At 39.2% G+C, this 72,089-nt stretch overlaps 1 protein-coding gene across 2 annotated transcripts; it reads left to right on the forward strand.

The window, feature by feature from the left end:
- The first annotated feature begins 5,088 nt into the window (after positions 1-5,088).
- RMDN2 (regulator of microtubule dynamics 2) lies at positions 5,089-51,806 on the forward strand. Of its 2 annotated transcripts, none has more exons than XM_038132498.1 (11): positions 5,089-5,242; positions 5,732-6,198; positions 12,471-12,666; positions 13,684-13,786; positions 17,550-17,610; positions 28,754-28,829; positions 30,494-30,571; positions 39,167-39,265; positions 41,073-41,126; positions 41,215-41,295; positions 51,095-51,806. In XM_038132498.1, the coding sequence occupies exons 2-11, from the start codon at positions 5,744-5,746 to the stop codon at positions 51,146-51,148; spliced, it is 1,257 nt and encodes a 418-aa protein (XP_037988426.1). In that variant the 5' UTR covers positions 5,089-5,242; positions 5,732-5,743; the 3' UTR covers positions 51,149-51,806. The 2 variants fall into 2 exon arrangements, with proteins under 2 accessions (XP_037988426.1, XP_037988427.1); XM_038132499.1 differs by having other exon boundaries at positions 5,100-5,238.
- Positions 51,807-72,089: the final 20,283 nt, after the last annotated feature.

Raw genomic sequence — 72,089 nt, forward strand, 5'->3', positions numbered from 1 at the left:
CTTGCTAATGTACACAGCGCCTTAGTGGCCTAGATGGAAACTTGAAATCAGAAAGAAAATTTTTTTATAAGCTCACAAGAGGTAACAGAAAGAGGGACAGAAATTATGGAAGAACAGACCACATAACCTGGATGATGATTTTTTTAATCTGAAATTGTAGACATCCTAAGGCCATCAGGCAATATTTACTGGAGTTCAGGAAGGGCCGTGCTGCCATTTGCAGGTGGAAACAGTAAAGCTCATTAAAATACTTCAGTATGCTCTGAAATAGCACATTTATAGAGAAGCTGAAAAAAATGACACTTTTATTTCAGTAAAAGAAAATACAGTGAGTGGTGTGGAATACAGTGTGCACACACATACATCTTTATAAAGACTTTGATTCCTTCTGAGTTCTAACTCCCAAGGAACATATACATATACATGTAAAATACATTTCTATACACAAATATTATTTTTCTTTTTATGACTGTTCATATATTCTTCCTCTTTTTACCCAGGCACTCCAAGGACAATTTCTCTTTGTGAAGAAATCAGGCAGTGCTGTGAAATTACATCGGATGTAGCCTTGCTTGTTTTTTCCTATTGTTGTCAACACAACATATGCAAACTCTTTTGGGCTGCCAACTCTCATCTCTTACATCAAGGAAACTGAATCATCTACCTTGGCCTAAAAAAATTAACAGAGTTTGTATAAATACATTTTGATAATGTCCTTGAGATTCCTGAAGACACAAAGAAGCAGGAACAGTACGTACATTTTTTCTTTTGCTGTTTGAAAAGCCCATCAGTGACCATTTGTACTTAGCTGAAATTGCAGCACTGGATCCTATCAACACAATAAATAAATAAACAGATGATTGTGAGTGCAGTTGAACTAACGAAGCCAGATTTCCTATCAGGTTATAACTTGTAGTTCTATTTGTTCACATCTGATAAAATGTGAGCTCTGCTTTAGCTTTTCCTGTCCTTGCAAAATGCTTTTCTCCTGTGTGGATTCTCAGTTTTGCACCAAAAGATAAGCAATCTTCCCCATAGCAATGACTCTAATTCAGAAATTTCTTCTTTAAAAGATCAACTAACTCAACAAAATTTGTAAGAGTTTCTCTGTTGAATTTGACTGAGACTGGCCAAAGATTCAAAAATACTGGGGAGGAGAGAGAGGTACAGTTACATTTGCATGCATGAGACATACAGGCAGAGGCAGCCTCATCTCCCCAGGGAACTGTGCTAAGCAGTATATCTTTATTTCAAGAAAACAGAAAAGATCAGTGTGCTATTATCCATCTCCTTTTAACTTCAATCGATTAATTTCTCATTAGGGGCACTGGACAACTGCTCAGGCCAAAAGCAGCAGAGAATACTGACAAGTCTGACAGTGAGTGCTTCCCTTTGAGGTAAGATGTAACTTTATTTTTATAGCAAAAAATTCAGAAGAATTTAACCAAACTTGACAGAACAGTGATTTCTGACTGTTCTGACATCCAGACAGGATTTCTGGCAGGCTGGTTGCAAGTCTGGTCAAAGGTATTTAAGCTTTCACAATGTTTGGTGACATATTAACAATATTTGACTTTACTCCTACAAGACAACTGCTGAAGTAATAAGTATGAACTGCTACTAGCTCATTAAAGGTTTCTGTATCTGTTACAAGCAATAGATTAATCTCTTGGGGGTGGGGGAGGGAGGGGCATTTCAGAAAGAACAGCATATCATGAAAGAAAATGGACAGAAGAATTACAGCTAAAGAAAATTATGAGAATTGTAAAACACAAATGCCTTCCATACAGAAGGGAAACCACCAGCGGATTATGCTTACCTTGTCTGGAAACAGAATGCATCAATCACTTACTATGTAATGGCTCTCTGATCCATTGAACACAATCACTCAATAATGTCCTAACTTTTCTACTATGACACAAAAATGTTGTCCAAGTTCAAAATTTCCCAAAAGACCAGTAAACTGCCTGTCCTGGTTTTACAAAAATAGTGCTGTAAGAAGGCTGGTGCCCTGTGCAGGTGTGTCAGTGTTGCAGCACTGGTGTGCTAAGTTCATTCCTGTGCATCTGCCGGGGGCTGGGGGTGGAGGGAGGCAGGATGTTCACAAGGTCGTGCCACTCCAAAGTGCTGGCCTTCTTGAAACTACCTGGAGTGGCCTTTCAATACTTCAAAGAGTCTAAAATAAAGAGGGAAAGTGGATTTTTACTTGGGCAAATAATGATAGGACAAGTAGGTTTACATTAAAAGAAGAGAGATTAGGTTAGATGTTAGGAAACAATTCTTTACTCAGAGGGTGGTGAGGCATGGGAACAGGCTGCCTGGAGAAGCTGTGGATGCCCCATCCCTGGAAGTGTTCAAGGCCATGTTAGATACAGCCTGAGCCACCTGTTCTAGTGAAAAGTGTCCCTGCCCATCACAGGACAGTTGGAATTTGATGATCATGAACATGCCTTCCAACCCAAACCACTCTGATTCTACAGTTCTATGATCTTGACATATTCTGTCACAAATGGCTGAAATTAAGCTCCATGTTCAGGAGCTAGTGGGTGGAGAAAGTGTCATGGTATGGCTTGTCAGAAGGACAACACGGGGGCATAAACTTTGTGTTCTTAGGAAATAAGGCTGAAAAAACACTAAAAATATTTGGGGCTAACCATTTTATTACAAGTTGGTTATATTACAAGTCCAGATGGTTGTCTGGACTTGTTTTTTAGGACTTCAGGTACACAGTTTCATTTTTTTTTTTTTTTAACTAGGAAAAATTCATATGCAGAAGAACAGTACTTTTTAAAAAACATTTATTTCAGTTTTTTAGAACATATATAAAATTTAGGCCAATTGAATTATGTCAAATCTAGGTAAACTGACGTTTCTCCAGCTTGGAAAGCTGCTGTGTTCCAGCAAGTTTCTACATATATTCATTAACTTCTTGGGACCAGACAGGTGACCTGATTTTCATAGTTGCTACATATCCAGGCAGCTGTAGATGGTAGCTCTCCTGGGCCATTATTTTGAAAACAGTTCTTGTCTAAGGCCTGCAGCCTGAGACAGTCGCTTTGGAAAATCTTCAAAAATACTTGCTTAGCTTTTTGCATCCAGAGTACTTTGTTTCAGCTCTGTGCTATGTTTGTCCTCTAATTAATTCTCTTTTAAAATCCTTTCCTGTTTTAATTGGCTTATGGAAGGATTTTGGCAGAATATACTGAAAAAAGGAAAACAAAAATTAAAGGTTTTCCAACACATTTATATTACCATTCCTGAACACTTGAAACACTATCAGCATATGGAGATTTATGTTTTCTTGTTCCATTTTAAAACACTGAGGTATTGTGTATCTTAAAAACATTACTTAGAGTGAAATTTGTTAAAATAATTGAGTTTAGTGAGGTTTCCATAAAATTGAAGAGATTTCCATCCTTTGTTTAAAAAATTAAAATACAAATATATGAACAGATTATACATTTTGTTTTTATTATATTGTAACTGGGAAACCTGCAAAATACTGAAATAGGATTCATTTCTTCATTCTAACAAATTTCTGCCTTTGTCTCAGATTGTAGTTTGGTCTCATAAGGGCAATTTCATCCTCAGGATCTTAATGAAAAAATATTTTAGAGCTGTAGTTGATTTAAACTCAATTCTTTGACAGTAAATAGACATTAGACTGATTTACAATTGCTAATTTGTACTAACACTGAAAAATTTTGAGTTCTTGGTACCTGTTTTAGGTACTTTTTTGTTTTGAACAGCAGTTTGCTCACTTTTTAAAGGCAATTAGTATGTTTTTTTAAGAATTGTGTTCCTTTGTTTCTGATTGATATGGTTGAGGACAATTTCAGCTGCTGAAGTGGTTCTTCTATTGCACAGACACAGCGGTATCCATGATGGTTTCCTTAAGGCCTCACAGAGAACAACACGAGTTTTATGCTTGTAAATTCTGGCAGGATGTTGTGCACAGGCTCTCCACAAGCCTTCAGGAAGACAAATGGTCAGAGCAGGCTGTCTGTGGTGATCCTTCTTCCATCCAAGGCCAGAAACAGGAGCCAGATCATTTTGTCATAAAGGGCAAAGGAGAGTCTTGTGAGAGTCACCAATAAAAGTGATCTCACATGGGCACAGGAGCAATACCTCCCACACTCCAATAAATCCAAGTTCTGCCCCTCTGCTCTGGTGAGATTCCACCTCCATTGCTGCATCCAGCTCTGGGGTCCCCAACACAGGACATTGATCTTTTGGAATGAGTCCAGATGAGGAAAACCATCTTAATCAGAGGGATGGAGCACCTCTCCTATGAAAAATGCTGAGAGAACTGGGATTGTTCAGCCTGGAAAAGAGAAGGCTTTGTTGTGGCCTAATTGTGGCCTGGGACCTGAAGGGAACTTAGAGGAAAGATGGGGCAATGCATGGAGTGACAGGACAAGGGGAAGTGGGTTCAGATTGGAAGAGAATAGGTTTAGATTAGACACTCGTAGAAAAATCTTTACCGTGAGGGTGGTGAGGCACTGGGACAGATTGCCCAGGGGAGCTGTGGATGCCCCGACTCTGCAAGTGCTTATGGCCAAGCTGGATGGGGCTTTGAGCAACCTTTTCTAGTGGAAGGTGTCCCTGCCCACGGCAGGGGGACTGGAACTAGATGACCTTTAAGGTTTCCTTCCACCCCAAACCACTCCATGATTCTATGGTAAATTCCTCCAGACTTTGGGCAATCTATAATGGACTTTGGTAAAATCAGCTTTGGGCCCTTAGACGGCTTAAATTGCAATGAGGCTTTTGTGCCGGGACTGCCCGTCTTCCTAGCAACTGGGAGGGGTTTCTCCGTGATTTTGCAGCTTCAGGTCTCCACCAATGCAGTGGAAACACAATTTCTCTGTGGCCTAGAAGTAGCAAAAGGTTAAATCGGTGAAATCGAGCGGCCACCAGACTGAGGACAGACACACGAACGGGTACATTGCTCTAGAAAGGCATATTTCGAGCCGCGTCCGTGGCAGGTGCAGCCGGCGTCCAGCAGCAGCAGCGCGGCCCACCGGGATTCCCAGCGCTGCGGGAATCCCTCCTCCAGCGGGCAGCGCGCGTCACCCGGGCGGCCCGGCCGGCGGTGCGGCCCAGGCCCGGCCCCCTCGATCCGGGTATCGCCGCCCCGGGGCGGCTCCGCCACCGCCCCCTGTGCCGCGGCGGGAGAGCTGCGGGCTCCGGGCCGGACGCGCTGCTGCTCCCGGCTTGGCCCGGCCCGGCCCGGCCGTACGTACGTACTGGGGGCGGCGCTGGGCTCGGGGCCGGCGCTGCCGGGGCGGCTGGGGCCGGGGCTGGGGCGGCTGCGGGGTGGGCAGGAGGTGAGCGCGGATCTCCGGCAGCCCTCGGCGCGGTGGGGCTGGGGGACCGGCGTGACGCCCCTCCGGGCGACGCTCCGGCCTGACAGCTGGGTTTCCGCCTCTCTGCAGTGGCGGAAAATCCGATTATATGAGTTTCTCGCATTAAAACAAAAAAATCCCGAGATGCCGGGACGGTTAAGAGTGAAGGCTGCGAGCCTGCCCACGTGCCAGCGCCCCTCACACCCCCAAAACAACTTTGGTCTTGTTTTTGCTGCCTCGTTTTGCAGAACCTGCAAAAAGTGTAACTTTGTGTCTGCAGTTCTTCCTGCTTTATCCTTTCGTGGTTTCAGAGCAGAGCAAGTCGCTTGCGTAGAGCACTGGGAAACATCTTAAACTCTTTTATTGTTGTCTCACAATTCTAGGAGCGTGCAGAAATGTCTCCCTTCGAAAATAAAGGACTAATGCTGGGCATAATGGCAGGGACTGCTGGATTAAGCCTGGTGCTGGTTTGTTACCGCAAGATCCGAAAGCCTGGTGCAGCTGTGCGTATTCGTGCGTTCCAGGGTATAGGTAACAGAATTAATTCTGTGGGCTTGCCAAATGAGGCTCCCGATGAGCAAGGAGCAGTAATGGTTTTACATGGAAGGCAACTTCAGATACTAGAAAAGTTGAATGGCCTGCTACTAAGCGTGGAGGAACTGAAGAGAGAGGTGGAATTTCTGAAAGAAGCTATTCCAAAACTTGAAGAGCTTGTTCGAAATGAGCTTCAGGGAAAGGGTGATGTTCAGAGAGTTAGCCCATCACACAGAGCAGCAAGGCGGAGAAAAGCAGAGACGGCTCCTAGTGCAAGAGAAACTACCAGCTCTGAGGAGGCAGAAAGTGAAGGAGGGTGAGTTAATACAAATCTGTATATTCTACTGTACACATGCAGTGCAAGTTGCATCATTACCTATATGAAACTGTAAACAGGAGCCGTTTAAAAGTTTTATATAGATTTTATACTTCGGGAAAAAATAATTACAAATGTTCAGATTAACAGTTTTTAGATCGGAGGAGACTCTTGGTGACCATCTCTGAGTCTACACTATGGCTGAAGTTGGCCTAATGCCAAGCATAATACAGATTCTTTTTACGAGTGTGTTTGGTAACCCTGATGCAGTATTGCTACATAGCTATGCAATGAGAGGCAAAGTTCAGAATAATGGTGTAATTTTAAAAGTCTTCTAGTGCAAAGTGTCTTTGACAGAGTTTGTTCGAACTGTACAAATGCTCATGTGCTTTTCCTGATAATTGTTTTTTATCAGCCTCACAGATGAGTTATTACCGTGTTCTGCCTAGAGGTATTGCATACTATGGAAGCTACATCTGAGCAGAACCTCTGCACAAGTGGCAATGTTTATGTATATGAGCTGTTGTATACACTCTTTGGTGGCTCAAAAAGTGACCATGAGGAATTTAGAGTACTGACTCAGTCAGGTAGAAAGTTCCTAGTTTTGATCACATCCTGTAGTCACGTTATAGTTAATGGGGTCTTTTTTTCTCATGAGTTGAGGAACACACTGGGGGATGATGGGTACCAGGAGTCCAGGAGAGGCACTGTATTTTTGTCTTGACATTAATCTCCTGTAATTACAACTTTGTTTTGGTGTAATCAGATTAGATACTTACATGCAATTTACTAATACTATGTTTGTAGCAACTGAGTTTTTTGAGCTACTTCTCAGCGTCTTACACGTCTGTGTAGGCAGCATTATGTCTGTAAATTGCCCATCTTATGTCACCTTTTCTCTTTAAAATATTTTAACTAACTGTAATATTCTGGAGACAGCTAACATGCTGCATATTAATGGAATTCTATATTTAACAGTTTCTCCACATTCGTTTTCAGTTCCTGTGAGCAGAATTTCTTTCTGTGTTACATCCCAGCCCACATGGTTCACAAGTCTTATATTTTGATACCTTATTTTAAGACTTGTCAATTCTATTATGAACCAGTTCTTTATTTTAAGTATTCAGGGTTGGCATAAATATTCAACTGCAGTCCTCCTTCATCTGGTGTGGAAACATCTTGGTTCTTTTAGTTTCTTAGAGTATTTCATCCCTTGGTTGGTTTGCATAGGCCTTCATGTTATGATTGAAATATTCAGAGATGCAGATAAGGCAAAGGGACCAGTTTATGAATTACCAGGTCCACAGATGCAATGGAGGGGTTATTCCACACATAGCATTTGAGAAAATCCTGGTTTTTGATCAGGAGTGATGTGTTGCTGTTTGAAAACAAGCCAAGGAAACTCGTGTGTTCAGGTTCTTCTGTGTGACGAAGCTGATGCAGTGATCCAATACAAGTGATTATAGTGTGCAAGAGCATTGAGTGTGTCCTTAAGAGAGGCCTTCTCTGACAAGTATTTGTGTACTGTCAGAAGCAAGGAAGATAATTCAAGGTTACAGTTAGCATTAGTCATTTGGCTATGTTCTTTCCCAATGCTGTTTTTCAGTCCCTTATGAAAAGAGGTGGGCTTTTTTCCTATTAACACCTTGTACTTGATGTGTTTGTTTTTCATATCTTCTCTAAATTTGAGATAATTTGATTTCATTTAAGTAAATAGTATTTTTTTTTCTTCTTCTTGCAAATAGATTGTTAATCCTAATGTGTACAGTTGTAATACATATAACTTTTTCCAAGGTGTTCTGTAATTTTAATGACTGGTGCATGGCCAGGAGGGTCAATAGGAACACTTGGGTTCTTTCTAGTTACTCTACATCACTACTTCATGTGCTGTAGGCATTACACCACGTGCATTGTTTTATATTCTTCTGTGGCTAATTCCACACATAATGGTGCATTCAGGTGCTTGGTTTTGCACTACAGAAAAAAAATTGCTCTGTGTTACTGATAAAATATTTTTTCACCTTTCTGTACTCTCATCTAAAGTGTTTCACTGCCTCAGCAGTAATTTCATGATCTAGAAGATAGAATTTTGCTTGAGTTAAGCACTTCTGTTTTTAATTGACAAATGGGTAGATGCTGGGAATTGACAGATAAACTAATCTGAAGAGTTTTATGGATTTGTGCTGGATGACTACATTGGTTTCAGGTTTGTACACTTCTTCCAGAAAAGCTTTTAGTACTACCTATTTTTTTCATTAAATATTGGAAGCTGACAGTCTCTGATAAGGCCCTCACTCCTTTGATCTGCTCTGGGCATATTCTCAATGTCACTGTTGGTATTCAACACTTTGGGAAGAGAAGTTTTCTGTTTTGCCTTTCAAAAATTATGTATTTCTTTAAGTGGAGAAATGTCACATGTGTTTTAATAAATGACCTATATTTTTACATAATGACAGTCTGAATGGAAGGTGCACTGAATGGTTGAGACATTAAATGGTGAAGTCTGTGGTTTCTAGTCTGTGCTTCTCTGTATTCTATTTTTTTAAAATTTGTTTCAGTATCAGTAATGTCCTAGTGAAAACTTCAATGTTTAGCCTTTGAGAATGTGTAATAAGCACTGATTTATTTACAAATACAATAAATTGTGTCTAGATGATCACCTGGAATGGAGCATGTCAACGAATTCTCCTCTTTGTGATTTTCAAGCTGTTTCCTCCCTGATATGGCAGTGATGAACCCTGGACATCAGTGCCATTTTGGAGCCCGTCTTCAGCTGGCCCAGCATCCAAGCTCTTCAGATTGCATTTGGCATCAGACACCAGAAAGATTCACTGCAGTAAATTCTTTTCTGACAGATGCTCTATTTATAATTTTTCCTTGAAATAGTTTAGTCAACAGGAAAAGAAATTTCCCTTGCCTGCTTCTGAGTATCATTTCACTTAGCATTTTCTAATTTATTTTGCTGTTCATTTATTTTAAATGCAACCCAACCTTCAGTTGGCTTAAGAATCCAGTTTGCCAAACTTTTCCTTGAAAGCCACTTATCATTACTGATGGATATGCACTTTGCTGAATCATACAGTGCAAATTTGATCCAGATCCATCTGTGGCATAAAATCACCTTTCTGTGGAATTGGCCGGAGCAGATGAGAGGGTGTTCGTGTCAGCTTGTGTTTTTCTCCTAAGTTGGCAGGGAGATGACAGATGATATTTGATCTGTGTAAAAGCTGAAGTGTTGTGAACAAATGATACCTGGTTAGGCCCAGTGTCTGCCAATTTACAGACACCCCGACACAGTTTTTGAACCACCCAACTGTGTTTATACCGCAGGGGTGTTTTATACCCTGTAGCTTGTTTTAATCCCGTACTAGGTGCTGGGATTTACTGAACTGCTTAGCCACGGTGGGGTGAGTCTCCAGCACGCTTTCCATTTGTCCTTTGAACTTTGAACAGTTCGTTGTGATACAACTGAGTCCTGTTGGTTGATCGTTGCTCCTCACGTTCTTATCACTGTTTCTCTCTTTTATTTAAAATCTATTGGTAATAAAGGTGAAAACAAGTTGGCACTGACTCTGGATATTTTTTAAACATTCTTCAGTTTTTTCAAATATTGATCAATGTGTTTATCACTTGTTAATCACTTTTCTGTTTATCATCTGATAAAACCTCTTGCAGGAAAATACCAGGTAAAATTGCAGATTTCAGTTGTATGGAATATTTGTAAAACAAACAATAATGACTATTCCTTGTTTTCTGTTTATGTCTTTTTTGGAGTAGTGTTATCAGACCTTAAGGTCCTGGAGTTTTTAAACTGTGTTAAGAAGAATCTCCACTTCTGTTTGTGTCAGTACTGATTTCAGTGCTTTAGAATGCATAGATATATAAGACTGTTAGCTGCTTTGTTGAAGGCAGATATTGCCCAACAAGTTATTTGAAATTTATGGTGTTCTAATAAATGTTTAAGAGGGTCTGTTCCACATTGAAATACTTTGAGGGTTCATAAAGCAGGTAAATAGAGGAGCTAGAGGAGAATTTGCAAGTACAGTGGAGGTGAGAGGGAATGGGTAAGACATGACCCTGCTGTCTCTGCTGTTTTGTAATTAACTCCTTATGGGTTCACATGGTCTGTTAGAGACCTACTTCACACTTTTTCTATGAGTCTCCCAATAAATATATGACTTACCTGATGTCATGTGAATTTGATGTTTGGCCTCAATTTGATGTTTTGTCATGACATTTGATATAGTGTTGCTAGAAATCTCTGCTGGGCTTGTTTGGACTGACAGCCCAATGGGCATAGGTGTGAACCCAACCTTGTATTTGTCATCCAGCCATTATATTTTTGCTGGAAGAATAGCATTTTCTAATAATAATTTTTATCTGTTATCTAACATGGGAACAGTAGTGATCATAAAAATTTTAGCAGATGTTTATACAGCATAGGTAAAGAATACAACACCAACACTGACTTCTAAACACTGATTCCTGACTTTCATATCTACCTGATTAGGTGGCATTTGATGCAGTGCCCAAATTCCTATAACTAAGGAAGTAGTAGTCTTTACTACTTAGTTGTTGCTCTTTTATATTATCTAGTGCCCTTATTTTAGGTTAGGAATTGCCCAGATCCTCAGTGCATTTATCTTTTAATTAGGGGGAAGCATCTAAACCATGTGAGGAAAGATACTTTCCAAGCATACTTCACATCACAAACTTTTGTATTGGACCTAAAAGACTGTCCCACTCCTCAGGAACTCCCTTATACATTTGGTTAAATGCAGCCATCATATATATCTGCCCACTTCAAAATTACTATTAAAGAACAATATGCTGTGTTTTTAAACATGCTTCAGGAAATGAAAATAAATGTTCAGTGACTGAATATAGTCTCTGCAAGATACAGCATAGGATGTGTCATCAACTTCAGCATCATCAAGATTTTGTAAAACAAATCTGGAGAAACATAGGAAGTTTCCCATCTCTGTTCTGCTCAATGATATTTTTCAGTTTGAACATGTACGCATGGTCTGTGTATATATTGTTTTGTCCAAATGTATTTTTGTCTCCTCTTTCTGGTGTCACTGGGTTAATTTTGCAGCAAAACTGTCATGCCACATCTAGCACTTGTGTAGCTTCATAGGCATTTGTACGTGTTCATTTACAGGCTGGAAGTGTATCTGCTCTGATACACTCATCTGTTCTGAAAGCAACATATTGGAAACAGAATATTTGAAAGCCATGATTTATAACCTTCATTTTGACTGCTAGCATTCTGTCCTGATTATATTTCTGAAAAAAAGAAATAAATTTTTTAATATTCTGACTGTTATGGTCTACTCCGATTATTCAGTTACTTAATGTGTATAGTACATTCCATGCTTTTCATGGTTACTCATAGTAACCATTTAGAAAATCTCTGAACCTGGCAGCTGCTAGGTTTACATTATTACTTCTCCCCAGAACAATATTTTCAAAAGTGGAAATGCAGAAGATGAGGCTGCTCTGTCCATTTTTAGTACATAAGCAAAAGGCTGCTTTTTAAAAACAAAGCTATCAGCTGCTCCTCTTATAAATTGGAGTACCCTAATGTATTCTCAGCACTTTGGACAGTAAGGCCACCTGCTTATCTCTGTGTGATATTTATGCTTTTGCAAATATTTCTTTGCCCTTGACCGCCTTGTGCTTAGTACTTGTGCACTAAGCATCATGAATCAATATAAGCTCTTTTCCAGTTTCAGATACTCTGAACTTCAGAATGCTCAGAAGAAATAAGGAATTTATAACAATGGTGTTGATTTTATTGGCTTGTATTTAGATCTTAAAAGTGTTTAAGAAAATATTGTATAACTGATTGTTATAGCTCTCATATTTTGGTTAGTAAGCTCATTCCTTGTTCAAAAAATAGGGAAATTGAGGTGAAGAGTTGAAGAGGCCTATTCAGGGTTACAGAGCATGTCTTAAAACACATTAATGATTTCAAGTGTTACGCATATGAAACACAAGGCTACATGTGTTTCTAATATGTATCTGCATTTTTTTCATGGAGTATTAGGCAGCAGTATAATTACTTACCTGTTATGTTTGGAATATGACTGTGCTATCCCTTTGAAGATAGAGGTTTTGTAATAATAACAATGAGCTTGATATCATTAATAAAAAATTCTTTAAAGTTGGATAACTGGGATACATTGTACTCTGAAATTTTTGATTTTTAATTTAACAATGCCTTTTTTTTTAAGAAAAAAAATGGTTATTATTTTCTGTGATTTTAGTTACCTTACCGCTCATACTGATTCTGAAGGAGACTCCGAGGAAGAAAAGAGATGTATGAAATCACCTGATGCCATGGTGAAATCGGAAGAAGATGAAGACTTACTTAACTTTTTACAGCAGGTGGACAATTTGCACAAGGGTTCAGAGGTTGATAAAAAGGAGGGCTTCAGACTGCTGCTTGAGAAAGATGACAAGGTATTATGGGTAAACTTAATATTATGTTACTATTAATTTATACTTTACACTGCTTTTGATAACTAAATACAAGCTTTAAAATGCACGTAGGATTGGACTATGAAATTTCAAGCATGTTTTTAAAATACAGTCCAAAAGCAGTATTACCAAGTGGTGTCAATATTCATGTTGTATGGACATAGGAGTTCTACTATTTTTTATCCCATTTTAATTCAATGACTTTGAGGCTTTGTTTGACATAGGAGCTCTTCCATAAAACAAAGAAAAATCATGGGCTTTTTTCAATGTAAGTTGTACTTACTTCTGCTGGTTTTGGAATAGTCTGTGTGAGAAAATCCTGTAGAATTAAGTAGTAACCAGGCCTACTGTTCTCAATCTGTGAGCATCTAGTCTGCTCATACCTTTCTAATACCATTCATGTGAATTTTTCCTTTGGCTTTACTGGGCCCATATGTAACTCCAGATAAAATATAAAGGTGGTTTGATGTGCAGTGCTCAATTCAGTGTACCATTTTATTCTGGTTTGGCAAACATTAGTTCTGACTGTATTTTCATCTGAATATTGGAATACCAAGGAAGGTAAATGAGATATTGTGAGTGAGTGGATTCTTACAGCTTCCCTAAAGAAAATACACATACCTTTGTTCAGGGATATTTTCATGTTGTGCTTTGCTGGATTACCTTGTAAATATTTTATATGTAATATAAAATGTATTTTATATATTATATATAAATATGTTTATATTAAAAGAAGTTTAAACTGATTTATAAAATTAACCCTCTTTAGACAGTCTAGGGTGTTTCCAAAAGCTGTATTCTCTTTTGTCCATGGAAGATTGGTCAATTGGTTTTCACATGAACTAAAAGTAGTATGTAGAAGGATGGAAAATTTACAAAAAATTATGCCATCTTCTGATTACTTGCTTTAAGCATGTTATTAATTTTAAACATTGTGAAAGTAAACTGTTTAAATCACATTCTGCTCAGTTTAATTATGTAGCTCTCCTCTACTTTCAGTACGAAAACTGTGTGGACTTTCTTTGGAGGCTTGCACGTGCTTATGGAGATCTGTTTGAGATGACTACTGATGCTGAGGAGAAGAGGAAATATGTAGCTGATGGTAAGAGGAAAAATGTTTATGAACAATGCCATATGAATGTAGTGAAACATGCGTTGAGCTTTGGTCAAGTTTTCCAATATAAGGAACTTGCAATCCAATAGATGGGAGCATTTGAACTGTAATGATAATATAATGTGCAGTAAACCAGCACAGTTTGCAACTTCAGTTCATTCTTTCCTCAATGAGAGATCCAAAATCAGTGGCAGAGAAGTATAGTGGGTATAATTGGAGGCTGTTATCTCTGTAGATTGCCTTAAAATCCTATATTTTGTTGAGAAACAGATGGATACAGAATGTGAAAACTCCCTGATGTTGTTAGCACAGTTTCTTAATTACATCTTTGGGAGAGCAAGAGGAATAAATAAATGCTGAGGCTGGGTCAAGGTTTGTTTTTCTGCTTTCCTGTGGTCAGGGAGCACTCCTTCATATCAGCAGTCTCTTTTGTGGTGATGGTGGGGATGAAACTCTGTGAATGTGGAGGAACTGTTGACCAGAAACAGAAGTGGCATGTGACAATTTATGTTGCTTCCAGGCATCTCTCCCCATGTGTCCTGTTTGACAATTTAATCTCTACAGTATTTTAATTTTCTTCATCATAGCACTTTTTGGTAGCTTTTAAAATCATTGCCCTTTTTTTCTGGATGGATATTGGCTAGAGGAACAGTTTGTTTCCCTTTTTTTTTTTGGCCTTCTTTTTATTACATTAAAACCTACATCTTCTCTATACTGTGTCACTCTCCTCCAGTCAAGGCACTGTTTTTAAAATAATCTTTTTTGCCTTTATCTCAGTGTACTTCTCCCTTTCGTCTCTCCATTGCCCCTTACTTTTTTGCTGCACCAAATCTGGTTTTGTAAGTGTAACGCAAGTTTGGGTTATTTTGTCTTTTGTGACACCTCTCATTGACTTTTTGTTGTGTTGGCAGTGACAGTGTCACTGACAAAGCAGTTTCAGCTGCACTTTGTCATCCTTAAAGGCAGCGTGATGCCTTCATGCGTTTGTAACATATTCCACAGTCAACCTCAGTTTGTTCAAGGTCTTTCCTTTTTCCAATCCTTTTGTCATCTAAATATTCCTGAAGACTTGCATTGTTCTAGCAACTTAATTGATACTGTCTTTGCTTTAGTAGCAATTTGACTTTGTACATAAATCCTACAGTGCAGTGTGGATTATGACACAAAGTAAATGAAAACAGTAAACTCTGTTGCTGGATCTTTTGCTTTTACCAGGACTTGAAGCTAGCCAGGATTGTGGGGGCACAATAAAGAATTTTTTCAAATGTATAATGTCAATAGGCAGAGTAGAAATAACATCAGCCCATCACAGGATGAGGGTGGTTGCCTCACAAATGGGGACATGGACAAGGCAGAGATGTTTAATGTGTTCTTTGCCTATTTTTAACATGGATGATGGAGCAAGGAGTTATCAGTGCCCTGAGCTGGAGTACCATGGCTGCAAGAATGATCAATTCCCAGTCAACCTGGAAATTGTGAAGGATCTGCTGCTTCTGCTGGATTGCTAAAAATCTGTGGGGCCTGATGAGATTCATCCAGCAATCCTCAAAGAACTAGTTGGTGTCATCTCAAAACCTCTCCTGATAATTTTTGAGCGGTCTTGGGAATCTAGAGAGGTCCAGCTGACCCTGGCAACTATAAATCTGTCAGACTTACTTCAGTGCCTGGTGAAGTTATGGAGCAGGCTATTCTGGGAGGTATAGAAATACATCTGGAGGACAATGGTCATTGGTTGCAGCCAGCACAGCTTCATGAGAGGAAAGTCCTGCTTATCAAACCTGAATTCCTTTTATGACAAAGTACCCCACCTAGCTGATCAAGGGGAACCAGTTGATATAATGTTTTTGAATATCAGTAAAGCTTTAGGTACTGTCTCTTACAGGATCTTTCTGGACAAAATATCCAGCACACAGCTGGATAAACACATCATGGGATAGGTGAGCAACTGGCTCAGGGGCCAGGCACAAAGGGTTACAGTCAATGGGGTAACATCAGACTGGGGACCCCTCACTAGGGGGGTTCCACAAGGCTCCATTCTCGGCCCTGTGCTCTTCAGCATCTTCATAAATGACTTGGACATGGGACTGGAAGGGATACAGAGCAAGTTCACAGAGGAGATCTTGACAAATCAGAGCACTGGGCAATCACCAACTGTATGAAGTTCAACAAGGGAAAGTGTCGGATTCTGTACCTGGGATGGGACAACCCTGGATGTATGGACTGGCTGGGGAATGACATGCTGGGAAGCAGCATCATGGGTCCTGGTCAGTGGCAAGTTGAATATGAGTCAGCAGTGCCCTGGCAGCCTGGAGGGCTAACTGTGTCCTGGGGGGCATCAGGCACAATATCACCAGCCAGGCAGGGGGGGAAATTGTCCCGCTCTGCTCTGAACTGGGGCGGCCTCACCTTGAGTGCTGGGGGCAGTTTTGGGTGCCATAATGTAAAAAAGACATTGAACTATTGGGGAGCATACAAAGGAGGGCCACGAGGACAGTGAAGGGCCTTGTTGGGAAGCCGCGTGAGGAGCAGCTGAGGTCACTTGGTCTGTTCAGTTTGAAGGAGAGGAGACTGAGGGGAAACCTCATTGCAGCTACAACTTCCTCATTAGGGGAAGAGGAGGGGCAGACACTGATCTCTGTGGTGCCAGTGAAAGGACCCAAGGGAATGGACTGAAGTTGTGTTAGGGAGGTTTAGGATGGATATTAGGAAAAGGTTATTCACTGGAATGTGGCTGGGCACTGGAACAGCTCCCCAGGGAAGTGGTCACAGCACCAGCCTGACAGAGCTCCAAATACATTTGGACAATATTGTCAGGCACATGGTGTGACTCTTTGGGGTGGTCTTGTGCAAGCCAGGAATTGGATTCAATGATCTTTGTAGGTCTTTTCCAATTCAGCAGATTCTGTGATTCTGTAACTGCATGTAACCTCAGCTGATGAATGATAGCAAAAGACAGGGAGAGATAAAGAATGATGGAATGAAAGGGAGTCTTAGGTGTTGAGTAAGCAGCCTAGTTTGATTCATTCTCATGAGTGGGGGTGGCGGCTGCCTTTTTCATCTCAGTTTTTGGAAGTGCTGCAGAGGGCTTGAGACTGCAGGAGAGCTGGCAGTAGTTTCATGGTTATTTTTCATTCCACTGGGTAGGCGGACTGTGTATGCTATTCTTTGTTTTTATGAAGTTAACTTACAATACAAAAATGTCAGTGCAACTTAATTGGTTGCAGCTGAGACTCTGCAAACAGCTAGCATCTCATCTGAACTTCTTACTGGGGGCGTGGGTTTGATCAAATCACCTACTGTCATCTTTATTCAGTTAAAAGTGGAACTCAAGGGAAGGCTTTGTGCTAGAAAGGAACTTCAACCAGTTTATTCCTTTACCCAAGGCATTGAAACGGCTTTGCTGGTTCTTCTGACAGGTGCTTGTCTGACTTGCTTTTAAGGCTCTTCAGTCTTGCCGACGTGACAGCCTCCTTTGGCAGTCCAGTCCAATCCTTCCCTGATTTAACTGCATCTGAACTGGATTTTAAAGGAAAACACTAAAATTGCATGTATAGTTTATATATACTTATTTGTAAGTGTATGACTATGTAAATGAAGTAAAGCCAGGATGTTATGTTGTTGTCTAAATGTTTCTAAGAACAGGAAGCAATTTCTTTGCTGCTAGAGTAAATCAGATTGCTTTGTTCTTGGGAGTCACCTAAAATGTGGAAGAGTACAATAAATCCTTTAATATATTGTACTCCATTTACAGGAAAGATTAAAGCTGAAAAAGCTATTCAGCTGGATGCTGGGAGTGCTGAGAGTCACCAGTGGTAAGTTTGAGAAAGTTTTTACCAACTTGTGTACATTTATTAAGTTCAAGAAAAAGAAAAAAAAAACAGTCTGACATCAGTTTCATAAATTAGTCATTAATATTTTTTCATAGTTTTATGAAATTCAGTTATCACCAGTTGCTGCTAAAAATTACATTGAAATATTCTGTGAAGCATTTACTATAGCATGTCAAACAACTCAATAACCATACTTCAGTAAGTACCAAGAAATGTACATAAGAGTATTTGCTTAAGCCACTATTTTGTTGCTCAGAGAAGCCATAGTTTTCCATTTGCTTTCCCTGGCAGCAATTCACAAAAGAATGTCATTTGATCCTCAATTTTGCCCTTTCCTTTTCTTGTAATAGTCTAAATTGTGATAATTAAAAATAGACGTAGAGGACTTTGGAAATTTGAATTAACTTCTCACTTTTTGTTTCATCATACAGTTTTTCTCCAAGCGTGACTTTTAGTTTAGTTTTGTAGACCTTGCCAGAACTAACAAACTCTGCAAATATAAATATTTTTTTATCAAATCAGCATTATCAGGTAAAAGATAATTCTGCTGAGTTCTAGCTGATAGTTCCTCACCTTAGTATTTTATTAGTAAATTTTAGTAAGCTCAATTTCCTCTCAATTTTGGTTTATACATTCTTCATTAATTTTGTCTTTGTACTTGTGGGATGGGATTTCACCAAACTTCTTCATACCTAAAACAAATACTTTTACCCCAGGCTCCTTTCACAATCTAAAGGAATCAGCCACTTCTGGAGTGCAGTTCACTGGAGTCAATTTTGCTCATTTAGTCTTGCATGAGGGTGAGATGAATTTCTCCTGGGGCTCAGTTGACAACATCTCCATTGCCAACAAAGGGAGCACGTGTCAGCTATCTCAGGTTTAGATACTTGATTAGTCACAGACATTGTCATTTAATTAGGTAATTCTCTGTCTTGCTTTCTCTCTTTCTGAAAACAATTTAAAGCCATTTCTGCTCTTTGCTTCACCACAGTCATGGCCACTTCTCAGGGTAATGCTGGTATACCCCTCTCAGCTAGAACTCTGTGTATGAACAACCACAAAATCACATTCAAGTATGAATCCTGCTCCTCCCTTCTTCCTCAGCCCCCAAGACTGACTTATAATATCCTAGTATAAATACAGCTTTACTGGCAGAAACTATGCTGATAAACCCTTACATATTGTGCAGGGAGATGTAGGTGGTCTGCTGGACTTCACATGTGAGATTCTGTCCTGGCAGGAATGTCTAGCAGGGGAAGAATTATGAGTGTAAGGAGATGTGTTCCAGAGGTTAGCTCAGAAAGGCGAACTGAGAGGTTTAAGAGGAAAATCTTATATTTTTTAAGCTACTGCATCTTGTAACAGGCAGTGGATTTCTGTATGGTTTGCAGTTTTCATCCTTCATGTATCTGGGTTGCAAGTGAACATGAGGTTTATATTACTGTTCAACTGATGTCTTTCTAAGAGGTATGGATAGACATTATAGATTAAAATAGTTCTCTGTAATTTTTTTTCGGAATATATTATCTGTTTGTCTTTATTTTCTGACATTTTTCTGACTTACTGCATGATTTTTAAAGTGTGATGTAAGTGTAATGGTTGTGTCAATCTAAATACGAGGCAGAATGGACTTCCCTGCTCCAGAGGAACATTAGTATATTCTTGTATAGCATAGCAATAGTTGTTCAATCTGTGGTCCCAATAGATATTTTTGTGCTGTGCTGCTACTTAACCAGTCGGACTTGTTTTGTAACTTATTTTTTAAACTTGTTTTATTCTATTTTATTCTTTATAAAGTTTAGTTGATTTCATGTTTATTTCTGACCATTTCTGAGGTTTGAGGCCATTTAGGTTTGTAAATGCATCCCCTCATGGATTAACATTTTATTTCAAAAGTGTTTTTTAAAATCATTAACTTAATTAATGAAATTATTGGAAGATAATGGACCCAGCACGAATCTTTGGGTGACACCTATAGTGATGCTCAGGTTCTCATGAACCTGGTTCTGCAACCATCTCTACAGGTGATTTAATCTAAATATTTCCATGGTTATGTTTTGAGGAACATCAGGTAGGACAAAGTCAAAGGCCACATAAACAAGGTGTATCTCATTTGTTGCATTCTTCTTACCCAGGCTTTTTTATCTTGCCAGAATTCTTTTTTTTACCCTGTTTTTTCACAAAAATCTTGTGTTAATTATTTTGTATGCTTATGCACTTGCAGAATAATTTATCGTGTATTGTCTTCAGGTTAGGCTGGTTTGCTTGTAACACTTCTCCTTCTCCCTGATAGCAGCTATGTTTGCCTTTTTGCTTGCTGTTGGGGCTTTCTGCATTACTCACAAGACTTCTGTAGTCAGCTCTGTGCCAGATCTATATTTTTTGACTGTGGCCTAATGCAAATTTTTCCAGTTTATCTAAACATTATTTCACATGTTAATCCCCATGAACAGGAAATAAGATTTTAGGGAATCTTCCCTGTAAAAACTGTTCTCCCAATGTTGTACACAAACAGAATTTTACCCGAGGTTATAAATAGAAAAGACTGTGTATAAACAGATAACGACGCAATACAATTAAGTTATTAATAAATAATATGTGAAAGTAATATGAAATCCATAGCTAATAAGAATATTTATAAGAGAGAAAACAACTGAAAAGAAAAAAATAGAACAAGTATTTATACTAAAAGATGCTAGGATCACTAGTGGGTGGTCAAGATCAGAGCTGAAGGGCAGTGCCCAGCTCCAGATGGACACCTGGATGTTCTGTCTCTGTCACATGTGCCTGCATGTGAGCAAGGGCCTGATCCTGTGCTTACAGGGGATGGAGAGTTGGAAGGCAGCATGAACCATTTGATGTGCCAGGATATTTGCGTGGCATGATAGATATCACACGGGACCTTTGGGGTCTCTACACTTCCAGGCCACCATCCAGAAGTGGTGAGAAACCCTAGGGCATCTCCAGTGGCAGTAGGCATCTGTGTCTGGGCAGGGAGTCCTGTGAATTGAACAGGCTCTCTGCTGGCTGTAACAGAGAGAAATGAGAAATGAGAAGCTCAGCATGAGTGCAAGGTCAGTGTGAAAGCAATGCTGTCTCAGACCAAAATCCTTCCTTTTCATCTCACCGCTAACATAACATTTTCCAAAGCTGTGCAAGGTAAATAATCCTAGCCTATGTAAGATGAGCCCATCTGTTTGTTGCATATAAGGCTATGTCAGTCTGTATCAGTTATTGATGACCAAGCTGGTTTTCTGACCTTGACTGAAGAAACTTTTTGTTGATTTCTTACTAATTTCTGAGGGGGTTTGATATTTCCAATCAGCACAACTGAGGTTTTCACTCACGTTTGGTATAGCTACTATCTATGTTGTCCACTCATACATTATTTCTAGTGTTCTCTTAAACTGTTTAATATATTATGGCTTACTAAGTGAGTGAGGATTAAATGATAGCCTATTCTTTTCCTGGTCCTGTACCTTGTTCTCTACTTACAGTTAACCCTTGTGGAGCAGGGGGGATATAAGTGAGGAAGAAATTAAATTCAGCCTCATTGGTTTCATCTTTTGCCGTTATTTCCTCATTACTAATTGTTCTGCACTTTCATTTCTGTTTTTTTTTCCTTCTGATGTATTTATAGAACCTCTTACCAATATCCCTAGCTTAGATGTGTACTCTTGTTTTTATTTTTAGAGTAAATTTCTTTTGGGTTTTAAGTTAATTAGGAATTCCTCAATGGAGCTGAATTGATCTAAAAATATTCCCTGCTATGACTAAAGGATCATTTGGAGTTGTGCTGTTGAATATTGTCTCTTACTAAATCTTCTATAGAAGTTTTTCTAATATTTAGAAATATTAGAAAAAGCCATTTTTTAACAATTTCTTTTATTTTCCATTAAAAATGTGCACTGTGCCTGTCATGCAGTGGTTAGGTCTGTGGACCCATTTGGAAGTTTCTTTTGGAAGCTGCTTGAAAATTATATTTACTGAATAAACAAGTTCTTGCGACACCTTGACACACATAATTGCCCTAGTGTAGACAGAGTTATACAAGGAAAAAGCATCCCTTTTCCAGAGCAGGTATTTTTCTGTTTTGTGGAACTGCTATAAGATGTCTGTGAGACAGAACACATTTTTTGTGTCCACCAACGGAATTTAGTGGAATGATTCCATGAGCAAATTTGCTAATATAGGCTTAGAGTTCAGCTGTATTGCCTTACTTTTGATATTTACTTCAGTTAAGAACAAAAAGATGCCATAATATCTTCTTAATGTATCACCTATATTTTTCTGTAAAATTGTATGATAAAATTATCAACTCTCCAACTGTTCAACTTACTGATTGGAATGCTGACAGTATTCAGCCTCAAATTAAATTTGAGGAAACTTACGCAGAACAAAGAAAGCAAAATATCTTGACTTAGTCAGTTGGTTTTGGTAATGAATTGCAGCTGCAAATAATTTTCATATCTGAATCCAGATTTTTGAAAACATGTGACAATACTTAATCTCGTAGTTGCCAATGAGATCAAAAACCTTCAGACTTTTTGAATGTTGACCTCTAAATAACTGAACACTGGAAACACTGGAAAGGAAAAAAACATAGCTTTATTATTTGTATGAACACCCTAAAGTAAGACAGAGTAAATATTCTAAGTGATTTGTGGCTTTGTTCAGCCAGTGTCAGTTTTTCAAGTTGTGGAGGAACTCGCATGCAAAAGTTATCATCAGCCATTGCAGGTCCTCTTATTTTTTCCAAGCCTCAAACAAATTCATTTTGTGGGTCAGTGATTCCCAAAGGACAGCTGTGAATCCTTGCAGCTCATCTTGGACATGGAGCATCTTTATCACCCAGATTTTAATTAGAAGTGTTATGTGAACAATTTGTAACTGTGCTACAGTTGCTTTATAGTTGTGCTGCTTTACAACTTTACAGTTACAGAAAACAAAATGTAGATGCATAAAAACAGTGCTTTTATTTAAAACTAAACATTTAAAATTTTTTTCTAAATTCTTTTGCAAAACTGAATTTTTATATTTATGGGAGGTTTGTTGTTGGTTTTACTTCAGGAGTTTGGGGAAGAGGTCTGGAAGGTTTCTCTGCTGTTGCACAGATCCCCACACTTCCTTTTTTGTTGAGGAGAACTTGTTACAGGCTTTGCAAAGTACTAAATGATTACTTTTACGGCAGATTTTCAGGACAATTACTTAAAAAGGTAATTCTTTGCATTGAGCTTTGGTTTGTTTGCCACAAACAAACTTGGTGCTGCTCTTGAGTTTGTGTTACTCTCTAGAAGTCACCTGTTGGTGGGAGTCATACAGCACGTCTCATTTATAGGTGCAAGTGAAGTTAGCAAGTGAAAACCCAGTAGCTGTAAGTGAAGACCCTTTCTGAACACACCTCCCCCCAAGAGTTTTCTCTGTCATGTGTATGAGTGTTCATCAGAAGCACAGATATTTTCAAAGCCCTGGGTTTTCCATGGAAGTGAGTTCCAGAGCTTAGGGACGGTCTCTCACTGGCAGGCAACACTACAGAAGAGTAGTACAGGTTGGTTCCATTGAGGACACAAATAGTCATTGTCATTTGGGTGTTTTGGTGATTTTACACAAACTTCCCACAGAAAAAGTGAACATTCCATCTCAGTAATAGAATTCTAACAGATAATTTGTCAGGTTTGTAAGATGTAATGGCATGAAAATAATTTTCCAGTGAAACAAAACTCTTCAAAATTTTGGAATATGTTGTAGGATATGGTCACGCTACCAAGAACTTTTAAAATTAAATTCTCAGCTGTTTCTAACTAAATGCTTGTTACCTTCTACCCTTAATTATCTCTTATTTAAACTTAGATGAGGCAGACAACTTGCAAGTGACAAGCGTCTGTTCCTATCATGCAGTTGGATTTTTCAGGAATTGGTAGTTTGTACAGAAATACAAAGTTTCCAGCTAGTAGTTGTTTGCCCTGTATTTGATTCATGGAAAGACCAAAGAAATTTTACAGCAATCTTTGTTCCTAATTATGTGTAATCTTAGTCAGTAATCTTTGAATTACGTTTTTTTTTTTTTTAAACAATTGAAAATTTCAAATTCAGAGTCCATTTCTCAAAAGCTGTAAGTTGTCCTGAAGTAAATGGATCAGTGAAACACTGCAGCATACTCATGCAAGTGCAAAGGTTTGATATGTGAAAAGATCTGCTTACTACAAGCTTTTTGCCAGAATGGTCACAGAGGAAATAATTCTGACAACCTAATGATGCGTATTACATTTCTGTCAAGGAGAATTGTTGTGTTACTGTCTCTGAAAACTGTTCTTTCACTCTGTTTCTACATTTGTGAAGACTATCTTGGTAATTTCTTCAAGATTGTATTTCGATCTGTAACAACTGTCTGTTATAAAAATAAAAGTTAAATTTCTGGAAGCAGGAATTTAACACAGTTGTGGGTTTCACAGCCTAAGGAATGCTGAACATGGCATCCACATGTTCTGCTAGTGAACTTCTGTGAATACACATTAACAGCAGCATTTTCCCTTGTTTTGGTATACTGCATGTGTTGCAATAAATAAAGCCAGAATTCTTAATGACCTTACCTTTGAGGTTTTTTTAAACCAAAGTAGGGGTTTGTTTCTCATGTTTTTGCAAGTGTTACTTATACAAATGTGTGCTACATCTGTTGTTTCCCTGGAGCTTAGCTTCAATGCTCTGGTGAATTTTTAATATGAAAAGGGTATTTTTGCCAGTTTCTACATTGTAGACTCAGTTATATTTCCAGAAAAGGGAAAGTGAAATTCAATCTCCATTAAGAAAAAAACCTCTGCAAACAAAAAAATCCCCTAAACACTTCACTTTGCACCTTGGCACATCTTGCTTGGTGTGTTGGCCATCTTAGACATTCTCAAGCACTGCTTCCGTATCCCCATGAGGATGATCATATACCAATACAAACCAATACTTTACCTTTCTGTGGAAACTTCCTGTCAGATGCATTTTTGTAGATTAAATTTCTTGGTACCAAAGTGATATAATATGAAGTGTGCGAAACTGGGATCTCAGGAAGGGCAGTGCAACAGGGATCATAATCAGTAATTTCAGTTGCAAAATATCCCTACTTAAAAATTGGTATCTCATTGAAATAATGTCAAAAAGAAATCCTGTGGGTCTCACTACATTGCAGAGACTGTCGGAATATATAAGTGGGTGAAACTGATGAGTGAGGGAGTTGGGGGCTAAAATGTAAAGTGGCGTGCACAGAACTGAGCCTTGCAGAGGTGGGGAGATGCAAGAACACATTTAGAACTGGAGTGGGAATGAACTTTCTTTTCACTGGGCCTCTTGTGTGCTGCCCACGCAGTAGCCTTTGTTCACACTACTTTACATGTTAAATATTTCTCAGATAAGGAGGAGGGAATGAAAAACAGTTATGAACCTCATGAATTAAACTTTGGTGGTGGTTAATGTCACAAACTCTCTTCCCATTTGCAAAGTCTTGTCAGATACAATTAAAAAAATTGATGTTTTCCTTTCCTATTGATACTGAGGTGCTAAAATGGAGATCTAGATTTCTAAATGTAACCTGTACCCACACATTTCCAAAGTCTATGTGACATAAAAGGTTTTTTTTAGATTTGGGATGTATGAAAGGGTATATAGGAGAGGAAGGAACAAGTCTGGGAAGGTGCATGTTATTTCTGGTTTTGACCACGTGAAATTTATCAGGGAAAAGATAAATAATGCCATATTTAAGTGCCCTAGTGTGGTTTAATCTTTATTTGAGACTTCAAAATCTTTTCTGTAAATCTGTCTCATGTAGGATAAGCTGTGGATGACAGAGTCTTAAGTGTAGGTGTCATTTTTGATATTAAAATTCAAATTGGCTTGATAAAATTATTGTATCAACCTGCTTCTCTTTTTTTGGCAATAGGTGAGATATGCCCCTTACAGTTTTCCCTGGCCCGAATACACATGTAACACCAGAAGGGAAAACATTAATTCACTTTGATTAGGACCTGCATGATGGCTGCATAGGTACTTGGCATCCATCTCTGTCAGCTAGAGTTTCTTGCAAGCCTGAGTTTCGCAACATCATTTGTAATGGAGGAACACGGTGTTCACCTATTATACTGAGTTTGTTTGATTGTGTTTATGCTTAATAAAGGTTTGCTAATTGTGGGGATTAATTGTATGCTGCTACACTGTGTCAGTAATTTTTCTTCCATCTGGGAATAACATTTTTTTACACCAACTGAAGTACTATGTCAGCCTTAATGAGGTAATTATTGTTGTGTTTATCTAGATGAATGTGTCTGGGGCTGTTTTTTTTTTTATATTACCCGGGAGTAACATCATCTCAGCAAAAAGGTCATTCCTGGCAGCTCTTTGCTGATACCATTTCCTCTTTATTTTTGTCCGTGAAAGTTCTGTAAGCAGTACTCTGATATTCAAAGGGTGTGAGGGAGGTAATGGCTGTGCAGAGAACCAGTATTGCTTGCACTTCTAACAGATGTGCTTTTTACCATTTCTTTAGAAATTTGCATGGTGTTGTGTGATCACCTTTTTAGTATTCCTCCTGTCACCACGAGATGGGGCAGGTGACCATGGCGTCCGGGGCCGTGGAAAGAACGACATGGAAAGACTGAGATGGAAGTGTTTCTCATTACTCCCTGCCTCATTTTCTTTGGTCATTTTCTTCACCATGAGATTGGTGAGGCGCTGGAACAGATTGCCCAGAGAATGGGCATCCCTGGAGATGTCCAAGGCCAGGCTGGATGGGGCTTTGAGCAACCTGGTCTAGTGGAAGGGGTCCCTGCCTATGGCAGGGCGTTTGAAACTCGATCTTTAAGGTCCCTTACAATGTAGACCATTCAATGATTAATATTACCCTTTGCACTATTGAAAATAAAAGTTTGCCTGGCATTTTAAACTCTTTGAAAATTATTTAAAATGTCTAAAAATTCTTCTCAGGAGAGAAAGAACACCTTTTTAAAACAAAACCATTTTTAAAACAACCCATTTTGTTTGGGGCATTTTTTAGAAATGAAATTAATATCCAAAATGCCATAGAATTTCAAAAATTCAATAATTACTTTTTATCAATTGGCTGTCTAGTCCATTTCAAAAGTATAAAATTTAAAAAACTAAACCAAACCAAATTTAAAAAAAACAATAAAGAAATGAAAGACATTTTTTTTGCCTTTGGAAAAATGATGGGTATTTAAAGTTAGTAGGTTAGCTTACTTTTAATTCAGTGAAAATTTCATTGGGATTTCCCACCCAAGAGATTTTAGCTGTAAGTAGAAGTTTTTCTTTGAACTAGTTTAAACTAAGGCCCTCTTTCTTGTCACGCACAGACAGGGAAATACTGCAAGATGCTGGATTAGCTTGTTCGCTTTTCATTGTTTTCTTTTGTAGCAGCAATCCGTTTAGCTATGGTATGCTGAGTTTATCTGATTAGCACTTAATGAGTGAAGGGAATAGGGGCAATGTTGCCTGAGTTACTTAACCCTAATAAAGTTTTCACTACCTCCCCCCTCTTTCTAAATACCTGAACTTTCCTCACCCCCACCGCTTGCCTTTTCCCTCAACTGCAGCTCGTTCCCATAGGAAATGCACTCCGGCTGCAGCTCTGTCAGTGCTAGTGCTGCCATTAGCTGGATTTTATCCAGTGCACGTTGGTCACAACAAACACCCTGCTCAACAGTGTTTGACAGTCTGTCTGGAGCTCTTACAAACTCAACTGCTTTTCTGCCGACTCTGTGCCTTACCTAGGAACACTTACTGGCCAAAAAACTACTGACCAAAATGACCTGTAGCATGGGCATATCTGTCTTAAAACCGTTAGGTATAACTAAGCAATAAAATAATTTATTGGGTTCTGTTAGCAATGACATTTTAATGAGGATTCACTGGAGCTTGAATAATTACATTATATAAAGAAATTCAAGAAAGCTGATGTTTAATAGTGCTTATAAAGTGTGTGCCATACAGATTGTGGTTTGTTGTCATAATTAACTCAGTAAGCTTCTTGCATAACTCATGTTTTCCTCTGGACTTCAACTTGATTTCCTTCTTTTAGGATTACTTTTTTTTGGTGTTGCATTGTAAAATATTTGATAAAAAAAGCAAAATTCTGAAAAATATTAGTAAAATAATCTACATGAGGTTTTGCTGCTTAACTATTTCTTTGGTGGTTCTATTAGTTTTATACAGAGGTGCAAAGTTGTCTTATTACCAATGGAAATAGGTGCAAGGAAAGTGTAATTGATACCAGTGCAAGAGATTCCTTATACAGAAAGGTTCTGTAACTGTTGAAGAAATAAGAAGAAAGCAATAGAAATTTAGGCGGAGCGTCAGTAAGATACTAGTGCTGCTTAGGAGGTCTGAATCTTTATAGGTTTACCTCTGAAAATATTTTCACTTATAACTGCTTAACAATACAAATATTTTATAGAAATTATCTCACATTTCTTTTACCACTCAGTATCCCCAATTTATGATAATCATAGTAATAATAATAGAAATAATAATGATCTATCTTTGCAATAGACATCTAGTAATAGCAGTAGTGATCCTGTTAGAGCAGAATGTGTATGTTTTCAAATTTTAAGGATACTAGAAGAATGTGAGAAGTGCAGGAATGCACTGGGATACTTGAGAAGGATAGGAGCTAACTGCGAATGTTTCTGAGGTGTGTACAGCTTCCTACTGGGCACACCCCAAGCATTTGCCTTCCTGGGTGAGTTTCTGCAGCTGGTGGTGCTCACGTTCCCAGTGAAGTGCAGAGCACAATGTGTTAAGGTAAACTGCTGCCAATAGTATAGCCAGTCTGGAAGTGTTGCACTCTGAACTAAATGGCTAAAATTTTGGAGAAGAAAGCCGTTTTTTCACTTAACTGACAGCCCAAATAGTGTCATTTAAACTTCTCCTTGTTTCCATTGTTTTGTTTTGGTTTGTGTTTTTGTCTGTTCCTGAATATGTATAGTTTATGCCAAACTTCCATCCAGCCATTCAGATGGAAAAATAAGAGTGTAAATGTGTGCATTAGGTATTGAAATATTTTGTAATTTGATTCAAAGGTTTATTTAAATCACAAAAAGTATGTGTGTGTGTTTTTCTTTTCCCCTCTCAGGTTTGCAATTATGTGTGGCTATATGTCTCAGTTTGAAAGTGTACAAAACAAAATCAGGAATGGTTATCTCTTTAAGGTATGTTTTTGTAGGATTTGGGATTGTTTTGTTTAAGCTATTCCTTTAAGTTATTTCATATATAGTGTCAAAGACAGGTTTTTTCCAACACAGTAATTCAGCCTCACAGGTCTATTTTGGTGCTGAAGTGAAATTGAAAAGGTTATTATTATGTATGAAAATAAATTATATGCTTGCAAAATATAAGAATTGAGGTAGGATTCTGGTAACAACATTAAGATTCCAGATTTCCTAGATTTCCAGATTTTCAAATGGGAGAGGAAAGGCAATAATGATTCTGTTTAGCAAATCAAAACATATGAAATAGCAAGCGATGAACTAACACAGTTCTGCAGTCATCCTTCATGTTGCCCTTAAGTAATGTTTGTTTTAACACTGTCCTTGCAAAGGTAATTGTGTTTTTTAGAGTTAGCTGTTTGTGTTACATGTGCTACTCTCCCCTCCTTGTCCTCAGCATTGCTTAGACACTTTCCATCCATGCCTCGCCCTCCAAGCTGGCGTCCCCCCTTTCTTGGTGACAGTGAAAGGCAACAGACATGTTCCAGTCCCTGGGATGGGCTCCTCTCACATCATGTCCGTGTTAGGACTTGGAGTGTGGCAGAGCTTTCCTGTGAGAGAGCATTAATTACATCTGAGCTGTGCCAAGCGAGCTAAGCCCCGAGCACTGGGACAAGCTGGGAACAAAGGGAAAATGACAAATAACACAAGTACTGCAGCTGTTCAAGGATGGAGTTTTCAAAGACTTTTAAAAGAGTCTCTGCAGTGTGAGCAGTAGCTGTTTCAGGGAAGTTTTGCTCCTCACAAGTAAATCCTGAAATCTGTTGATTTGGAAGAATAGTAGTATGAAAATACAGCTCCTCTCTGAATAGTTTGTGGATGTGATAATATAGTAGTCTCTTGTATATGTGTAAGTCAAATGCTTTTGTGACTGGCTTAATTAGAAGGATATGTGGGGGGAAAAAGAAATGTGTGAATGAAATTTATTTTGAGAGGCAAAAGGTAGAGCTGAAATATTTATTTTTTCTTCCAGCTCAGGTTGAGCAATAAGAGCTTTCTTTGGTAAATTAAAGAGAGAAATAAAAGTACTTATGACCTGAAATGAGATGATTTTGGAAGGACCTCATTAGATACTTTATAGGTTTTGTAGTTTCACTATAAACAGAACCATTTTATTTTCTGAATTTCACAATGTAATAACAGTTGGTTGTGTCAAGTACCATTTCATTGGGGCTGTCACATTCCAGGGTGGAAAGAACTATGCTTCAGTAATGGGTGCTGGCATGTAAGATCTGTTCAAGAGTAGTTGCTTCCTCACTGATTTGATCTGTGATAGTTTCCCAATACGAAATTTAAATGAAATTAATTTAATTGAAGTTGTTGCCTTTTTAAGACAAAAGCTCTTGAATTATTTGACTGAACTTTAGAGCTATTTAGTCATGTTCTAAATACAGCATGCCTTCTTGCATTGTGTGCAACGTTGCTAAATAATTTTGTGGTTTCCCTCCATGAGGAAAGGATTTGCTAGTTGAAGTTTTAGGTTGTTAGAAGACAATTGCAGCAGAAGAGAATTTCTGAATTTGTTTCTGACTTGCAGCAAACTACTTAGAATGTAAACACACTTGCCAAACAAACGTCTAAAGTGATACTAATTTTCTTTCCAATAGGAGCACCTAGACAAGGCAATTGAACTTAAGCCTCAAGATCCCTTTTTATATTACCTAAATGGAAGATGGTGCTATTCAGTAAGTTGTGTTTTATTTATCTAACATATGAATTGAGTATAATAAAAAATTGTAATTAAATAGTGGGACTTAAGACAAAGTAGATGTTTATTTAAGTAGATGTTTCGAGCTAATTTTGAGACATTTACACTTTCTGAGTTCAATACCAGATGTATGGATGCTCACAGCTGACCATTCCTACAATTTAATTAGGTACGCTGTGCTTGTATGTCTCTCCTTGTTCTGTTCAGGTTTTTTATCTGAATGAATGAATGAAAAGTAACTGATTTTTAGAAGGGAGGAAGGATGACCTCTTGAGTTTACTTCTTTGTTCTGCCATAAATTTTCTGGGTGGACGTGGGCTGGTAACATAGCCTTGTGGTAACTTTATTTCCCATCCATAACTTATGTTAAAGGCACTGACATGCTGTGGGAATATGTCTGTGGCAGCAAGGCTACCATACTGGCTTGGTAAATTCCAAGGGAATATCAAAAAAAATATTAATGCATAAAAATCTATAATTCACCATTGAGTTTTGCAAGAGATGTAGTTTGTGTCATACCAGTACAACAGGTTCTTTTAAAGATTGTCTTAGTTATATATTTTTATTTATATTTTATAAAGAGTATATTAGATTGTAATAGATTCTGTAGTGATAAGTACTCATATATGAAAAAATTAAAAAATTGGTTTACAAGATTAACTGTTAATTTTTTTAGAAAAATTGTGCTTGTGCTTTAATAAGAGAGTTGTCTTTTTGGTAATCCACATCATTTTGGGCTCAGCTGGCTGTCCATACTGGTTCATCTCTAGTACTTTGAGGAATCTTTTGTTGGAAGAAAACATTCTTGCATTGTCTATGCTGTAAAAGATCACTGTGAGTCTTCTCAGAATAATGACTGCTAATGCACAGTGAATTCCAGCCAAGCTTTTTTTCTTTTGGATACTTCCAATGCAAGTCACTACAAAGTGCCGGCAAACTGGAAAGAAGGATTTGCTGTGACACATTGCAGACTTTGTCTTATCTGCAACAAGACTTAATGCAAAGTAATCTTTCAGCAGTTTTTCAGTTCATGTATTTAACTTCCAAAGAGCTTTCAGCAACTGTGTTTTTTCTCTGTTGATTTGAATAAGGAATGACACCAGCTTTTTCAAGGAATTTGGCTTTTTGCTTTTTGTCACAGTGTAGTCTTGAATGTCAGCATTAGCTATGCAAAAATAAGTTACTGAAGATGGTCCTGTAGTATGCCTGTTGTTCTGCCTCTGAGAAGCATCTCTCTGACCAATGATTCCTTAAGCACTTTTGTACTGTGCAGTGCCCAACAGCTAACTGTAGCTTCCATTTAAGCCGAATACTCACAGATGTTTTTCATGGCTTATTTCTCATGTGAGCTGCTGCTTTTTGGAAACACACAATCTCAGCATACCTCACTTTGTTCCTATTGCATTTTTTTAAAACTCATTTCATTTTCATGATAATCACCACTTCCTGACTGAATAATACATGTGGTTTGTTGTACTGTATTGTTACAAATTCATATCCCACACTTGCAACATCTATGCAGGACTTCCTTACTAAACATTGAAACCACAGATTAGCATTTGCTTTCGGTTATGACCTGACCTGCATTTATTTAAGTGAAACAATCTACCTAAACAGATGTAGCCACTGAAATATGTAAGGATTGAATTCAGATTTCTGTTGTTCTTCTTTTTTTTTTTTTTTTTTAATTCTTGCCTTCTGTGACTGCCATGACAAAATAGTAACCTGAAACACACAGAACAGATTTTCGTACTCTAAACAAATGCAAGTATAGGACTGAATAACATCTTGTTCAACTTTCTGGGGCTGTCAGCTCTTAAAAACTTACTGTCTTTGCACACTTTCAGTAGCAAGATGAGGTCATTTGGAAACATTAGTTTTGAGGCATTACTAATTTTAACCCTAGCTCAGTGAGATTGGTAATATCCTCACTAGTTTTAGCAGAGTGAATTGTTTCTGTGCTGATCCACTAACCCAGGTTTTGGCCGTGCATGTGATATAGGCAGTCAGCTCCTATATCACAGCTGTGATATAGGGGCTTGTGGAAGGTATGCCAAATTCCTTGCTTCTGTTCTGCAGAATGCGAAGTTTCATGCTGTGCTAATAATCCCAAAAGAAGAGTGTTGGCTGTGGCATTGATTCCAAATACTTTGTCATGGTAGAGGTTAAGATGGAGAGTTGACAAATTCCTTTGTCACTCATCTATTCCGGTACCTGTAGACGGAGTGATAATGCTCCTCTTAGATGCTCTGGTTTTAATGTTCAGTCTCACTGTTGTTGAGGCTGGGAAGGTGTTGTCCGGTGTGAAATAATTAAAGCAAAAAAGGGATGATTCAGGCAAGAAGGTAAATTTTTACATTTAGCCTAGCTGACTTTGGGATCAAATTAGGATTTGCCATAATGTTTGTTCTTTCGTAGGTATTGCTTCCCAGGGTATTTTTGTGTAATTTTGGTCACATATTCTTTTACTGAAGCAGTGTAGTTAGAAAAAGATAGCAAGTTTTTGATATTTTATAGGCTTTGATAGTAGTTTTGTGAAATCTGATGTACTGAAGTCTTCCTAGTATAGTCAGATATTTCCCATTCACTCCCGATTTAATGTTAGGGGATCTTATTACTATTGTCTAGCATAGGGTTTTTTTGGATGACAAACACGAATTGCATAAGATACTGTAAATGGGGATGCTTCATGTGTAACTCAGGACTACAGTTCATTTTCACAAATGAAAATCCATTGAAAAGACTTTAAAGTAAAAAGTATATAATCATAGAATCATAAATGTTAGAAGAGACCTTCAAGATCATCAAGTGCAACTGTCAATCCTGTCACCCCTAAACCAGTGGAGGCAGATGCAGAAGATTTATTAAGACTGAAATCTATATGCAAAGACTGCATGCTGTGCTAGTAAAAGCTGTTTAATTAGTGGAGTTTAATCTGGCCTGACTGCCATTTCCCAATTTCCTCAGTGTAGCGCAGTCCTTCGCAAGGAGCAGTGGTACAGCGCTGCCAAGTTTCTTACTCAGCAGTTATTCTTGCTGGGCCAGAAATGAAGCTGATGCAAGGTGTCATAGCACCTTCCAGCAGAAAGGATGAGCTGGGTTTTCACTGCCTCACATCAGCTGGGGTTTGTCTGTGATGCAGAGCCAGTGACAGTTGTGCACCACCTTGTCTAAAAATCAGTTTTTGCTGTTTCTTGTTTCTCTTACCATTTAAAGTCAGGAGAGCTGTACAAAAGAGGAGGATCATTGAATCCTCTCAGCTCTGCTAGAAAATTACTTCTGGTATCACAATCAGGTAGGCAAGATTTTCACTGGTCATTTCATAGATGTCATGGTGGGCAAAGTTTTGCCTATGAGACTTGCTGTGTATACAAGAAGTGAATGGATCTGTGCTGCATGGTATATAAGAATTATTTTCTTAAAGTTTTGGGCACAATTATCTGACAATTGTTTATAAATGTCTGGTTGCAGGGGGAGGGATGTTAAGTGTTTTAATGTTTCAAATAGCTTATAAAACTTTCTAGTTAAGACTTATGTCTACTTGCCATTACAGGACAGGCACAGAACAGCTATCATGTACTTGTGAAACTGGATCAGAGTCCCTGGTAAATGCTAGTAGTGTGTTAAAAATTAGATCTCGTGGGATTTTCCTTCTGCAGGTTGTATGCCATGTTTTGGATTTGTCTCTGGTGTATCCCAGTATCTGTTTGGGTTACATCAGGGAATAAACTGATACAGTTCCTTTGTGTGCTCTCTAAGTGGGCTTCCCTTACTGGAAAGTGAAAAGCCCAATTCAAGTTGGATAAATACTTAAATGTCTGTGCAGATTGTCTAGGTTCCTCAGCTGGCAAGGGAGAGAATGTTTTTGTTGGAAGCCAATATTTCAAAATTGGTGTCCAGTTACTTAATCTCTTCCAGAAGTCAAAACATTGCAAAATTATTTAGTACAATTTTACATTAACACATGGTAATGAAAAAGAAAAAGACACTCTCTGGGGACATTTAATTAGGTGCCATTAGTATTTTACTGAAGTTGGATCAATGCTGTGATTTGCCTTTATGGAAGACAATTGTGTGATATGTGTTCAGTGAGCTATTAGCAAAGAAGCATTGGATGTCTTTTAGGGCTCAGAGTCAATCGTGGATAGTTTTTCAATTCTGGCGAGTTAGTTTCCTTCGTACCAACATCCTGGAATTTGAAAGGAGCTGTCAATGGAGAGGGTTTGCTTCTCATAAAAAACAAACAGAAGACAAAAATCCAGCCAGTGTTACAGTGTGTGTGTGTGTGTGTGTGTGTGTGTGTGTGTGTGTGTATATATATGTGTGTGTATATATGTGTGTGTGTATATGTGTGTGTGTGTATATATATATATATGATTTTTGCTGATCCTAGGCTAAAGAAGAGAAAGGGATATTTTTGAAATTAATTTTCCCAGTATTTAGGGGAGAACCACATTTTTTGCCTTGGCCCTCAGAGATACAAGAGGCCTGATGGAAGAGTGCCTAGTATGAACTTAACATTAGCTGCAGTTTAACTCTGGGAGTGCCTTTCTTTCATCTCTGGATATAATAGAGATTTTGGTATAGGATAAATGGATGACAGTTTGTTGACAGATCTGTAGGAGAGTTTGGTTGAGACAAGCATCTCTATTTGCTTTGGGATACTGTAGAGTGGCCTCCTCTCCTTGGCAAAGGCCAGGCTGTCAGGATGACCCACTACCCTTAGCTCAAAGGGAGATCAGGAGTTGGCTGATGGTTCCTCAGGCCTTTGTTTGTTGCTGTTGAGTGGGTGGGAGTAGCTCTCCTTATGTTTGGCAGCTGGGGAGTGATGCTTCTTGAGTGACCCATTAAACCCTGATATTCTGTGGAAACACAGTGTTCCTTGCAGTGCTTCTCTGAATTTTCAGGCTTCTGGCAGGGCTGACATCAGGGTTTAGGAGACCTGAAAAACCAAAACTCACTTAACATTTGGAAATCATCTGTAGGGCAAAACCAATCTTCATTCCTTAATTTTGTTGTTGTTGTTGTAGCTATTACTTGCAAAAGTAGTTATTTGCCTTGTTACCTGCTGCACTCTACCACTTTTGGAGCACTCACTAAGTGAAATTATGGTTCTGCTGTAGTTGATGACAGTTATCCTCTCTTTATACTTGATTTTGTATGGACCTCCAGATACACTTTGCACTATTGGAGTAACCTTGACTGTAGCAGTCAATTCTGCACTACACTAGAGCAGAATATGCGTGTTACAGCAGGGGTTCCATGCCCTGTGCTTGCTCACAGACAGAGAATCATTAATGATTTGGTATAGTAGGAACGATGTTTCCATTTCATTAAACATGGTGTAAGAGTTACTCAAATAAAGTTATTTCAAATTAAAGACTTTGCTTATGTGCAGTTAGGGGAATATAGGGAGTATAGGTTCCTGTTCATCATTATTGCTCTGGGACACAATTTTGTGTATTGCATATAACAGATCTCTTCCATTTGTCCCACTTCAGTCGTAGAGGGGTGCAGACAGACAGGTGGGGCACAGTTAAGCTGATGTGATGGGATTCACCTCATCTGCCTTTAGCTATCCCCAGGGTCTGTGTTCCTTTTGTATTTGAAGAAAAGAAGGATAGGAATGTTCATCCCAGGCTAATGTAGGTGAAAAGGAATTGCCTAATGGAAGCTCCTCTCTGTATTAACCATGCAAGGAACCTGGACAACTTGTGTGAACTTGGTACTTCATCTATGGAGGGCTAGGTTTGCTGTGACAGATTCATAAAAGCAGTGGCATGTAAGACTCACTGCTGAAACATCACAGAATTCTCAGATTGTCTCTGGAACAGTCACAAAGTATAATGCTGGATAGAGTGCACATTAAAAAAACCTCACTATTGCCATAGAATCATGGAATCATCAAGGTTGGAAAAGATCTCTTAAGATCAAGTCCACCTGTTAGCCCAGCACTGTCCTGTTCACCACTAGCCCATGTCCCCAAGTGCTACACCCACATGTCTTTAAACACTTCCAGGGAGGTGATTGTATTGCTTCCTTGGGCAGCCTATTCCAAATGCTTAACCTACCTTTTCAGTAAAGGAAATGTTCCTAAGATCCAATCCAAACCTCCCCTTGGTGCTCTTTCGTCTGGTCCCATCACTTGTTACCTGGGAGAAGAGGCTGACACCCGCCTCGCTGCAACCTCCTTTCAGTGTGGGTGCTTTTGTGTGAAATGTGCATGTGCTTACATGCATTTCACTTTTAAACATTGTTTTAGCTTCATGGGAATGGTGAAATAAAATGGCCAACTGCATGTATGTTTGGGCTTTTTAGAAATTTGAGTAGTGCAAAGCAGCACCCAAGCCAGACAAAATAAAGACTAAAACCTCAGCAAATCAGTTTTGATTAAATCTCTTAAGAAAATAAAGTTTCTGCCAGGAAGAACTTGTGTTTTCAACAGTTAATTATAACTCCACATGGAAAAACTGCAATTTTGTTTCCTCACTATTGCATAACAGTGGACTTGAGTGTGGTAATTGTATCTGTGCAGTGTGTATCTCCAGGGTGTTGTGTGCTTTTGCAGAGAACAGTGTAACACATTCTTTTTATTTTCCCCCCCTCTCTTCTTCCTTCTTGGTGTGATGGACCTAGAAATATAGAAACCCCCTTCCTCTTCCAAGAGAAGAGAGAACAAGGTGACAGTAGATTGACGTGAAAAAACCAGCATTTTGGCAAAAATTATTTTCATAACTCTTGCAGAATGTGTCTCAGAAACTATACGACAGTGAGAGAAATTAAATGGGGAAGGAAATTATAGCTATACCTACAATCAGAAGTTTTAAGCAGCATGTTGCAGTTTGTAACACAGTGGGAAAGCACTGCAGGGACAGCAACATCATGTTGCTGCAATGAGTAAGAACTCCATGATTGCTGGAGAGGTTTTGTAAAAAACTTTTTCTGTTCTCAGAAGAAGCTTCAAAGGCAAAGTATGTGAAAGAGAATGAAAAAAACCACAACTTAATTTTTGTAATAATGTTTCTCTCTGGGTTCTAATTTAGTGCTTTGGTGTGAGACCCTTACTGACAACATGTAACAAATAAGGCCTTGGGACCCTGCTGAGCAGTTAGCATGACTTGAACAGGATGCCTTCTGTCTCCAAGCAATGCTGCTCTTATGTAGATAGAGACATTGGGGCCAGATGAGAAAACATGATCCTGTGTGTTTTCCTGCTGCATGCTGACCTGTATTTCTGGTCTTTGCAAGGGTATTTTTTGTTTGCAGCAAGAAGTAGGTAGAACTTGATGTCTGTTCAAAGGAGAAGCATTCTGGCTGGTAGCTGTGGATAGTTATGAGAGAGTGGATTCTCGTATTTTACAATTATTAACTGACATCTCCTGGATAATTGCTGAATATAGGTGGAGCTGGTAGGAGGAGCAGCAGCAGCCCTGCAAATATCGAGAAGCCAGGGAATGAGGCAGGAGTAATCTAAAACAAAGCAAAAACATTTTAAATTTTATAGCAGTAAGACAGACTTGACTTCAAGGCTGAACTCTGTTATTTGAATTGCAGCTCCTTCTGAAAAAGAGATGTCCCTATGTGATTCATATCTCATCTCCAAGTCTCTGATGAGGGGCTCTCTTTCTTTGCCCTGTGTGTGCCTCTTCTCTGTGTTGCCTTTGCACAGATCAGGCCAGAAAATACAGAACCTTGTTTTTTACCATTTCTCTAGCAGGAACCATCGGTGCTGTGCTTCAAATACTGATGTGAGGGGAAAAACTCCTGGCTTTTCTTTACAGATGTAGTAGAAGTGTTCAAAGGAAGGTGGCTTCATTCCTTCACTTAAACAGGCTCTTCTTTCACACTGCATTTCTTAGCACTCCATCCTTTGCTAGAGATGTGAGGGTTCAGTGATGGAGCCAAATACCTTATGGTAGTAACCAAAGCAGTTTCTGTCAGGTGTCAGTGTATGTAAGTCATATGCATTGTGTGGCAATATGACAGTTCCCTAAAGTCCTTTTATAGCAGCTGATCTTCCTGAAATGAGAAGAGGTCATTGGCAAGTGTTATTTGTCAGATTGGAAGAGCTAAAAATGAAGCCTATTTCTTAACAGTGGTTGTCACCAGCTTCTGTGTAATAATGAACTTGTTATACAAGCTCCAAAAACACTCACATTTTTACTGCAGCAATACCTTTTCATAATGTAGGAAAGTAGTCAAGTGCATAGATTATCTTACATAGCTGTCTATCTCATAAAAACCTTAACAGGTTTCAAGTACTATTTCTAGCCTTAGGTTTTTTGAAAAGACAAGATGCTATGAAACCTAAAATGTACTTTAAGCTTTGAACATGGAAGTAACCTTATATTGAGGATGTTGGTGTTTGGTCATATGACTCTAAAATCCAAAAGACTTCTTTAAGATGGCCAAACTGACACTGTAAAGCATTGCTTTACAGGTTCTTTTCCAAAATATGTTGTATCAGTAGTACAATACGAAAGACAGTATTTACTGCAAAACTGAGAATAACTCTTAAGAAATCTCACTTTTTAATTGTTTGTTTGTTTGTTTGTTTGTTTTTTAATTCTAGGTAGCTCAGTTGTCTTGGCTTGAAAAGAAAGTAGCTGCTGCTCTCTTTGGGACTCCACCAACTTCAACAGTAGAAGAAGCATTGCAGAATTTCCTTAAGGTAAGTCCTAGCCAAGGGTTTTCCTGTGTTGCTGTTTGCCAGCTGCTATATGTGAGTATTGTCAAGATGTCTGTTCAACAGACTATGTTCAGTAGCTATAAATTCAGGGCTCTCCTAAACACCACTGAGCTTTCTATTAAAATATGTTTTTTCTTTTCAGTTTTAAAATTAGTTTGGACATGAGTGGTTAGCACCTTTCTTTTCTTTATTTGGTTTCAGGAAGTTCTCCAATTAATTGCCATGGTTAATAGTTATTGAATTGAGTGTGATATGGATATAGATTAGTTACATATGCTGCTGGAACAGATTAACCGTAGTGATAGTGTTAGTTGCTGATTTGCCTGTTTCTGCAAGAAAGTTGACATAGGCAAGGAAAACTTTGACATTGTGATCCTTCTCTTTTTTCTGATCTGAAACTATTTTCCATTGAATTTCAGTAGAAGCCTTTCTTATTTGTGGAGATGAAATGGCTTTTGTAGTGAAGTAGAGAAGAAAGCTCTGTCAAATAGGTCCATGTTCCTGAGCATTCTATTTGAACACAGTTATGAGAAAACACCACATGAATAAAATAAATCTATATTTTATTGCTTTCCATATGAATAATTTCTGCTTCTGGAGCTCAAAAGCATACAAGTTTTTCGCATGACTAGATTCAAAGCATAAACTTCTATCATTACAATTACTATCAAATATTTTCAAAGAAATTGGGCAGGCATCTTTTCCTCACTATAAAAAGTGCTTCTTTTTTGAGTTCTTAGTCTATTTAAAGATTGAATGGTCTCCTGAATTTTGGACAGTACAATACATTACCATCTTCCCAGTTTAAGAGATTTTATCTTGAAGGTCAAATTCCAAAAGTGGTAGAAATAATTTAAAACATTTGCTTTAGCTTCAGGGCATTTTGTGGTGGGCTGCAGAGTGACTGTGGTTTTAAGTCATCTTCAGCAAGAAAAATCAAATTACTGTCTAAAAGACAACTGTTTAGGTTTCTTTTTCAGTTGTTTGATTCTACACAGTTGTGGTAAAGCAGAATTGTTTTGGTCCAAAGATTACAGCTACTATAAATTTCACTGATGTAATTTTCCCCTCCCAATAGCTGTTCTTTGATTAAAAGCTGCTTCTTTGTTACTAGATAATTAGTGAGAGGTTTATTCATCTTGCAAGCTTCTATATCCTTGATTTGTTTAAAAAAAAAAAAAAGACATTAATAAACTTTTTAAATTACCTGAACTTTTCAGAAGATGATAATTTGAAAAAAAAGGTGAACCCAAAGCTAAGAAGTTAAGAGACTGTGGAAGGGAAATAATTGTAAAATTGATAAACACAGTTCTTTACTCACTACACAAAGTGTGAATGGTTGGTTGCTTTCTTATTTCTTTGATGAGGAAATAAATGTTAATCTATAGACAGTGGTGTCTTTAAGCCTATCCTGTAAGTGAATGAATCCAATAGATCTTGTACAGAATGACCCTAGATCTTTACAGAGTGCTTAGGGAGAGAGGAGAACAGGCAGTACAGAACATATTCTGTGTTCACTGTCAGCATCTCACGTGCCTGGTTTAGGGTTTGAGTTTTGTATTTTTGGTTTTTTTGGGGTTTTTTTTTGTTTGTTTGTTTTTTTTGGGTTTTTTTGTTTTCTTGATTTTTTTTTTGAAGTGCTACTAAACAGACTGCATTACACAGAGTAGGGATGATTCGGTCTGATGTCTGAGGAAATGTAGAGCATTACTAAAAATGTTATGCAGTCTGCATAAATCTCATCATGCAAGTTTTATGTCTATTTTCTTTCCTGTTTTTTATTATTTAGGCAGAAGAAATGCATCCAGGATATTCCAAATGCAATTATGTGTATTTGGCAAAGGTAACCAAATTCTTTTAAAAATAATGATTTGTAGACTCTGGTGTTCTTACAGTGGTCTGATTGGAAACAAAATGTTTTTTCTTTTCAGTGCTATAAAGATCTTGGCCAGAAAAACAATGCACTGAAGTGCTGTGATTCTGCACTGTCAATTCTCTCAGTTACTAATGAGGTGGGTATTGAGAGTGATAACTTGTTCCCTTGTGACTGCTCTCTTGTCTTTGGCATCCATTATTGCACTGCCGGTAACAACATAGTGTTTCAGTTTTTCCTCTGAACACAGAACATTCCTTTTTCCTCCACTCTAGGTTGGCTCATTACAGTTGTCTGTATCAACAGCTTTAAAAAAAATCTTTGTTTGGGGAACTGTCAGGGACTCATCTGTATCAGAAATTGAATTGTACACTTTGTAATTCAACCCACTTCATTAGATCATCTTGAGCATAAGCAGTTGAGTTTGTCACTCTAGCGGTGCTGAAATTTTGCCCCAGACCTATGTTTGTCTCAGTTGAAAGCACTCTGGATTTTTGTCCTACAGCCTCTGTCTCTGGTCTTGAAAGCCTCTGATTTGTGATTCTTGTCAAGGGCAGTATGTTGACTACAGCAGAGGCAGATGAGTTATTAAAGATTGGCTTTGTCTACAACCACAGGGCACTTAAGGAGGCACAGTTCTTCAAGTCACATCTGCTGGCCTAGAGTTTGTTCTAAAAGGTTACTAGATTCCTCTTGAGGACCATTACAGTATTTTAGGCCCATTGGAGCATTTTTGGTATGTGGACACAAAATTTCCACAAATATTTGAGAGATTTTAAGTTGTTTAATTTCTCAAATATAAACCAAGTCATGGCAAGAAGGTTCACTCTGTCTGATCTCGTGTAGAAGCAAGTTCCATAACTGACCTATGACTGGAAACATCTTACCATCCTAGAGCAGGACGAGTTCAAACCTGAGCTTTTTCAGCCTAAGGGACCCCCTCTGAGCCCAGCAGATGTGGTATGGAGAAAGAGAGGTGATTCCTGAGAGGAATTGGCCCCATCCCATTTGATTCTTTGAAGTTAAGGAAAAAGACCATTAAATAACTCTTTAACTTGATTGACAATAAATGCTGTGTGTGGAGCACTAACATGTTTATGTCAAGTGTTCCTGCTGGGAAGAAAGACCCCTGCATGCCTCACCAGCCGCTGCTCCTGGGTGGCCTAATTTTTGGCCCCAGTTATAGTATGTACCAATCATAAATTAAGCAATCATTGCTTAAGTTCAGTGTTTCTTTAAATATGTATTGATACTGATATGACATTAACAATGATTTAATTCTCTTTATTCTTTACTTACTGTTAAAATATACCTTCAGCTTGCCTATTACAGAACATAGGAAAGGCTGCTATAAATTATCTATTTAATATCCCATCACATTTGTGAAGTATCAGCAGACCTGAGAAGGAGAAGGAACCCTGAGGTGAGAGCAGGAATTCAAAAGGAGTCTGAGGGATAGTTGTATGTATTCTGACAAGCAGGGTGGTGATGAGAACAAGAATTACACTGATTTGTGTAATCAGAAGAGTGAGCATCAAACGGGCCCCAAAAATCTTTTGTCCGTCTGAGGAGAACAAGATGATTTGACCTCTCCTGTTTTGACTAATTCTATAGATATCACAGATTAGTCTCCTTTGTCTTGTTTACTTGTGATGTGTTTTGAGTTAGATTTAGAAAAAAAGAGTCCAGAAGAATATGGCATTAGGGCAGTAGTATGTAATTCAATTTAAAAAAAACAACCAAGCACTCAGCACAGGGTAAAAAAACCAAGTGAATGCTGAAGGAAATTACTGTGAAATGGAGATCTGGAACATGAACTCTGCTGTTGCTGACTGTTACCTCAAATCCCATCTGAATTAGAATATTACATGTTGTTTTGGTTATTGTGTTACAGAAAGACTGTTACTGATTTTTGGGAAAATGTGTTGGAAGTGAAGTGGTTCAGGGCTTGGAGCTATATGTAGGAATAACATTTAGTGAGATTAGTTTAAGAGGGGGAAGAGACTGTAATAAGACTGAAGAGATTTTGGGGAGAGAGTAATAAACAGATGCTAATATGCACTTAATTAGTGCCTGAATTGACTGCAGCCCTGTAGAACATGGGGTTCGTGGTCTGAAAAAAAGCACAGGTCAGCAGCAATGTGAGGATTTCTTTCCATTTGCCACAGCTCAGGATCTCAAGGTTGTCAGCAGTGTGGTGTTTTGTCACAGTCATGTGAAACCCATCATTCCCAAGTGTAATCATAGTTTCTCGTATGAGTTTTCTCTTTCTTCAAGCAGGGGAACTCCTTTATTGTTTTTAAATGTTGGATTCTCGTGAGAAACATGTATTTGTATAAAGGTATAAAATCAGGAGCAGGCTGAGAGACAAAGTTGCTGGAAAGGTGCCATGTTGAGGAAATATATAGTATTTCATGATAAAAATCATCCTGCAGAAAAATTTTCATAGACAATGGTTTACTTTTTATTGCTTCTGAGCATCCCCAGTTTCCAGGGACTTCTGGGAACCAGAGGTGCTTGGCATCAGTGAAGTAGCCCTTAGCTCATTTTTATCCTCAGGTCAGATTCTCAGCTGCTGTAACTCAGGACACTTCTTTGACACTTTTTCTAGGATTCATTTCACGTAACATTTCAAGTTAAGTGATATTATTTTTGTCTTGAATGCTATGTCACATCCAAATATCCCTTCTGTGCATCTGTTCTACCATTTACAGAGTTTGTTTTAATTCAAGGTGTAAAGGGGTTTCCAAACATAGCTAATTCTTGTTAAAGGAAAAAAAAAATCAGATGGCCTGTTTCAAACCTATTCTGAATCTTAAAAAGGATACACAGAAATTATAAAAAAAGAAACAAGTTCTGATTGAGTGAGTCCTGACAATTAAGCATTACAGGAGGATTTTTAAAAACCAGACAGTTTTGAAAAATAGTTTGGCACATTTTTAGCTTATCAGTCTATGCATTTTTTTTTATTATTTTAAAAGGAAATATGTGAGATTTGGTTCAAATTACATCTGGAAAAACAAAGCAGATATTACAGTGCAACTTTAAAGACCTTTCTCTGTCCTTTCTAAACAGAAAACCTCCAATGAATCATACAGTCCTTCCTTGGCCATAAATAGTATAGAGTGGTACTTCACTGCTGGAGGTGCATGGGACATTAAATTGTCCAGTTTTTCTCTGGTTGCTACCCAGGTGGATAACCTCAGGGTCCTGGGAAACATTTGCCCTTCAGTAAAAGAGATCCCAGTGTTCAGGGCTGCTGTGAGTTATTGTTAAGTGCTTAACAGCTGCTCTGTTCATCTAGAGGATGCTGCATTACCCTTACTGAGACTCATTACTTTGTAGTGTGCTCAAAGCCTTGCTGATTGTGACTGTGTGAAGGGCTCTTGAAACCAGATGTAATGGACTATTGTGGTGGAACAAAATTCCTTTTTTTTTATTTGAAGACAAAAATGTAATTTAATTTTGAAATTGTGAGTGTGTCTTGCATACAGAAAGACAGAACAGTGTTTTGTGTGTGTGTGTGTGTGTGTGTGTGTATGGTTAAACACATGGCCCTTTGCTTGTAAGGGGAATAAGAGCCTAATTTCTTATCTATTATAAAGATTGTTGGAAGTTTTCAAGGCTGGAACTCATAGAATTTCAAGTCTCAGTGTAGAATTATAAAGTATAATAGTCACAGAACTGCTTTTTCTTGTGTCTGGAGACAAGCATGAGTATGACAATGAATTCTGTGCTTGTAGGACCAGTAAACTCACCACAAAGAAGTTAACAGCCTAGCAGAGAAAGAGCTTAAAATGTCAAGGTTCTAGTCTCTACTACATTTTTTTTCAATAAATGAATCTCAAAAGCAGCAGTTGCATTACAAAAAGTGTAGTCTTGGAAGAGATGAAGACAGGAAAACTGGAAAAATTCAAAGGAAATCTATTTGCACTGAGTTGCTGAAAGTCTTACTTAAAATGTAGATAAAAACTTCCCCCAAGCTAAGAAAGTGTTTTATGAAATTATTGGTGATTTTGTGCACTCCATCCTTCCCAGTAATTAGAAATTATGACAATTCAGAGTTGAAATTAACAAAGAAGAGAGATTTAGATCTTACAGAAATTCATGATTATGAGATTCACTTCTTACAGGTGTAGAATGGCAGGAAGCAGAGACTTGTTAAAGATTCTGCCTTCAGCCTCAGTGACATCTGAAACTCATGTGGAGGAGGTGATAAATGTAATAATAGGCAGCCACAATGGCTGAATTTTTACACAAGAATGCAGCTGCTGAGGAGAACTCTTATAGTTTTCTTACACTTTTTTTGTAAAACACCATAATTTATTTCCCTGGCTATTAATTTCATTTTTAATATTGTCTATAAGGAAAAAAGTGGGATTTGCAGAGGGATGGAAGAGAGGTCAGAGTATAAATTTCAGCAACCATCAGCTGTTCCATTCCAACAGACCATTTGTCTATCTGGATTTTCAAGTTTTTCCAAGAAATACCCACTCCAGCAGCCATGGATTGGTCATATGAGCAGACCTTGTTGTGATATTTCCAACAGATCTTATTTGAAGCTGCTATTGTAATCTGTCTAAGATTTTGAGCAGAAAAAAAGTCATTCACTCTTGCTTTTAAAGTGAAGGTTAAAAATTATGACTTGTTTTTGAAAAAGATTACCAATTGAAACTGAGTAATTTGGGCTAATCTTATAGAAGTGGTTTTGTTTCTCATCAACCAGAATATTTTCTTTTCATATCTTCAGCTCAATACAAAATGTCATGCTTTTCAGAGAATATTTTTTTATTTAGGTTTTTTGCACATTTGTCCTTCAAATGGCCAGCAAAAATCAATGATGTGTCAATTGAAAAATTATGGAAGTGTTCAGATTTGTGTTCATTTTGAATCCTAGGCTATTGTGTTCCTGCTAGTACTGTTTGTGGAGTTGAACAAGAATTTCCTAATAGCTACCACCAACTCAAAGCTAAAATATTTTTTGAGTGTGTTTAAAAAAACCTATTCCTTAATTAATGGGTTTGTATACAATGAATGTGATTGCTTCAAGCACAGGGAATACACTTTCAAACCAAAATTCTAGGGGAAAGTGAGACATTTGTTAAAGAGCTGCTAAAATAATTTGAGACTGCCCATATTTTACATTAGTTTGCACTTCAAAGAATAGTCTATTTTTCTCTATCTTGGTGATCAGATCAATTTTCTATCTGCGTGTTTTTGAAGTCCTTGAAAAAAGATTTGTTTGCATTGTGTACTTATTTCTTCCCTCCTTCTAAAAATTATTCCAAAAAGTGATGAAGATATTTTTTGTGGTGTCTCAGTTTCATACATAAGGATGAAGTTTATCCTGATAAATACCAAGCTTATTATATTTATGATGAAACTGACTATCACACAGTATTCATTTCAATGTCCTATCAAAGCTAACACAGTTTTAGTTCTTAGTCCAGCAAGACTGGTTAGCAGCCAGTTCCCCAAAGTATGGAGTGTGTCTCTGTCTCCTCCATGTAGTGTGTCTCCACCGGCATTCTGATGATGCAGGGGCAGAGTGGAAGAAGTATTCACAGAGGTGGTGGTACAATCCAGGATTACAAAATTGATTGGCATAAACCCATTTTGAATTTTTGTAGAGTAGCTGGGCCAAGTCAAACTCCTGGGATTTTGAAATATATTGTCTTGGAGGCAATATACAGGGTGAAGGAAAGCCTTGACAGGCACCTTTCTGAGGGGGCTGTAAGTGGGTGTGATTGTGTTCAGGCTGTTTCAGCAATGACAGGGCAGAAAGAAAAGCTGTAGGTCCCATCATGGGAGAGGCAGCAGCCAGACAGAAAGAGGAGAATGTCTTGAACACCAAAAGCTCCACATTGTATATAGTAGTAAAAGAAAACCAGATCATAGATGAAATGTAGTCTTTCAAGTCAGGAAACAACTAGCCAATTAAAATTTTACATGACTACTAACTATTCTGAATTGTATACTGCTGTTTTGTAATTTTTCAACAGTAGTCCTTGAATGAGCTCATTTTCATATTCTTCTGGGTGAGAAAGAATATTTTTCCCTCTACTTGAAGTAATATCCAAAAATCTGTAATTATTGACAGCTGCATATTTTAAAGCTGTGCTTGCCTTGATCCTAAAAGCCTTGAAAAGTTATGGTTAATCCCCAGAGAAGATAGTGATAATATGAAAGAACATAGAATACACCAGCTTGTGACAAACAGCAGTCACGTAGAAGAAGAAGAATCACATGGATGATTGCATTGGTGTGTTGCAATAACAAAGGAGAAAACTCATGGTATTATACAATTGTTAGTCCACACTACAGTCACACCATCTGTGAGTCTGTCAGGAAACCAGGAAGGGATAGGATAGCATTTAGCTTTGCATGATTTATACTGTCCACAAGAGCTATTGCTCTCTAACAACCCTTGTGCTTGCTTGGGAGTCTCTTCTTCTAGTCCAGGATTTCTGCTGGAGCTGTGAGGGAATGACACAGCTGTACCCAAAAGCAGGAGTGTCTCTCAGCACCTCATTGCTGTTACTGCATATCAGAGTACAGCTTTGGACCACCCTTGCAGCCCAGCACATTTAATATACCATGCTGCCCTGCTGGCTTCAGTGAAGCCCTACAGGATGCATGTCAGCTTGGGATTTGGCAGTGGTTGCACACAGTTATGTTTTCGTTGGCTGGTGTAACCATTTTGGTTGTGGTCATGGGGCTGTATCGTTCTCCGTTGACAGTTGGGACTTTGTCAACAAGTGCACACATGTGCAGTGCCTGGGTTGAGTGTATTAGCACATAAGGAAATAATTAGTAGGGATGGAAGGTAAAATCATTATCTTTCTGTCTTGGCTTTAATTATTATTTAATATTTACTTGTGCATTTATGTGTGTAACTCTTCATGTATACGTATCAGTAAATTTTTTTCAGCAAAAATGAGCTGTCAAAATGTGGACTACTTCCAGTTAAGCCAACATTCTCTTTTTCCCACCAGCTCTCTCTTCCTTCTTGCTCTTGTTTTCAACTCCCTCTCTCCCCTTGTTCAGTCCCTGGCCTCCAAGGTCTTTTTTTTCCTGTGCATATCCCCTGTGAATGATGAAACATAAAAGTAAAGCAACAAAATAGGAATAAGGCAAAATACAGTCCCTGACCCTGTAATTTGAATACATTTTGTGTAGCACTTTGCAGAACATTTTGAACTCATATTCAACTCTGAAAATGATATAAGGAGTGTTTAATAAATGTAAGCCTTGACAGTAGAAAGACAGGGTTGAAAATGGCTATGTATTCAGTCAGTGCTGAACTAAGCCTCAGGGTGAACAAATGGGACTGACGCAAGTATATTGCATTCCTCCTACAACTTGGACCTCTTCTGTTTGCCACACTCTAAAGAGAAACGCTGCTGTCTGAAAAAAAAAAAAAAAAGGCTGACCTTACTGTTCATTTTCAGAAAGCCACAGACCCAGAAATCAACAAGGAAGAGAGCTGGCCTAAGACAGGATTTATGGCTTTTTCTTTTCATTAGCAGCCAAGCTTTGGGCAATAATGAAGTTTTCACCCTAAAACCAGAAACTAGTACACTGAAAAGAGTTGTGGCTTCTCTCTCCTTTTAGCATGACACACCTCTTGGTCTGGAAGGACTCTCTCCAAAGGTGACATAATAGTTCCCTTCACTGACCATTCTCAGCTCTGTTTTTAATGCCATTACTGATTTTTTCAATGCTTTCGCCGTACAAGTTCTTATTGACTAGAAGCTGCTGGCTCAATTAATGCAACCTATTAAGCAGTTTGCAACAATAATTCCTGCTTTAACTGATGTAGTCCTCTTTAGAACTGGCAAACCAGAGGTGGAATGCTTTGCACGTTTGCAGTTTCTTCTCCAGACAGCTCTTAGAACAGTCTTGGGTTTTGTTCCATTCTTTTTCCTAAGCCCAGAGGAAGATTCAGGGAAGATTGCCCAATGTTTTCTGGACCTTTGCAACTTGTAAAGCTCATTGCCCAATAAAATCCTTTACTTCTAAAGAGACAATTATCCCAAGTTGTTTGGGGATATATTTTTAAAATGCTGTATCCTGCAAAATGAGTAGGGAATCCCATCAACTCATGAAATGCTGAACACTATTCAGATATGAGAAAACCTGCACCTTTATAATTTTCAATTTAGAAAAGTATCATAAGACTACAACCAGATATAATTAAGCTTTTCCATTTCTTACTAGCATGGGACAATACCTGGCTTTTTACTTTTTTTTATTTAATGGAGTTTAGAATCAAACAAGTTGACCACAGCCAGTACAGAAAAGAGTATATTTTCCCTGAATTAAGGAAAAATGTTGAGGTTTTCAATTTTCGTTGAAAGCAACAGCATGATGCTCCAGACAGCATGTAGTGACGTGGAATTTAAGGGGTGCTCAATGCTGTATGACATTTCCTTCTGTTAGAATATTTTGGCAAGAGCTTACTGGCTTTGCAGTGTGTGCCTTTAAAGGCCTCTGATAAATGATTAGGCAGATAGTTTAGCCTATTGTTGCCAGTAGGAGTAAGGCAGTAACTCCAAGAGAAGTGTCCAGCTAATGTATTAATGCCTTAATCCAGACCAATAATATGATGTAGTTTGACGTGTCTGGCATATGGTTTCTATCATCTCAATATTCTTCTCTGTTCCTCCATGACATTATAGACAACTAACCAAAATAAAGAGAAGCAGGAATTTCTTCACCCATAAAATATATTCTCAAATGTTCTGTATTTTGTTCCAGCTCTTTGGTTGATTGTAATGAAGTGATCCTGAAATCTAGTGATTACTTCACTGACTGTCTACAGTATTTTCCTTCAGAATATCCTGTGGCATTATCATTACTGGACCCTGTCATTAGAAATACTTACACAAAATCTGTGATGTGCAGGCACTTTTCACTTGCACTGTTAAATATCCATGGGTGCATATGTTGGGTGTTTGGACCCTTATGAGCCTTCAGGCATGAGGTGGTGACATGTTAGAAATGTGGTTTTAAACCAAGGTGCATTTTGCAAGCTAGAAGTTTTGCAGCAGCAGCTAAAGGAAGTGGATTATATCCAGGGGACACTTAAAAATAAATAGAATAATGGAGTTTTTGTACTGTGGTTACATGCTTATATGCATGTGCCCCTTTCCAAGCAGATTATACATGGAATAACCAAAACATATGTCACTGGGTACCTGTGAGACAGTCTTAGGCCTCGTTTAGGTTTGAAGCCCCATGCAAGCTGTGCACTTAAAACATTGGCCTAAAAGGAGCCTTTTCCTGCTGCCCTAGGAGTACAGTGTAGTGTTGGCTCTGAGCACAGCAGGTTACCTGCCTCTTGCTCCCACACTGGCCCCATTCTGCCATGAGCCCAGTAGCATAGGCAGAGCCCAGTCTGGAAGATACTGAGGGTGCAGTCAGCCCATGGTGGCTATTACAGGTAGGTATGGCTGTATGCTCTGAAACCACAATCTCACTATGTCATTAATTACATTTCCCTATGTTTTCTTCTTAGTTGCATAATAAATTGTTAGCAAACATCACAGAACATCTTTAGAGAAACTGCATGTAGTCAGGATGCAAGATTACATCAGGTATAAGCCAGGGCAGTACTTTATGCAAAGTACACCAATAAAAATTATATCCCAGGCTGAAGGGCTTACTGGTCTGATGAGAAGGCTATTTGTGGGCTAACATTTTAAGTGCTTTAACAGAGCTGTAAAGGGAGGGCTGCCATCTGGCTCTTGTTTTCACTTCCAACTTTATTTTTGTATTCACTGATAAATTAACTTACTATGCAGTCTTTACATTTTGTGGCTGTTGCAGTTGTGTGTTATGTCTGTTGTTAGTAAAGAAATGTGGATAGGCACGTATTAGGCGAATGAAGGGATTTATTCTCTCTAAATTGATGCATGGTTGTCTGTTTCTTTCAGGATAAAGAGGCCCAGAAAGACTTAGAGGCTTTACTTCTTACACTGAAGCTCTGATACTACGTACTTTTAACTCTTCATGCTGTAATAAAATTGTAAAACTAAAATGAGACTGGAAACTGCGGGTAAATTTCAGCTAAGTCAATGGAAAAACAGTCATTGATTTTGGTTGGCTTGGGTCATGGCCTTTAAGTGTCTGGCGATTATGGTATTAAAATAATACATTCATTTTTGATTATTTGTAATCTTGTACTGAAGTTTAATTTTAGATTTCTGTCACTGTGAGTCTGATTCTCTGAACATGAAGTCCACTGCTGGCAATGGACATATTGGGGGTTTGAATGCAAAAGGAATAAATCTCACTCTTTGAAAGATGAATCAACTAGTACATGATGCCAGCATAGAACTGTGTGTAGCATAAACAAACAAAAAAATGTTTCTATAGTAAATTATATTTATATCAACTAATTTACACAGATGTGTACAGAAGAAAATCATGAGTATTTATGTTTACACATTTCTCTACTCTTAAAAAATTACAGTCTTGTTGAAGTTAAACAAAGCTGTTGCCGCAACAAAGCTCTTTTTACTTTAAACCTATTGTTGGTTTTACAAAGAAATATGAAAATTTTATAAATGAAATATAATTTATTTGTAACATCAAGTACAATATTAAAGATAAGACCAATTAAATAAAGTGGTTTAGATTAATCTATTACAGCTGTGATAATTAATGGATTTGTATCAGGACCTCCATCAAGTTTGTGAAGTCTGGCTCTCTGTCTTCAACAGGAAGAGTTGCCTAATGTGGTTTAATCAGAGTCTTTGTAGAACTTAGTCCAGCAAGTGCCCATCACTGACCTTTTATATAATCTATATAACATAAGCTGTACATAAAAATAGACTACTAAAGACCTACTACTTCTGAGTGTGTTGGACAGCAGTGTTTTCAATAAAGTGTTGCAAATGGGGAAAGAATTTCCATTCGCCACTGGAGTGATCCAGAATACACCAGAGTCTGTAGAAGAAGAGAGACCAGTTGTGATTGGCTTTTAATTCAGGATCTTAATCTAGATGCAGAGAGTGTACCTTGAAGAAGTAGGCATTTTCGTTAAAGAGCATAGAATTGAGTGGGGACAGCTATATGTTCCCTTGATCAATTTGATGTGTAAGATAATGTGGACCATTTTATGGCAAAGATGGGAAGATCTTCACAAATTGAAATATGCTTTTTTTTTTTTTTTTTGAATGTTCATCCTCTGGGAAAAATAGTTTCTATATGTCTTTCTCAATTCAAGGGTTCTTTTTTTAATACATAATCTCAGAGAAAAGGGAAAATGAAAGATTAATCCTAACAGTTCCTTCTATGATAGAGTGTTGTGATTCACACAGAGTAATTGGCTTGTGGGGAAGCTGGAAAGGTGACACATCGTGATTTTGGTAAGGGGCTCTTGGTAAAGTCTGCTTTTGATGTTTTCATAGCCAATGCAGGAAGCATAGTTTAAAACATCTACAAAAGTGATTTGTACTTGGGGTTGTTGTTAACAATTCACTGTCACCTAGGAAGATGTAATAAGGAGGCCTTTCCTGAAATCAATTTTATGCTAATTTATATCCTTTATAAAATAAATTGGATTATGCAATAGATACTTCATTTACAAGTAATTATTGCTGATAAAAGCTGAAAGTGTATTGGAGAAATATATTAGAACAAGGAGTTACTTACATTAATTACTGAAATTACATGACGTAAGTAGGATTTACTTCATTAAGGGCAAATATAAAGTCTTGAATTGAAGTAATTAACAGAAAGAGATTGGAGGAGACCAGGCTAGTTGTAATTCTGTGGAAAAAGACATGCAGATTCCAGTGAGTGGCGAGTTAATCATGAGTCAATAATGTTATGTTTTTGTGAAAAAGCAAATTTCATACTAGACTGAATAAATAAACATTCCCCATTAAATTCACATGAAATAACCTTTTACTCTAATTAGGTCTAATAAGTCCTAATGAGGTCTGAGCTGGTGTATTGTATCTGGTTTCAGGCACCACACTTGAGGGAGGTTGGGGTCTAACTGGAAAGAGTCCAGTGGAGAGAGAGACAAGAAAGATGAGAGTGCTAGACAACATTATTTTGCATGTAAAACATGAAAGAATTTGGTGTGTTTAGTCTGCAGGAGCAAGGACTAAAGGAGTATTCACATTTGTAAAAAGCTTTTGCAGAGAAGACAGTAAAAAAAGAACCCCAGACCTTGTTCTCCAAATTCCCTATTCATAGGACAAGAGGTAATTGCCTACCTTCAGATTGGACATTAGGAGAAAATAATCCTGATGGTAACTTTGCAAAGCCCTGCAATACATTTCCTGAGAACATTATAAAATCATTTACTTAAGTTTTAGTATAAAAGTTAAATCAGATTTCATACATTGGCAGTGTTTAAGGCACGTTCATCCTCTGGCAGATGTTGGACTAGATGACTTCTTGGGATCCCTCCTGGCCTTGCTGTCCCTGGGGAGTGCACAACTCCAGCTCTCTACAAACTGTAGGCACTCCTGCAGGGGTTCAGAAGTTGGTGGGCTGTGTCTGCACACACTGGCTCAGCATTTGAGCCCAGACTACCAAATGAGTTTGTACACTGAAGAATTTATCAGCATGTTTCAAGACTTGAATTTAAAGATGTGCATCATGACTGCCACTGACTATTTCTTTATTATAACTGTGGTTTTAATCCACATGGTTACAGTTTTAAAGAAATGTATGATTTTATAAATTAAATTACTGATCTTTCTTTTCAGCCTTCTGAATTAAGCCCATTATTCAGTTTTAATTTTTGCTTATTACTAGTGTATGTGTAGAATTACAAATTAACATCTGTAAGAGAAAAGCCTGGGCTTAGTTATTTAATTCTAAATTGTCTTTAGTAGTTTGCAGAAATATTAGTCACACAGGTAAGAAACAGCTAAGATATTTTGTGCTTTTAAAGGTTTTTGCTAATTAGTATAATGAGCATTCTCAATTTTTTTGTTTCTGATTTGCTAATCTGAGAACTTTTAAAATTGGAGCACGTTCCCTAGATTGTTCCCCAATTGCTCCTTGGAATAAAGCTTTTGCATTTAGTTGTAGGCCCAGGCTATCTGTTCTCTGTGTCATACCAGCTGGAGAAAAAGCAAGCATAGCTCCAGAGGCCATATGTTTTCTTTTTTGTTTAAAATATCCACAAGCAGACAGTCACTTCCGTAGTTTTGTCTCTGTGGAGGAGCTAGAGTCTGTGATTCTGTATTAACCCCCTGCGGGTTTGAAGCCATATGGAGCAGATGGGGCTGCAGGCTTCCTGAAGCCATGGTACCTTCTTCAATTCTTCCACTGTGGCATCTCTTGTTTGGTCTCTGCTCCAGTACATACACTGTAAATCCTCCGTGGTAATTTGTCTCTCTACGTACTGGAAAAAAAGTGAGCTCAGGGGGCCTTGACCTGGTACCAGGATTTGTGTGCTTCATTACAGTTTAAACTACTAGTTCTGCCATCTGTGATGACTGAGGTAAGTTTTATTTCTTGTGGTGAGGTAAAGCTTCTGCCACCGAATCCTAATCCCTTTGCAGTTGTCCCTCTGCCACTTTTTTTGTAGCAATGGCACAGATACATTGTGGAAATGGTAACAGAGATAGACTCTCATACTACTTTGTTTAGGGCCCTGTCTTTCCTTCTGCAGAGTCATGGTGAGATATGCCTTTCTATGTAGTAATATCAATACACTCACTTCTGCAGTCAGTTAGAAAGCTGTCCGCCAGTGGTGAGCAGCTGATGATCTAGAAAAGCAAGTGACAAGTCCTATGTCCAGTTCAAGTTAAAAAAAAAAAAAAACCCTCACTTAAATCCCTGCCCACAACTCTGTTATTATAGTAGTAAAAGTCTGAACTGAAAAACCAACCAAACAAAATACCCCCAAAGGCAAAAAGCAACACTGAAACCAAAGCAACAACAAAAGAAATGCAATGAAGGAATGGCTACCCAGAGATCCAGCCATGTTGAATCCTAACATAGCAGCTCATTTGAATCTACTTCAGCCATTACTACCTGATCTCATTCTACTTGATACATAATATCTCCCTACCTAGAACTGTAGGGAGGTAATATGAATTGCAGCAAGACTGGTGGGTTTTCTGGAATTTTCCTGGACATTCTGGAGGTTAGTCTTGTGGTGTTTTTTTCAGTGGGCACAGTAGTGGATTACACCTACTCCAAATTTAAAAATCTTGTGGTAATTTGATGAAATTGTATTGCAGCATTCATCCAATGCAAACTCAAGGAGTGACTCTGAAGGGCCAACATTATTGTTTGCTCTTTTTTCCTTCTGCATATAAGGTTATATTCTTATTTTCCAGCACTTTTCCTTCTTACAGGCTTCCAAGTTCCTTGGAGAAGAAACAAATCAAACTGTCTTGACAATACAAAAAGAAGTAAGCTTTTCTGGCCCCGTCTATGTTTGTGTAACCCATGCATGTGTGATGCTGGGAAATGAAGCACTGGAACCAAGAATGTGGAACATTAATTTAATTTTTTTTTTTTTTAGGAAATATTTTACTCATTTAAATAAACAACCAATTACTCTAGAAGTATCTGTGGGATCCAGTGCGAACTTGACTATGAACAATCTGAGCTCTGTGCTTGGTAGTGCTGCTGACCCATGATGTGACTGTGGGGTTAAGCTCCTTAGCTACATACCCAAGTTACACACACGCAAACACAGTCTGTCCACTCTTCATATGTTTTGTTTATTAAGATTAATTAAGAGCTGGTTTGAATTGCCTACATGTAAATGCTAAAAATAGAGCCACATAATATTTACAGGGAATATTGTAACCTAAACATGTGTTAAGGATATAGGCATGAATATGGATGTGCTTTTTCCAAACTAAGTTGAGGTTTCTGATTCATGGATAAAGGTACCCAACATGGCTGTTGAAATGTCAGTCTCCAGAGAGAAATGGTTTTGTTTGCTTTTCAGAAAAATGTGGCAAATCAGCAGACTGGACTCAGTGATTTACTTGTGTGTTCCTAATCTTGGAAGAGAATAATTTATGAAGAAATGAAAATTCATTTGTAAAGCTCCTGACTGTGGTTCTGGGTTAAGGATTACTCTTTTGCCAAATGTTAGGCCAGCTTACGTCGTGCCCTATAAAATCAAATATAAAGTCTTAAAATGGTAATAAAATACATGTTTTTCAAATTAGAACAGCAGGATATATCTAATGCAACACTTTTAAGTGCAGCGAGGGGTTCATAGAAAAGCAGTGCTAGAATGTGTGTTGATTTTGATACCACCGGTGTATGGGTATTGGCAGTTTCAAGCACAGCAGTGTTCCTGCTGCCTTCACGATGAATCTCTGAGCAAGAAATACCAGTGCACACTGGCTCAAAAGACCATAATTGAGCGTGTGATCTCACAGTCATTTGACATCTTCGCTTTAGAAGTGTTTTTCTTACTGAAGAGTAGTTTCACAGGATTTGTCCTGTGACATTTTGGTGCCATTGAGAGCATGGCAACACAGCCTCTGGACATGAGTGAGTCCCAGGCATTGTGCCAGGATGAGATTTTTAAAAGTACCTGCATGACCTTGTATGACGTTTGCTTCTGTACATCCTAGTGCTCAATCCAGCTTGTTCAGCGGTGCACTGCTTTCATGCCCTTTTACAGCCAGTCCTACATGTCCCAGCAGGTTGATTCAGGAAATGAGAAGGCAGATATTTTCAGCTCTCATGGGAGAAATTCAGAACAATAGATCAACGGGGGAAAAAAACTCCAAACAACTGGACCTGGACCTGTATAGTCATTTAAGCAATACTTTTAATTAGTTGTCCCCCATATGTGAATTCTCTAAAGGTCATCAGTTTATTTTCTCTAGAGGGAGAGTTTTGTGATTACTCTAGCCTATTGCACACCACTGAATTTTTCTTCCCTCCCACAACTTCTTTGCCCATATGAAAAAAATGGGACTGACAAGGCTTCTTTCACCCATGAGGATGGTTTGAAATAAAGCATGTAAGAAAAACACATGGAGAACACACAGAGCAGTCAGTGGTAAAACAACCTTCACTTTTTAGGCCTCTTTTTCAATCAGACGCCAAAATGCTGTCAGGGAAGATGAAGCCTTGGGAAGCATTTCTGCTTGTTCCAGGCTGGTTTGGAGCATGTGGAAAGCCCGTGCAGCTCTGTCTGCAGGCACCCAGCTGTACCTCTGACACTGAGGTGTGCGAGCAAGTGCCCCGACGGGTGAGCAGCAGCCAGGCAGGCAGGAGAGGCAGCGCACCTGGCTGAGCGACGAGCACAGCGACCCCTGACGAGGTTCAGGTGGGCGCTGGCAGTGGGGAATCGGTGCATGTGCTGCGTGCGATCAGCGGCTGAGCGTCCTTCGGGAATGTGCACCGGTGCCTCGGGAGCTGTGCTGCTGCAGGAGGCTGCGGGATGGCGGCTGCTGGGCTGGAGGCGAAGGAGGGGTGAGTACATACCCGGTGGGATATCCAGCTTCACCCTGCCGTGGCTGTCTCAGGAGGAGTGTGTGTGGGATACTTGTGGGGGATACTGTAATGGTGGGTGTTTCACAAGCCTGCGTGTCTGATTGTGGCACAGGCCAGTATTAAGTTAAAAGAGCAAATCTGGAAGCAAACCTTGGAGAACTAACCAAAGGTCTACAGGATTTGGTAACTCCTGTGGGAAGGCATGTGAAGTCTTGAGCCTGTGATTGTCACCTGCATGCAAGGCTTTCTTCTGTGCGGGGCTTTGCCTCCCCTCAGGCCTGCCCGAGACCTGAGGGGATGCTCCAGGGCTCTGTCACCACCTTGTGCTGTGGGGCACTGCTGCATGTGGCAAGTGACTGTGAAGCCAAAATGGTCGTTTTCTACTTTCCTTGCTTCAAAAGATGTGCTTGTTCATGTTCACCAACTTAAATTTATATGGAAAAATACAAGGCAGAAGAGACAGTTCAAATGCATTGCCTACGAGCTGCTGTTTTCCTGTGGGAAGAGCTTGTTACTGTTAAACGTGCGCTCAGATAGAGCTAGGACACCAGTGTGAGAGCACTGCTGCAGCTCGGGCTTGTGGGATAGGATGTGTTTTAACTGCCGGTAGTTCATTCCATTTCTTCCATAACTTGTTACAGGGCTCAGTTAAAATCCCCCCGATGGCCCTGCAGGCAGCGGGGTGTGAGGCAGGTGGCAGCTGCTGCCAGCGAGCGGGGCTCTGCCCACAGCCCGCTAGAGGGGAGCTCTGCCATTCCACCAGCTGAGAGCCGCTTCATTAGCTGGCAGCCTTAAATAAAAGCAAAGGGTTGCCGTGTCTTTCCTAAATGATTGGGGGGTTATTTAATCCTTCAATTCAGGCCAGAGAAGGAACTTACATGAAGGAGCTTTTCTTATGTCAAACCATGAGCAGCAAAACAGAAGCAGATGTTTAGTGTGTCCACAGTGGTACCAACTGAGGGCAAACAGGCTGACTCAACCTTCTGATTTCTGTGTTGCACTGGATTTACTCTGGCAGGATTGCTATGGATCCTGTCTGGTTTTCAATGCAGAATTGTAATCGCATCAGCAGAAATTGTATGGAGACCACAGCTTTTGTGTTTGGGTGTATATACATACAAAAATATTTGTGTGGATAGATTTATCTCTAAGTTTAATAGAGGAGTTAAAATAGATATAATTTGCTGTATTTTGTAGTTTCAATAAGAAACTTGATTACTTTGTGAACTTTTTGAAATTTCTATCCATGTGTGACGTGAAAACTTGAGAAAGACTCTGCCTGCACGTCCTTTTATATCATAACTTCCAACTGCAGAGTTAAAAGATGAAAGGGAATTGCTACAGCGCACAATTGGACCTCCCTCTGAGAGGAAAGACAGGAAAAATATCTGTTGAACACAGGAGACCTTGTGTGCTGAAGAGGAAATGCTAGATGATAACCCCGATAAACTTTATATAGAGCTGTCAGCTCCTAATGGAAGTCTCTTATGTGTTCAATTTGGAGCAGGCAGATGGTAAAGAAGAAGGTAAAAGAAGCTGTAAATTAATGTATTCGCTTCCTTTGCCTTGCCTTCTCCAACTGTGAGCTTGTGAACCCCATGAAGGGGTTACTGAGTCAGTATGAATCAACACATAGTCCATCAATCCTTTCTCTATAATCTGGGTGATGGTTCCCAAAACATCACATCACATCTGCTTCCAGGCAGTCTGTGGCTGAAAGGGAGGATGAGGAGGAGGGGAGAGCTTTGTGTGTTGAGGTGGGGTTTTGTCTTTTGGGAGTGCTTTTTTTTTGTAAGTAGGGATTGTGGTTTGCATAGAAATCCTCAAGGAGGATTGCTTAGTACCCATCTATGGTATGTTTGACTTTCTTTGGCTTCCTGAACTCAGTACTTGTTCACCAAAGAGTGAAGTAAATCCTGTGGGAGTGGGGAGGGGAGAAAAATTTCAGCCAAGACTGAAGCTGTCTTAGCTCTTAAGTATGTGGAGACTGAAGTGCATCCCTGAGCGGCTCCTGCTGAGATGCTAATAACTGGTCTGCTCACCCCGATTACACTGAATCTCTTCCAGTTTTCTTGCCAAAACGAGTGGTATTTTCAGTCAGATTCCAAGTAAGGAGAAGTCAAAATGTAACCTTAAACCAGTGAGCTTTAGAGGCAGCTTTGCTGGGGCCATGAAGTGCTTTTTCTGCCAAGGGTATGGGCAGAACTTTCAGCAGGAACCACAGGCCTGTCAGTAGGTTTGACCTGAGACAGTTGGGGCCCTGTGGCCAGAAGGGAAAGTGTTCATAAAACTTAAGTCTGCAGCAGAGCTGTGTACATCTCCAGGACTTCAGATTCCATGGGTTTTGACGAATTCTGTTATATGATGTTGATTTTCTGTGACTCCTCCTCTCTGGAGCTGGCTTTGATTTTTATTGTGATTTTTCAGACACTTGGCAGTCAGAAACAGAGGCATTTGGAATCTTAGTTCACCATTTTATTTCTGCACTGGTATCTTCATTACTATGTACAGCCTCCAATATATTTAATGCTTAGTGCATGCAGTATGTGCAACTGAGGGGGGGGTGATGCTGTGTTTACTGAGTTACTTGGTCATACTTGCAATTACTTACCTGTTTTATCAGATAGGGTCCCTTCTCATCTCTAGGATCAGCTTTTGCAACTGAGTGGAGCATCTCTTTTTTCAGAAACCTATAAAAGCTACAAAAATATTTTTTTGCACCAGAGATGTGGGAAATTGCAATCAGTTGCTCAATGTAATTAGAATAAAATACAGGTGATGTGGAAACTTGGGTACAAAGTAATCCCATTAATCCCATTGCTCAACTCCACATTTCCTTTTTTTCCCATTATATAATAGATCTTCCAGTTGTTATTGACAGATTTCAGAGGGATATATCTCATATTCAGACAGGTTGAGTAATTCTTGATATTGCAGGCATTGAGGCAGCCTTAGAGAGAGACTCATGGTCTTTCAGCACAGATGGAATTTGCTGTTAGATTTTTCACATCACAAAAGCTGCAGTTTCTAAAGTGTTGTAAACTTAAGGGATGGGAGGAGCCAAAAGACTTTCTGGTGTAGGAAAAAAACCAGTCGTAGTGATAATACAGTAAAAACTTAAGAAAAATCATATTAATACCAGAATGAATGTGTTAACTTTGAATTACATTTTTCTTACTAATTAACCCCTTTTCTTCCCTCGTGAAAGTAGCTTTAACAGTTCATTGAAATCGATTTACAAAGAGGCGTGTCCACCAATTAAATTTTTAAAGGGATATATGAATGAACCATGACTATGCTTCCATTAAACAGAGATCACACGGCAGCCCTTAGTTGTATCCTAATAAGCAGATCAGCCTGCAAGGACACGTGTGGGAGAAACAGTGATGCTGGGCAGCCACTGAGTCACCAGCCCTGTGATCCCCTCTGTGACAATGTGCTGGTTTGCAGAAGCCACATCCATTGTTTCAGTTGTTCTCTCAGTCACGTTCAAGACAGTGCTGCAAACATTAAAAAGTAAAGGGAGGAGAAACCCTGGCATGTACCAGGATTTTTGCTTTGAATCTCTTGTGTTCCCAGCTGTCATTTGGCTGGGACAGTGGGACACTGAGGAGACTCAGCCCCTCTCAGTGCTGGGCTGCAGTTGCTGAGGTGCCTGGGGCACAGTGCTTGTTCCAAGAACACAACGTTTTGTTGATTCCACAATTAAGTGCTATGGGATTTTAATTTGCTCTTTACTCATTTTTCATTTCCTTAATTTTTGGCATTCAGATGCAATTTTGTTGAAAAGATTGCCCGGGGAAATGAACACTTTCCTGGAGCTGAAAGTGTGATTAGCAAAGCACTTCCCTAGGATCTCCTCCTTGACACCCATCCCTTTCCCTAGGGAAGGGCTGGGCTTGCTGTGAGGGCTATGGCTTGAAATGCACACATAAGTTTTGTGGTTACAGGAAGCCCCAGAGAGAGGTTTGGCGACGGGGCTTGGCTGCATTGATGTGCTGGTGTTACAATTAGCTCTTCTGTTTCTAGATTGTGGACTGAAATTCATGAGCCTGCTTGGGATCCCGGGCCATGCAAGGAACAGAAAGGATTGAGGCATCTCACAGTGTAGCTGATGGTGTTGTACCCTTCACGATCTGCTGCCTTTCCTGTTCAAGGGCCTGACACAGCATGTGTGTCTGCATCCTGTTGTGTGTTCTTTGTCCATGCTCTAAACCTGGCTCTGAACCCCCTTATTTGGCGAAACTGATGTATCTGCCATTTGGGAATGAAGAGACTTTTCTGCCCCTAAATCCCATGATTGCGCTTGCCTTCGGTGTGTAAGTGATACCTTGAGGCTTTTTTTACGCTTGGATTTTGTCAGACAGTACCAGTGGTGTATAATTTAAGGGATTATATTTAACTGTTGGTTAAATATAATATATTATTATACTAATATGACCATTGGACTCTGGGTTGTTCCCAAACAAGGTGGTCTACTAAAGTCACCTTGTGTTTGGGAATTGGCCTCAGCATTATTTACTAATTCCTGAAATGCAAGGGAGAAACAATCCTAACATTCATCTGTGTGGAAGATGTTTGGCAAATAACATTTTGCTATGCAACTAACTCCTTATTCAATGATTAATTATTGTAAGGGCTATGTAAAAATTTTGCTTTCTCCCTGCAACAATATGAAACTCCACTGGGGTACTTGTATCTCCTTATATGAAAGCTTTCACAGAAAGATTTCTTTGGGCAGCTGTTGTCCTCCTTTTACAGTTAGGTATCCAAGGGACTTCTAGGGCATATTATCTTGAAAGCTTGGGAACCTCCACCCTGAGGTGAGCAGAAATATATTGGAAGCATCTGGTATTTATCGTGATTAGGCATAACCAGAAGTTTTGTTCTGCTCATGTAATCCATCTTCTGTTACTGTAAGGACCAGCTGAATTTCCTTGGTAACAAACACCCTTCCTCTACTCCCAGAAAGCTTTGGCTTACTTGCAACATCCGGAACCGAGGAAACTTCAGATGACCCATTTCTGTCATATCAAAAACTCTACGTGATCTGCTCACACTGGGAAAACAGTGCTCAATCCTACTGCAGCATGAGGCTGCTTAATAGGATATGTGTGTCTTTTTCCAAATAGGAGTGCAGTAGGAAACAAAACATAAATCTGGCCTTTTATTTCTGCAAAGGGAGAAATGTATAAAAGAGCATAGTGATCTCATTATTTCTATTGTTTTTTCACTGAGAAATAAGAACAATGCTTGTGCTACCAGAACAAATTCTGTCAGAAGAGGTGGACATCCCAGCTGTGAACTAGGACATACAAGAATGTTTTAGGTTTTTGTCCGAGCCAGCTTATACGGACAAACTCTGATACTCCCTGGAATGTTCTTATTAATAACTAAAACACATACTGCTTCTTTAATTTACCATGGATTAAGCTCTCAGGTTTCATCTAGCTGGCCAGACTGAAGAGCAGGGAGATGTCTGGCTGCAGGTGAAGACTGCTCTTTGCTAGGAAATGCTGAGGTCTCTTTGGAAGGGGACCAAGCAGCTTTCTTTCTTATATATTCCGTAATTACCTTTTGCTGTCCCCCGTGCCTTGCAGACCCAGATACGAGGGGCAGATCAGTGAACACCAACTCCAGCTTGGCTTTTAACAGCAGAATTTCTTCTGCTGGTCATAACTCAATTTTTCCTTCTGCCAGGGTAACTGTGTGTGGAATTCTCTAATGCTGGGCTTCGTGAAGCTGCAAGCCCCAACATGACTACAGGGTTATTGCTTTGCACCTGGCTGTATATTTCTGCTCTGAAAAAAACAGCCTGTAGGCTCCAATGCTGTGAGTAGGCCAGTATGAGGGAGATGTTTCAGTAAGCCTTGGCCCTTGATTGTCAAGGGTATGATACATCACTGTATGTCCAGGTGCACCAGACTTGGATCCAAAGATGGAGTGTGAGGCCTCTCTTCCTGGCCCATGTGCCCATATCATTTCCAGCAAAGGTGTTGCTTCCTCTTGTGTAGTCTCTGTACCTGTCTTTCCTTGCTTGTGCTCTTCCTGGGGTTTGGGTGGGCAGGATCCCAGATAGTCTTGCCTCCTGAAGGTGGTGTCCTAAGATGAATGAATGTGTTTGGTTTTGCATATGCAAATTTCCCAACAGATTCACAGCTATAGATGTAAGATAGCAGGTTCATGGCCCCAGCTTTTCTAGAGGTTTAGCTTTTAGATACAAATGCTGAAGGAGCTGAGTCTGGTGTCACTGCAGCCAAGTGGCCCATCTGTTCTCTCTTGGTTTTTCTGGCAGTGCAGGATAGCTCTGTAGACAGCACAAACAATTCATCACAGGTATTGAAAGAAATACAGGGACATCTGGATGGCATTCTAGGTGCTGTGCTACCTGTCAAACTGCATTTTCTGTTGTCGTGGTCAAGACTGTAGCTGGCCAATTAGAAGGAGAAGAATTTGCTAACTAGGATGCAAATTGAAGTTTTCTAGGCATTTAAACAGTTTACAGGATAGTCCATTTTAATTGATGTAAACCCTTCCAGCAAGCAGGCAGAAAGGGATTTACCAAGCTTGGAAATAATTAAAATCATGCCGAAATTTTCCTAACAGGTACTAAATGTGACATAGTGTGTGGTCTCTCTGACAGGGTTGCCTTTCCCTATAAATGGAAAAGTGCAACATCAGATGTTTCAATGCATGCTCATAGATAAACAGTTCTTTTATGATATATTAAGAACATTTTGGTTTATGGCTTTTTAGATGTATCTTAAAATCTTGTTTTATAATGACTTTAGCAGAGCTGTCTGATTTCCAAGATGTACTTCTAAAGCAGGATGAGGTTTGTACCTGGTTTTTATTAACTACATTACCAGCTAAAAATAAACCAAGTCGCAGACAACAGTGTGGACCCTCAATGTGTTTCATTAAAAATAATAATGATTCTTGGAGGCATGGAGGCAGAAATCAAGCTCTTTTTTTCTCCTGTAATCTGTTTTGCTCATCTGGGAGAAGAAAGTAACCTGACAGTCTTTGAAATTTCCTGATATTCATTAAGATCACTGGACTTTGAATGGAGCTGTAGTTAATTATGAACTTTAACCCCATGTTTTAGTGTATTCCTGGACAAAAAATGTGGCTTTGTCATGCCTCGCAGGCTACTGGCAGAGAAGTTCTTTGATAGTGTGTATAAAAGGATCATGGGGTTGTATGTCAAAAGCTGAAAACTGCTAGTGCAGAATTACAATTAGGGTGGTCTGATTTTTTTTTTTTTTTAAACTTTTAAACCAGTATAGGGATGTGGTGATTCTCTCTAATTTGTTCTTTGCTCATGTCTGAGTGCCTTTGTGAAGAAGGGACTCAAACTGACATAGGAGTTAAAGTTTCAGTGGAGGAATTCATAGGACCTCTGTGAGAGTCTAAGCCTTTTACTGAGCACAGGTTGAGGGCCAGTACCTCGAAAAAAGCAATACTAAAAATACATATAGTCTGGCCAAAGCTAGACAAAGGAAAAGAAATATCCTAGAAAAACACTGGGCTACTTTCCAGCCTTACTGTGTAAGCCTGTGCTGCTACTGAAATTCATTTACCAAGAGTCATCTGTCTCTGAAACCTGTCTTTTCAAATAGTGCTACTATTTAGCAGTCAGAATTAAGGCAATAAACCACATGCATTTAAGCTGAAAACGTGATGTACCTCCTAATAAATTTGGAGATCACTTCTGTGGCACAGTTTAAGCATGCTGGGTTTGGTAGCATCTGTAAACACTTGTTTTTGTGTGTTGGGTAAAAGAAAGACTCTAAAAATTTGAAGTAGTGTTTTGATACCTGTTTTTGATAACTAAATAGAATGTTTTTGGAGCCTGGGAAAGCATGCGTTCTGCAAGGGATTTTGACCAATATCTATGCAATAGAGAGCAAAGGAAAGAATTCCAACCCACAAACCAAACACTGTAAAGGAAAAGGTATAGTTCTAATTTCTAGTTATTTTTGAAGTGTATTCAGTGGCCTGAATTCCCTTGCTCAGATTTGCATTGGCATAAATTGCAATTTGTTTCCTATATTCAAAATTTAACTTTCAGTATGCAGTAAATTAAAAAAAAATAAATTGTCAGTAGAGGGTAATGGCAAGATTAGAGACTTAGGTGTTTGCAATTGTGTTGCTCTGTAGGTTTTCCTCTCTTAAAGCCTGACCACAAAGTTTGACTGAAGGCATGCTGTGCATTGACCATAGTTGTATTGATATTTGGAAACATGAGAACAAATAACAGTATTTTACAAGGTATTTGTTTTTTAAAAGCTAAGGGGAAAGCCTAGATTCTTTGATTACGTGACGACCATTACAATAAACACAGAGTTCTACACTAAAACTCAGTGAACAAACAGGGCACTACTGTTCATTATCCATGTCTTAAATTGCATGGCTGCTTCACCTACTGCCATAGGTAAGTTTGCTGCACGTAGTGCTTAATCAATACTACAGGTATCAAAGACAACGAAGTGCTATTTAGAAGTGTAAAAGGGTTGAAATCTTTTGAAGGTGAGGGGCATTTTCAACAGTTGGTCACACCTGTGTTCCCTCTTCCCAGCGGTTTGGGAGTGGGTCTTTGTTAGAGCCCTCACTTGGGAAGCATCCTGGACCAACTCTGCTCCTGCAGGCGGCTGGTTCCTGAAGTCAAGTGAGGAATTCCCCCTTCCTCTGTTTGTGCTGGCCCAGACCTTCAGGGAGGGCCAGGAGTACATGTGGTTCCTGTTAGTTCAGAAAACAGAAACATCTGGGGAAGATGTGAATGACTTACTGGCTCAGTTCAGCAGGAGGAAAGTCTCTGACAGTTCATTCTGGACAGAGAGATCCTCTCTATTATGTGCTGAAGCAGGGAGCAAATGCACATAAAATCCAGTCCAAAACAGCAGGAGATGGGCACTCATGCTGTCTTATATGGCCTTTCTCTCTTCCTGCCTGTGGGGATGCCTCCTAAAGAAAGTGAAGGACAGATTTTCTCATCCAGTAGGAGTGGGGAAGGATGCTGTGGAGGTACACTTCCTATGGACAGCAATGTGTTTCCCAGGGTTATGCCTATATGGGCTCAACTTTAAGAAGAAAGGAAGTGAACCAGTGGTAAATAAATTTGCTATGTGTTTACTGTAAAAAATCTGAAGGAAAATGCTTATAGCACTATAGTGGGTAGCTGTTATTAACATGAAAGTAGAATGACTAGACCAGCCCCAGGAGGCCCTGCTTCATCAGGCTGCCAGGTCAGATGACTTCCAGAGGTTCCTTCTCATCTCCACCAGTCTGTGATTCTGGACATCAGGTGGTTGGGTTAGTCTGTGCAACATGGCCTAGCTAAACCAGTGTGGCTTATTTCCTCAATCCCTAAGGAAACGTGTCCCACCAGCGTAAGAGTATTGTTTTTTTCCTAATCTAACTGCACCACCAATGATGTTCTGCAGCTTAACATTTCAATTTCTAAGCAGGGCAGAACAAAATACAGTTCTCTAGCATTTGGTGTGGAAGCAGTAAAGGCAGGACATGGCTCATCAATAACCTGAATGTGTTTGATATCAGCAGGCTGGCTGAGGGGCACATGGCAGGAATTGCCCTTTGGAGGGGTGTGTGTTTGTCACAGTCACAATCTGTGGTCCCTAGGGTGTCCTGGGGAGTTGTTGTAGTGGGGATGGGGCTAATTACCATTAGCAGCTGCTCATGTTCTCTCTCCTCACTTTCATTCTGCTCTGTGGGATAAAATATTTCTTTCTATTCTCTTTGGCCTGTTATTTCTCTTCCTCTGATGTGTTCTTCCTCTCACTTCTCAACTGTCCCAATTTTCCCTATACTTATTCCTCTGAAAACAAAGAATCTTCTTTGCTATTGACCTTGAAGAACTGCTTCTATTAGCGTATGATCAAGCTTAGCTGGATTTCCCCAAGAAGGCAGAGAGTGCTTTTATCAGAAAAATAAAAATTAGTATCTTTGGCTAGGGTTAAGTGAGATAATTGACTTTTGCCACCTAGAGATGTGTATATTTCAGGGAAGTTTCTGAAGAAAAGAGAGGGATGACAAATCCTCAGAGAGGAACTTGTTCATAATCACATGAAGACCTTGGCTGTATATGAATGTAAGGATACAGGAAGCTGTGCTAACTGGACCTTTGCTAGGGAAAATGTTATATGCTAACAGCAACACAGCCTGGGGGCTATAAAAAGAGCTAAAGAAGTCCAGTCACTTCATTAACTGACTCTTCATAAATCCTACGAAAAACAATCTGTCCTCTTGAGAGCAAAAGCTTAGTATGCAAGCCTCATGCATTCCTCTGCTTTCACTGTTTCAGTCATTCAGACAATTGATGGAACATCTACTTATTCCAGGAACTTTCATTTCTGTTCTGCTGAGCAGTTTTATGGCTTTATACCCAATAAAAACTACTGTATACACTTAACTCTGGGAACAGGCTAGAGCTATTTACTCAAGCAGAACAGTATTGTATTAGGGTGAGAGATCCCCTGTGAGGATAGGAAAGGAATCTTGCTGGCTTTAAGTAAGGTGTGAAGATATTTGAACAGTGTTGTATAGTGAATACATTGTGAGACAAATGTTTTGTATTTTGTCTCTGCTGATGACTTCAAGGAAATTACCTAAACCTTCAAATGCAGAGAACAAGGTTGTCAGTGTGCTGTAAGTCTGCACACACAGGTGCTAAATATATCAGTCTTAATGGCATCAGGAGTAGGGGTTCTTTTGCACAAAATTTCAGTTCAGGTATGATGTCACTGGAGGATCTGCCTTGGAATTCTGTGGAGAACCTTGTCAATTTAAATATTTATTTATTCCAGATTTTTTTTCTTTCTCTTCTTTGTGGGAATTCTTCCTTGTTTAATTTTTTTAAAGACTATTTGTGTAGTTTCTGTAGTTTGCTTGCTGTGGTATTGGTGCTCCTCACGTACTGGAAAGATGCAGGCTGGGCAGAGTGGTAGGCACATGAGAGAAAGATCCGGAGAAAACTGGGGGAAAGCACTTCCCTTTTGTTTCTGTGCCACCTGGAAGGGTTGCTCAGAAAGCTTCCCTGCAGGGCATATTGTTCTGGAGTGTAGGTTCAGCTCTTCCTCTCTTGTGCCAGAAACAGAGAGATGAGAAGAGTTATGTCTTGGAACAAGTTGAAGCACAACTGTGTCCCAGCAGCAGTACACACCAGTGAAGGGAAGGAAAATGAGCTTTTTTGCAACGAGACCAAGGTTCATTTAGGAGTCTCATGTTTTCATTAGGGTAATTATTGTGAAGTTTTAGTTTAGTTTCTGGTTGCACTTTTAAAAGTTGAATTATCTAAATTTCGTGAACCACAGAAGATTAATAGCCTCAGAATTTATGCATTTCCTCCGTAGAGTGAAAAAGTGTAATTAAAAAGAAGATGTACGTCTGAATTACATTTTTGAACTGCAGCTTGAAAATACTTCACAGAATACAAAGCATAAAAGAAGCATGGGGTATTGTTGCATGCTCTTCTGCAGAAAATTGCAAACCACACTTGCATTGTGAAGTCAAACTTTGTCTTGCTTGGTTAATCTTGCTTTTGTACTAGGAGCAAGGTGTCTCACTCCACATGTCCACTTCTATTATGATGAGCAGAACAGTCTAGATAAGTGGAGGATGTTCTGTTATTTTTTAGCAGAGAAAATGTGATTATGTGAAATCCCATTTGTTATCATGAGGTATTTAGAAGCCTGTTTCTGCGTGATAACAGTTATGCTCTTACCAGAGGTCAGGTTGGGAGAAGGGAGATTGTGGAAATAAAGCCTGGTCTGAGCCACCACTGAAAACATACCAATAATACCAGAGATGAAGCCTAGTTCTGGAGCATGCCACAATATATATGCCATTCTTTCCTTGGGGGGTATTGAGTGAGCCTAGATACAGCCGAAGACAAAATTATCGTGTGAGAATAACCAACTAAAACCAAACTCCTCCTGCTCAGCTTGCTCAAATAAATGACACTGAACTGCTCTGAAGAGACCCTCTAGATCAGAAATGTTTCTCTCTGGTGTAGTTCCAGCTTCTTCTACTGCTCTGTCTGAATGTCAAATGGAAGATTCCCCCAAAAGGTGTTCAGACTGTTGCAGCTGGGCTGTCTCATCCTCTTGTTGTTCTCAGGTACTGGGGATGCCACGATGAGGAAAATGACAGACTATCCATGACCTTTTGTTGTAGACCTGGTTTTTTTTTCTCAAATCCTGCAGCCAATCCTTCATGTTTCATTCCTCAGCTCTCGTTTCCACGTTTGTTGCCTCCAGATCTATTATTTGACTTAACAGGCAGTCAGGACTTACTTTTTGCACATCCTTTTTCCCAAAGCTTTCAGAAAAACAATCACTCATCCTGTCTTCAGGCTGGTAAGGTTTGGTCCTGATGCTCTCAGTTTGATGTTCCCTGCTGCTGATGTGAATATCTTTAATAGCTTATGGATTCTTATCACCCTAACCCTGCTGTATTGTGTCAGTATGTGTATTTACAAGCAATGTAAAATCACCACCTCTCTTTTCCTGGAAATCAGAGACCCTGTGCACACCTCCTTCCCAGCTGAAATCTTGCTGCAGTCCAGACATATATTTTCCTCTGCCAGCTCTCAGCCACTCCAGCAAATGACTCCTACATAGCTCAGCAGTTGATTTATGCACCGTTAATGAGTCCCCTCTGAATCCACTCCCTTCTCTGCCTCTGCCCATATGCACTTGAAATGCCTAACATCCTATCCTGAGTTAAGTATTCTGATGGATCGCTGTCCCCAGACATCCAGCAAAGACCCAGAGCACAGGGACTTGAGACTCTTTTCTGATTTGGGTAGCCCCAGCTCTGTGCTTTCGGGTGGGATCTGCTCTAAGTAAGGAAGGACAGGGCAACACTGACAGAGCAACAATTTTTTTGGTTCGTGAAGCTGTCTGAAAAGTTGGCAAAAAGCATAAAAGTAGGGCTGTCAAAGCATCAACTACAGCTATCTTAAATGTTCCAGACTGTCTGTGCTTAACACTGAGCTTGTTTTCATCTGACAGTTAAGTGAGTCTGAGTACAAGTGGCCTGGTCTGAGTACCAGTGACTGAAACATGGAAAAAATTCAGCTGCAGAAATACAGGGTGGTAAACAGCAAAGAAGTTGTTGAAACTTGAATCGTTGTGTCCATATTGTACTGTACACCAAAATAACAGCACCATTCCGAATACAGCCCTTCTCTTCATTCATGAAGAAAGCCAGATCCACTTTGAGTGTCATACCAAGCTGAATTAGTTACGTGGGCAAATGAAAGATCTGAGTAGTGTTTAACCTAGTTAAAGATGTGGCAGAGGCAAGTGTTAACTGGTTACTTTCCAAGGCTAACTCCTCAACTTTTCTCAGGTAAAATGTGAGTTCCCAATTGCCTAGTCTCTGATTCCTCTGGTTGGATGTTCTGAAAAAAAAATTCTACAGACAGACCTATGCATCAGTCCCTGAAACTCACAAAACCCACTGGGTCTGATGCAAAACTAACTGGCATGGCATTCAGTTGCATCGTGCCATGACTGTGCTGGTACTAGCAGCTGTTGTATAGATCCTGGACAGCCCCGCCCCCACGCCTTTACAGCAGTGCTTGTTGTTCAGGCTCTGATGAGTCTTTTTCCTTATTGTTGTATTATTAGTATGGATTTCAGCAGCTCTGAACCAACTCCTGCTGAAGCCAGCAAGTTTCCATCGGTTTCATAGGGACTGTAATGGTACACTTGACTGCTATCAACATATCCCATATCAACTCTGCTAGCTACTAATAGCTCCTACTTGCTCCCCTTCCTTGTTATGTAGTGGGGTGGTCTGACAGCTACTGGCTCTGCAAGAAATGTATGCTTAAGTCCAGGCTTCCTGTTTGGGAGGGCTGTGGGCTTTTTGGCTTCTTGTGGTGTTTGTTTTGGTTTTTTAATACCTTATCTCAACCTGAATAAAGGATGTTAGTAGAAATCTGGGAGATAGGCTGAGTCTATGTGTGCCCACATACTCAGAGAAAGCAGGCATTGGATGACATCTGGCTTTCCTAACCCTTGAAATCACTATAACCTGAGCAAGAAGTCTATTAAAGGAGAACTCTTGCCTTGAACACAGCTGCCTAGATTCCTCCTACTTTTCTTCATGAAGAAAGAGCAACCTGTATTTGTCTGATAGTGCTGGGGAGATGCAGTCACGGGTTGCTGAGGAAGGTGCTCTTACCCAGGGACACCGGCTCTGAATCAGCGCTGTCCCACTGGCCAGCATGTACACACTGCATGGGCTATCTCCGGGCACTACACCTACTCAACAGGCCCTTGGCCAAAGTCCTAGGAGGACTTTGTACGTTGTCTTCAGCTTGTGCTTCTGATTTCACCAACTCAGCCTGAACTTAGGTCCGGCCCCCACAGGGGGAAATTCCAACTGAAAATATCTCAAATCAGAAAGAAACTCTTGCTTATCAGTCTCCTGTTCCACCTAGATCTTAGG

This window comes from Motacilla alba, chromosome 3 (assembly GCF_015832195.1).
Source record: "Motacilla alba alba isolate MOTALB_02 chromosome 3, Motacilla_alba_V1.0_pri, whole genome shotgun sequence".
Taxonomy (NCBI): Eukaryota; Metazoa; Chordata; class Aves; order Passeriformes; family Motacillidae; genus Motacilla; species Motacilla alba.

Bases quoted from the DNA above. Each gene is read 5' to 3' on its own strand.
- RMDN2 (XM_038132498.1), top strand. From the start codon at position 5,744: ATGTCTCCCTTCGAAAATAAAGGACTAATGCTGGGCATAATGGCAGGG. The intron at 17,611-28,753 runs GTAAGTTTGAGA...TTCCCCTCTCAG, and splicing joins AGTGCTGAGAGTCACCAGTG to GTTTGCAATTATGTGTGGCT. The intron at 41,296-51,094 runs GTGGGTATTGAG...TGTTTCTTTCAG, and splicing joins TTCTCTCAGTTACTAATGAG to GATAAAGAGGCCCAGAAAGA.